The sequence below is a fragment of the Mustelus asterias genome, unplaced genomic scaffold, assembly GCF_964213995.1.
Source record: "Mustelus asterias unplaced genomic scaffold, sMusAst1.hap1.1 HAP1_SCAFFOLD_324, whole genome shotgun sequence".
Lineage (NCBI taxonomy): Eukaryota > Metazoa > Chordata > Chondrichthyes > Carcharhiniformes > Triakidae > Mustelus > Mustelus asterias.
The window spans coordinates 52,455-124,543 of NW_027590286.1; positions in this window are offsets into that span (position 1 = coordinate 52,455).

The window sequence follows — 72,089 nt, forward strand, 5'->3', positions numbered from 1 at the left end:
TATTATAGTATTAATATAGAGTCTTCACAGCATTATTATAGTATTAATATAGAGTCTTCACAGCATTATTATAGTATTAATGCAGAGACTTCACAGCATTATTACAGTATTAATACAGAGACTTCATAGCATTATTATAGTATTAATATAGAGAATTCACAGCATTATTATAGTATTAATATAGAGACTACACAGCATTATTATAGTATTAAAACAGAGATGACAGAGCATTATTATAGTAATAACACAGAGACCTCACAGCATTATTATAGTATTAATAGAGAGACTTCACAGCATTATTATAGTATTAATATAGAGTCTTCACAGCATTATTATAGTATTAATATAGAGTCTTCACAGCATTATTATAGTATTAATATAGAGACTTCACAGCATTATTATAGTATTAATATAGAGTCTTCACAGCATTATTATAGTATTAATGGAGAGACTTCACAGCATTATGATAGTATTAATACAGAGACTTCACAGCATTATGATAGTATTAATATAGAGAGTTCACAGCATTATTATAGCATTAATACAGAGACTTCAAGCATGATTATAATATTAACATAGAGACTTCACAGCATTATTATAGTATTAATATAGAGACTTCACAGCATTATTATAGCATTAATACAGAGACCTCACAGCATTATTAAAGTAATAATACAGAGACTTCACAGCATTATTATAGTATTAATATAGAGACTTCAAGCATTATTATAGTATTAACACAGAGACTTCACAGCATTATTATAGTGTTAATTTAGAGACTTCACAGCATTATTATAGTATTAATTTAGAGACTTCACAGCATTATTATAGTATTAATATAGAGACTTCACAGCATTATGATAGTATTAATGTAGAGACTTCACAGCATTATTATAGTATTAATATAGAGACTACACAGCATTATTATAGTATTAATATAGAGACTTCAAGCATTATTATAGTATTGATATAGAGACTTCACAGCATTATTATAGTATTAATATAGAGACTTCACAGCATTATTATAGTATTAGTATAGAGTCTTCACAGCATTACTATAGTATTAATATAGAGTCTTCACTGCATTATTATAGTATTAATGGAGAGACTTCACAGCATTATTATAGTATTAATATGGAGACTTCACAGCATTATTATAGTATTAATATAGAGTCTTCACAGCATTATTATAGTATTAATATAGAGTCTTCACAGCATTATTATAGTATTAATACAGAGACTTCACAGCATTATTACAGTATTAATACAGAGACTTCACAGCATTATTATAGTATTAATATAGAGAATTCACAGCATTATTATAGTATTAATATAGAGACTACACAGCATTATTATAGTATTAAAACAGAGATGACAGAGCATTATTATAGTATTAATATAGAGACTACACAGCATTATTATAGTATTAATATAGAGTCTTCACAGCATTATTATAGTATTAATATAGAGTCTTCACAGCATTATTATAGTATTAATACAGAGACTTCACAGCATTATTACAGTATTAATACAGTGACCTCACAGCATTATTATAGTATTAATAGAGAGACTTCACAGCATTATTATAGTATTAATTTAGAGACTTCACAGCATTATTATAGTATTAATATAGAGACTTCACAGCATTATGATAGTATTAATGTAGAGACTTCACAGCATTATTATAGTATTAATATAGAGACTACACAGCATTATTATAGCATTAATATAGAGAATTCAAGCATTATTATAGTATTAATATAGAGACTTCACAGCATTATTATAGTATTAATATAGAGACTTCACAGCATTATTATAGTATTAATATAGAGTCTTCACAGCATTATTATAGTATTAATATAGAGTCTTCACAGCATTATTATAGTATTAATGGAGAGACTTCACAGCATTATTATAGTATTAATACAGAGACTTCACAGCATTATTATAGTATTAATATAGAGACTTCACAGCATTATTATAGTATTAATATAGAGTCTTCACAGCATTATTATAGTATTAATATAGAGTCTTCACAGCATTATTATAGTATTAATGCAGAGACTTCACAGCATTATTACAGTATTAATACAGAGACTTCATAGCATTATTATAGTATTAATATAGAGAATTCACAGCATTATTATAGTATTAATATAGAGACTACACAGCATTATTATAGTATTAAAACAGAGATGACAGAGCATTATTATAGTAATAACACAGAGACCTCACAGCATTATTATAGTATTAATAGAGAGACTTCACAGCATTATTATAGTATTAATATAGAGTCTTCACAGCATTATTATAGTATTAATATAGAGTCTTCACAGCATTATTATAGTATTAATGGAGAGACTTCACAGCATTATTATAGTATTAATACAGAGACTTCACAGCATTATTATAGTATTAATATAGAGAGTTCACAGCATTATTATAGTATTGATACAGAGACTTCACAGCATTATTATATTATTAATAGAGAGACTTCACAGCATTATTATAGTATTAATATAGCGTCTTCACAGCATTATTATAGTATTAATGGAGAGACTTCACAGCATTATTATCGTATTAATACAGAGACTTCACAGCATTATTATAGTATTAATATAGAGACTTCACAGCATTGTTATAGTATAAATAGAGAGACTTCACAGCATTATTATAGTATTAATACAGAGACTTCACAGCATTATTATATTATTAATAGAGAGACTTCACAGCATTATTATAGTATTAATACAGAGACTTCACAGCATTATTATAGTATTAATATAGAGTCTTCACAGCATTATTATAGTATTAATATAGAGTCTTCACAGCATTATTATAGTATTAATGGAGGGACTTCACAGCATTATTATAGTATTAATACAGAGACTTCGCAGCATTATTATAGTGTTAACACAGAGACCTCACAGCATTACTATAGTATAAATAGAGAGACTTCACAGCATTATTATAGTATTAATACAGATACTTCACAGCATTATTATAGTATTAATAGAGAGACTTCACAGCATTATTACAGTATTAATACAGAGACTTCACAGCATTATTATAGTATTAACATAGAGACTTCACAGCATTATTATAGTATTAATAGAGAGACTTCACAGCATTATTATAGTATTAATATAGAGACTTCACAGCATTATTATAGTATTAATATAGAGTCTTCACAGCATTATTATAGTATTAATGGAGAGACTTCACAGCATTGTTATCGTATTAATAGAGAGACTTCACAGCATTATGATAGTATTAATATAGAGAGTTCACAGCATTATTATAGCATTAATACAGAGACTTCAAGCATGATTATAATATTAACATAGAGACTTCACAGCATTATTATAGTATTAATATAGAGACTTCACAGCATTATTATAGCATTAATACAGAGACCTCACAGCATTATTAAAGTAATAATACAGAGACTTCACAGCATTATTATAGTATTAATATAGAGACTTCAAGCATTATTATAGTATTAACACAGAGACTTCACAGCATTATTATAGTGTTAATTTAGAGACTTCACAGCATTATTATAGTATTAATTTAGAGACTTCACAGCATTATTATAGTATTAATATAGAGACTTCACAGCATTATGATAGTATTAATGTAGAGACTTCACAGCATTATTATAGTATTAATATAGAGACTACACAGCATTATTATAGTATTAAAACAGAGATGACAGAGCATTATTATAGTATTAATATAGAGACTACACAGCATTATTATAGTATTAATATAGAGTCTTCACAGCATTATTATAGTATTAATATAGAGTCTTCACAGCATTATTATAGTATTAATACAGAGACTTCACAGCATTATTATAGTATTAACATAGAGACTTCACAGCATTATTATAGTATTAATATAGAGACTTCACAGCATTATTATAGCATTAATACAGAGACCTCACAGCATTATTAAAGTATTAATACAGAGACTTCACAGCATTATTATAGTATTAATATAGAGACTTCAAGCATTATTATAGTATTAACACAGAGACTTCACAGCATTATTATAGTGTTAATTTAGAGACTTCACAGCATTATTATAGTATTAATTTAGAGACTTCACAGCATTATTATAGTATTAATATAGAGACTTCACAGCATTATGATAGTATTAATGTAGAGACTTCACAGCATTATTATAGTATTAATATAGAGACTACACAGCATTATTATAGTATTAAAACAGAGATGACAGAGCATTATTATAGTATTAATATAGAGACTACACAGCATTATTATAGTATTAATATAGAGTCTTCACAGCATTATTATAGTATTAATATAGAGTCTTCACAGCATTATTATAGTATTAATACAGTGAGCTCACAGCATTATTATAGTATTAATAGAGAGACTTCACAGCATTATTATAGTATTAATATAGAGTCTTCACAGCATTATTATAGTATTAATATAGAGTCTTCACAGCTTTATTATAGTATAAATGGAGAGACTTCACAGCATTATTATAGTATTAATAAAGAGACTTCGCAGCATTATTATAGTGTTAACACAGAGACTTCACAGCATTATTATAGTATTAATATAGAGTCTTAACAGCATTATTATAGTATTAATGGAGAGACTTCACAGCATTATTATAGTATTAATACAGAGACTTCACAGCATTATTATATTATTAATATAGAGACTTCACAGCATTATTATAGTATTAATGGAGAGACTTCACAGCATTATTATCGTATTAATGCAGAGACTTCACAGCATTATTATAGTATTAATATAGAGACTTCACAGCATTATTATAGTATTAATACAGAGACTTCACAGCATTGTTATCGTATTAATAGAGAGACTTCACAGCATTATTATAGTATTAATATAGAGACTTCACAGCATTATTATAGTATTAATACAGAGACTTCACAGCATTATTATATTATTAATATAGAGACTTCACAGCATTATTATAGTATTAATGGAGAGACTTCACAGCAGTATTATCGTATTAATGCAGAGACTTCACAGCATTATTATAGTATTAATATTGAGACTTCACAGCATTATTATAGTATTAATACAGAGACTTCACAGCATTGTTATCGTATTAATAGAGAGACTTCACAGCATTATTATAGTATTAATACAGAGACTTCACAGATTTATTATAGTATTAATAGAGAGACTTCACAGCATTATTATAGTATTAATACAGAGACTTCACAGCATTATTATAGTATTAACATAGAGACTTCACAGCATTATTATAGTATTAATAGAGAGACTTCACAGCATTATTATAGTATTAATACAGAGACTTCACAGCATTATTATAGTATTAACATAGAGACTTCACAGCATTATTATAGTATTAATAGAGAGACTTCACAGCATTATTATAGTATTCATATAGAGTCTTCACAGCATTATTGTAGTATTAATATAGAGTCTTCACAGCATTATTATAGTATTAATGGAGAGATTGCACAGCATTATTATAGTATTAATACAGAGACTTCGCAGCATTATTATAGTGTTAACACAGAGACCTCACAGCATTATTATAGTATTAACATAGAGACTTCACAGCATTATTATAGTATTAATAGAGAGACTTCACAGCATTATTATAGTATTAATATAGAGACTTCACAGCATTATTATAGTATTAATATAGAGTCTTCACAGCATTATTATAGTATTAATGGAGAGACTTCACAGCATTATTATAGTATTAATACAGAGACTTCACAGCATTATGATAGTATTAATATAGAGAGTTCACAGCATTATTATAGTATTAATACAGAGACTTCACAGCATTATTATAGTATTAATGGAGAGACTTCACAGCATTATTATAGTATTAATACAGAGACTTCACAGCATTATGATAGTATTAATATAGAGACTTCACAGCATTATTATAGTATTAATGGAGAGACTTCACAGCATTATTATCGTATTAATGCAGAGACTTCACAGCATTATTATAGTATTAATATAGAGACTTCACAGCATTATTATAGTATTAATACAGAGACTTCACAGCATTGTTATCGTATTAATAGAGAGACTTCACAGCATTATTATAGTATTAATATAGAGACTTCACAGCATTATTATAGTATTAATACAGAGACTTCACAGCATTATTATATTATTAATATAGAGACTTCACAGCATTATTATAGTATTAATGGAGAGACTTCACAGCAGTATTATCGTATTAATGCAGAGACTTCACAGCATTATTATAGTATTAATATTGAGACTTCACAGCATTATTATAGTATTAATACAGAGACTTCACAGCATTGTTATCGTATTAATAGAGAGACTTCACAGCATTATTATAGTATTAATACAGAGACTTCACAGATTTATTATAGTATTAATAGAGAGACTTCACAGCATTATTATAGTATTAATACAGAGACTTCACAGCATTATTATAGTATTAACATAGAGACTTCACAGCATTATTATAGTATTAATAGAGAGACTTCACAGCATTATTATAGTATTAATACAGAGACTTCACAGCATTATTATAGTATTAACATAGAGACTTCACAGCATTATTATAGTATTAATAGAGAGACTTCACAGCATTATTATAGTATTAATATAGAGTCTTCACAGCATTATTGTAGTATTAATATAGAGTCTTCACAGCATTATTATAGTATTAATGGAGAGATTGCACAGCATTATTATAGTATTAATACAGAGACTTCGCAGCATTATTATAGTGTTAACACAGAGACCTCACAGCATTATTATAGTATTAACATAGAGACTTCACAGCATTATTATAGTATTAATAGAGAGACTTCACAGCATTATTATAGTATTAATATAGAGACTTCACAGCATTATTATAGTATTAATATAGAGTCTTCACAGCATTATTATAGTATTAATGGAGAGACTTCACAGCATTATTATAGTATTAATACAGAGACTTCACAGCATTATGATAGTATTAATATAGAGAGTTCACAGCATTATTATAGTATTAATACAGAGACTTCACAGCATTATTATAGTATTAATAGAGAGACTTCACAGCATTATTATAGTATTAATACAGAGAATTCACAGCATTATTTTAGTATTAATAAAGAGACTTCGCAGCATTATTATAGTGTTAACACAGAGACTTCACAGCATTATTATAGTATTAATATAGAGACTTCACAGCATTATTATAGTATTAATGGAGAGACTTCACAGCACTGTTATCGTATTAATACAGAGACTTCACAGCATTATTATAGTATTAATATAGAGACTTCACAGCATTATTATAGTATTAATACAGAGACTTCACAGCATTGTTATAGTATTAATAGAGAGACTTCACAGCATTATTATAGTATTAATACAGAGACTTCATAGCATTATTATAGTATTAATAGAGAGACTTCACAGCATTATTATAGTATTAGTACAGAGACTTCACAGCATTATTATAGTATTAACATAGAGACTTCACAGCATTATTATAGTATTAATAGAGAGACTTCACAGCATTATTATAGTATTAATACAGAGACTTCACAGCATTATTATAGTATTAATAGAGAGACTTCACAGCATTATTGCAATATTAATACAGAGACTTCACAGCATTATTGTGTTATTAACATAGAGTCTTGACAGCATTATTATAGTATTAATACAGAGACTTCACAGCATTATTATAGTATTAATGGAGAGACTTCATCGCATTATTATAGTATTAATACAGAGACTTCACAGCATTATTATAGTATTAATACAGAGACTTCACAGCATTATGATAGTATTAATATAGAGAGTTCACAGCATTATTATAGTAGTAATACAGAGACTTCACAGCATTATTATAGTATTAATAGAGAGACTTCACAGCATTATTATAGTATTAATACAGAGACTTCACAGCATTATTATAGTATTAATAAAGAGACTTCGCAGCATTATTATAGTGTTAACACAGAGACTTCACAGCATTATTATAGTATTAATATAGAGTCTTCACAGCATTATTATAGTATTAATGGAGAGACTTCACAGCATTATTATAGAATTAATACAGAGACTTCACAGCATTATTATAGTATTAATACAGAGACTTCACAGCATTATTATATTATTAATTTAGAGACTTCACAGCATTATTATAGTATTAATGGAGAGACTTCACAGCATTATTATCGTATTAATACAGAGACTTCACAGCATTATTATAGTATTAATATAGAGACTTCACAGCATTATTATAGTATTAATACAGAGACTTCACAGCATTGTTATAGTATTAATAGAGAAACTTCACAGCATTATTATAGTATTAATACAGAGACTTCATAGCATTATTATAGTATTAATACAGAGACTTCACAGCATTATTATAGTATTAATACAGAGACTTCACAGCATTATTATAGTATTAATATAGAGACTTCACAGCATTATTATAGTATTAATGGAGAGACTTCACAGCATTATTATCGTATTAATACAGAGACTTCACAGCATTATTATAGTATTAATATAGAGACTTCACAGCATTATTATAGTATTAATACAGAGACTTCACAGCATTGTTATAGTATTAATAGAGAGACTTCACAGCATTATTATAGTATTAATACAGAGACTTCATAGCATTATTATAGTATTAATAGAGAGACTTCACAGCATTATTATAGTATTAGTACAGAGACTTCACAGCATTATTATAGTATTAACATAGAGACTTCACAGCATTATTATAGTATTAATAGAGAGACTTCACAGCATTATTATAGTATTAATACAGAGACTTCACAGCATTATTATTGTATTAATAGAGAGACTTCACAGCATTATAGTAATATTAATACAGAGACTTCACAGCATTATTGTGTTATTAACATAGAGTCTTGACAGCATTATTATAGTATTAATACAGAGACTTCACAGCATTATTATAGTATTAATGGAGAGACTTCATTGCATTATTATAGTATTAATACTGAGACTTCACAGCATTATTATAGTATTAATACAGAGACTTCACAGCATTATTATAGTATTAATATAGAGACTTCACAGCATTATTATAGTATTAATGGAGAGACTTCACAGCATTATTATCGTATTAATACAGAGACTTCACAGCATTATTATAGTATTAATACAGAGACTTCACAGCATTATTATAGTATTAATACAGAGACTTCACAGCATTATTATAGTATTAATACAGAGACTTCGCAGCATTATTATAGTGTTAACACAGAGACCTCACAGCATTATTATAGTATTAATACAGAGACTTCACAGCATTATTATAGTATTAATATAGAGACTTCACAGCATTATTATAGTATTAATGGAGAGACTTCACAGCATTATTATAGTATTAATACAGAGACTTCACAGCATTATTATAGTATTAACATAGAGACTTCACAGCATTATTATAGTATTAATAGAGAGACTTCACAGCATTATTATAGTATTAATATAGAGACTTCACAGCATTATTATAGTATTAATATAGAGTCTTCACAGCATTATTATAGTATTAATGGAGAGACTTTACAGCATTATTATAGTATTAATATAGAGTCTTCACAGCATTATTATAGTATTAATACAGAGACTTCACAGCATTATTATAGTATTAATACAGAGACTTCACAGCATTATTATAGTATTAATAGAGAGACTTCACAGCATTATTATAGTATTAATACAGAGACTTCACAGCATTATTATAGTATTAATAAAGAGACTTCGCAGCATTATTATAGTGTTAACACAGAGACTTCACAGCATTATTATAGTATTAATATAGAGTCTTCACAGCATTATTATAGTATTAATGGAGAGACTTCACAGCATTATTATAGTATTAATACAGAGACTTCACAGCATTATTATAGTATTAATACAGAGACTTCACAGCATTGTTATAGTATTAATAGAGAGACTTCACAGCATTATTATAGTATTAATACAGAGACTTCATCGCATTATTATAGTATTAATAGAGAGACTTCACAGCATTATTATAGTATTAATACAGAGACTTCACAGCATTATTATAGTATTAACATAGAGACTTCACAGCATTATTATACTATTAATAGAGAGAGTTCACAGCATTATTATAGTATTAATACAGAGACTTCACAGCATTATTATAGTATTAATAGAGAGACTTCACAGCATTATTGTAATATTAATACAGAGACTTCACAGCATTATTGTATTATTAACATAGAGTCTTCACAGCATTATTATAGTATTAATACAGAGACTTCACAGCATTATTATAGTATTAATATAGAGTCTTCACAGCATTATCATAGTATTAATGGAGCGACTTCACAGCATTATTATAGTATTAATACAGAGACTTCACAGCATTATTATAGTATTAATACAGAGACTTCACAGCATTATTATATTATTAATATAGAGACTTCACAGCATTATTATAGTATTAATGGAGAGACTTCACAGCATTATTATAGTATTAATACAGAGACTTCACAGCATTATTATAGTATTAATAGAGAGACTTCACAGCATTATTATAGTATTAATATAGAGTCTTCACAGCATTATTATAGTATTAATGGAGAGACGTCATCACATTATTATAGTATTAATACAGAGACTTCACAGCATTATTATAGTATTAATACAGAGACTTCACAGCATTATTATAGTATTAATAGAGAGACTTCGCAGCATTATTATATTATTAATATAGAGACTTCACAGCATTATTATAGTATTAATGGAGAGACTTCACAGCATTATTATCGTATTAATAGAGACTTCACAGCATTATTATAGTATTAATATAGAGACTTCACAGCATTATTATAGTATTAATACAGAGACTTCACAGCATTATTATAGTATTAATATAGAGTCTTCACAGCATTATTATAGTATTAATGGAGAGACTTCATCGCATTATTATAGTATTAATAGAGAGACTTCACAGCATTATTATAGTATTAATATAGAGTCTTCACAGCATTATTATAGTATTAATGGAGAGACTTCATCGCATTATTATAGTATTAATAAAGAGACTTCACAGCATTATTATATTATTAATATAGAGACTTTACCGCATTATTATCGTATTAATACAGAGACTTCACAGCATTATTATAGTATTAATACAGAGACTTCACAGCATTATTATAGTATTGATATAGAGACTTCACAGCATTATTACAGTATTAATACAGAGACTTCACAGCATTATTACAGTATTGATACATCGTGCCCAATTTTACCAAAACTGTTACCAATTTTGCCAAAGTTTTCCTGAAAACGAGTGCGAAATCGCGGTAAAGTTTGGCGTCGGGCCTACACCGCGATCTGCACCCGATTCCGAGCAGATCGCGGCTTTACCGACCCCCGATGCGGGCGCGGGTCCGGCCGTGTTCGAATCGGGCGGCCCGACGATTTAAATGGATTCACATACATTTAAATCAACTTAATGAACTGCACGCCCAACTCTACTACCAAATCCCACTTTACCGTCTCCGGACCCGTTCCGAATCCTCGCTTTTAGCAACCTGCAGAATAAAAGTCCGAAGCGGATTTCTATTCTGCAGGGGAACCTCCGAAGCCCATCCGACCTCAACCATCCTTCGCCGACACCCCCGCTAACCACCCCGGCAGACTCCCCCCCCCGGGATCGGACCCCCCCTGGGAGGCAGGCCCTCCTCGGCAGACCCCCCCCCCCCCCGCCGGTTCGGACCCCCCCTGGGAGGCAGGCCCCCCTCGGCAGACCCCCCCCCCGGATCGGACCCCCCTGGGAGGCAGGCCCCCCTCGGCAGACCCCCCCCCTGGATCGGACCCCCCTGGGAGGCAGGCCCCCCTCGGCAGAGCACACCCCCAACCTACCTCGATCGCTGGTCTCCCTCCACCATCCTTCCATTAGCAAGATAAGCTGTATGTTCCTCAGCAAGATCCACTTTGGTCAACAAAAAGATGGTCCTTCTGCCTTGTGGGTCCATCTGGTCTCACCACGTCAGTTACAATACTGCGTTCAGCATCGACTGAACCATCTCGGATACAAAGGATAATTAATGGTTCTGGTTGATCTTCCTGGTGCTATCAGCACTGTAACATCAGGAATGGCTGCCGACACCAAGGATATAATTTTTAGCATAAGCAAGGCTTACATGCAGAACCCTAACGCCATTATCCTTTGTATCCAAGATGGTTCAGTCGATGCTGAACGCAGTTTTGTAACTGACTTGATGAGCCAGATGGACGCATCACACCCCCTCGCCTCCTCCTCCCCACCTCCCCCCCCCAGAGGGTGATCTGGGTCCCGCCCCCTCTCCTCCTCCCCCCACCACCCACAGAGGGTGATCTGGGTCCCGCCCCCTCTCCTCCTCCCCCCACCACCCACAGAGGGTGATCTGGGTCCCGCCCCCTCTCCTCCTCCCCCCACCACCCACAGAGGGTGATCTGGGTCCCGCCCCCTCTCCTCCTCCCCCCCCCCACCCACAGAGGGCGATCTGGGCCCCGCCCCTGCTCCTCCCACCGCCCCCGACCCCCCCCCAGAGGGTGATCTGTGTCCCGCCCCCTCTCCTCCTCTCCTCCTCCCCACCCAGAGGGTCATCTGGGTCCCGCCCCCCCCCTCCACCTCCGAGCCCACCACCCACCACCCCTTCCCCAGCCCCCCCCACCCCCACCCCCCTCCCCCCGACCAGAGGATGATCATCAGAGAGCCGCTCTCTCCGCTTTCTGCTTTTTTTTCTTTCGATCCCGGGCGCTCTGTCAGATTGTTTTCAAACTGCGCATGCACAGTTCAGAGCTCCGATTGGTCCAGCAGCGCTAAGCCCCGCCTACAGCGCGGATAGGGCCGGAGCCGGAAAAACGGGTACGGGCGCGCTGGACAGAGGATTCCTGGCGCGGATCTATTTGACGCCCAGATTCGGCACTTAGACTCAAAATAGTAAAATCAGGCCCACAGTCTCCCACACACACACTCCCTCTCTCACACAGTCTCTCTCACACACAGTCCCTCTCTCACACAGTCTCTCTCACACACACACTCCCTCTCTCACACAGTCTCTCTCTCACACACACTCCCTCTCTCACACAGTCTCTCTCACACACACTCCCTCTCTCACACAGCCTCTCTCTCACACACACTCCCTCTCTCACACAGCCTCTCTCTCACACACACTCACTCTCCCACACAGCCTCTCTCTCACACACACCCCCTCTCTCACACAGCCTCTCTCTCACACACTCCCTCTCTCACACAGCCTCTCTCTCACACACTCCCTCTCTCACACAGTCTCTCTCTCACACACACTCCCTCTCTCACAGTCTCTCTCTCACACACTCCCTCTCTCACACAGTCTCTCTCTCACACACTCCCTCTCTCACACACACTCCCTCTCTCACAGTCTCTCTCACACACACTCCCTCTCTCACACAATCTCTCACACACATACTCCCTCTCTCACACAATCTCTCTCACACACACTCCCTCTCTCACACAGTCTCTCTCACACACACACTCCCTCTCTCACACTCTCTCTCACACACACACACCCTCTCTCACACAGTCTCTCTCTCACACAGTCTCTCTCACACACACTCCCTCTCTCACACACACACTCCTTCTCTCACACAGTCTCTCTCACACACACTCCATCTCTCACAAAGTCTCTCTCTCACACACTCCCTCTCTCACACAATCTCTCTCACACACACTCCTTCTCTCACACAATCTCTCTCACACACACTCCCTCTCTCACACAGTCTCTCTCACACACACACTCACACATAATCAGAACAAAACGCTTCAAATGCAGTTGCAATATTGAATTGAGATGAAAATAAAATGAGTTGCCATGGAGAATGTCCAGCACTGAGGGGAATGTTAATAGCAGCGAGGTGTTATAACGGAAAGCAGTGGTTACAACTTGCAAGAGGTTCAGTTCAAAGAAAGAGGAACTCAGACAGCAAGAAGCAGAGGGTCAGGTTGAAACTAGTGAAAGATATATTCACTGGAATATCCACTGAGTGTTGATTCTGTCTTTTCCATCAGTTTAAATGGTGGGACAGACCCTATCAGACAGAAACAGACACCGGGATCTCTCCATTTCAGTAAAATTCACTCTGCCTCACAGTCAATCAGCGAATCAGCCTGGAACCTGTTCCCAAGGCAGCAGCTTCTCACTGCTCTCCTTGTTCAAATGGACACAGTCAGTATTTGAGCTCAGACCCTGGTTGCCGGTGAACACTCTGATTTCAGAAGGTGCAAACTCCTGACCTCGACACCGTGGATCTCCAGGATCTCAGGGTAGATGCACTCCAGATTTAACAAGGAGATCAGGGGGATCCCGATCAGCAACTCCCACTGAAATCCCAAAACTGTCCAGCAAACTGACTCCAGGATCACTGCCCTCAACGTGACTCAAAGTGAATCCAACACAGTCAAATCTCCACCCTCACCATCCACCCCAACACACTCAACTCCCAAACTAGCTTTAATCCCTGGAGCTAACTGAGATCAGACACCTCCCGGGTTCATTCCCACTCCCCCCTCTGCCATTCCCACACTCAGATACCACACAGACCAGACGTACGACAGTGTTGCACAGAGGCCGGGTGCAGGACTCACCAACGAGCAGTAACAAGGCGCCCGTCTCCATCTCCTAGTCGCTGCAACATTGAGATGTGAGAGCTGGAAGGGACAGAGACTGTGTCTCCTCCTCCGAGACTCAGAGCTTCAAACCAGGAAGCTTTGAATGAGAGAGGAAAGAGAGTCTGGGAGGAAGTGGGGTGGTCACCACAGTTACAGCAGCAGCACTGAGCTTTGTTCAACACAGAGTTAAACATGGGCGGGAAAGGTTACAAGGTCCAAAATGTTAATCTTTGTCAGTTGGACAATGATCAGACAGTGAGGGAGAAAGGTGTGGCCACCTTAAAACCAGTCGATCTGGGTTCATAGGAGGGGTACACAGTCTGGGTGCACAGGAGCTCATAGAATCACAGGATCATAGAAACCCTACAGTGCAGAAAGAGGCCATTTGACCCATCGAGTCTGCACTGACCACAATCCCACTCAGGCCCTGCCCCCGTATCCCTACATATTACCCCGCTAATCCCTCTAACCTACACATCTCAGGATACTAAGGGGCAATTTTCGCATGGCCAATCAACCTAACCCACACATTTTTGGACTGTGGGAGGAAACCAGAGCACCCGGAGGAAACCCACGCAGACACAGGGAGAATGTGCAAACCCCACACAGACAGTGATCCAAGCAGGGAATCGAACCCAGGTCCCTGGAGCAGTGAAGCAGCAGTGCTAACCACTGTGCTACCATGCCGCCCTACACAGTCTGGGTGTAGAGGAGGTGTACACAACCTTGTTGTACAGGAGTTGTACACATTATTCTTCTACAGGACGTGTACATCGTCTGAGTGCCTCGCAGGTGTGCATAATCTCAGTGTACAGAGGGTGTACACAGTCTGGATGTACAGGAGGTTTCCACAGTTCAGGTGTACAGGTGGTGTACACAGTCTGGGTGCATAGGAGGGATACACAGTCTGTGTGTACAGGAGGTGTACACAGTCTGGATTTACAAGGGATGGACACAGTCTTGGTTCACAGGAGGTGTACAAAGACTGGGTGCACAGGAGGTGTACACAGTGTGCACAAGGAGGTGTACACGGTCTGGGTGTACAAGAGGTGTACACAGCCTGGATGTAAAGGTGGTGTACACAGTCCGAGTTCACAGGAGAGTACACAGTCTAGGTTCACAGGATGTGTACCCAGTCTGTGTGCAACGGTGGTGTATAGTCTAGGTATAGTCTAGGTATACAGGAGATGTACAATGTCTGGGTGGACAGGAGGTGTGCACAGTCTAGGCGTAGAGGAGGTGTACACAACCTTGTTGTACAGGAGGTGTACACAATCTGGGTATACAGGAGTTGTACACAGTCTGGATGTACAGGAGTTGTACACAGTCTAAGTTCCCAGGATGGGTTCACATTCTGGGTGTGCAAGAGGTGTACAAAATCTGGGTGTACAGGAGGTGTACACAGTATGGTTGTATAGGCAGTGTACACAATCTGGGTTTACAGGAGATGGACACAGTCTGGATTTAATAGGGGTTTACCGAGTCTGGGTTCACAGGACGGTACACAGACTGGGTTCACAGGAGGTGTACACAGTCTAGGTGTACAGGAGGTGCACACAGTCTGGCTGTACAGGAGGAACAGCAGTTGAACATAGGTCAGTTGGTCCTCAGAGATCGGCGAACGCCATTCCGAAGGGATGGGCGATGGCCTCCGTTGCCCTCAGCCGATCAAAAGGGAGTCGGGTTCAGATCCCCGAATCTGAAGCGGCACTGGAGAGCCTGCGGGGGCGACGCCGCGATGAGTAGGAGGGCCGCTGCGGTGAGCACGGAAGCCCAGGCGCGGGCCCGGGTGGAGCCGCCGCTGGTGTAGATCTTGGTGTACAGGAGGTGTACAGTGTCTGGCTGTACAGGAGGTGTACAGTGTCTGGGTGAACAGGAGGTGTACACAGTGCTATGTACAAAGAACAAAGAATAGAACAGCACAGGAAACAGGCCCTTCGGCCCTCCAAGCCTGTGCCGCTCCTTGGTCCAACTAGATCATTCGTTTGTATCCCTCCATTCCCAGGCTGCTCATGTGACTATCCAGTTAAGTCTTAAACGATGTCAGCGTGCCTGCCTCCACCACCCTACTTGGCAGCGCATTCCAGGCCCCCACCACCCTCTGTGTAAAAAACGTCCCTCTGATATCTGAGTTTTACCTCTCCCCTCTCACCTTGAGCCCGTGACCCCTCGTGATCGTCACCTCCGACCTGGGAAAAAGCTGCCCACTGTTCACCCTATCTATCCCCTTCATAATCTTGTACACCTCTATTAGGTCTCCCCTCATTCTCCATCTTTCCAGGGAGAACAAGACCAGTCTACCCAATCTCTCCTCATAGCTAAGACCCTCCATACCAGGCAACATCCTGGTAAACCTTCTCTGCACTCTCTCTAAAGCCTCCATGTCCTTCTGGTAGTGCGGCGACCAGAACTGGACGCAGTACTCCAAATGTGGCCTAACCAGCGTTCTATACAGCTGCATCATCAGACTCCAGCTTTTATACTCTATACCCCGTCCTATAAAGGCAAGCATACCATGTGCCTTCTTCACCACCTTCTCCACCTGTGCTGCCACCTTCAAGGATTTGTGGACTTGCACACCTTGGTCCCTCTGTGTTTCTATACTCTTGATGGCTCTGCCATTTATTGTATAACTTCCCCCTACATTGGTTCTTCCAAAATGCATCACTTCACATTTATCTGGATTAAATTCCATCTGCCATTTCTCCGCCCAATTTTCCAGCCTATCTATATCCTGCTGCATTGTCCGACAATGTTCATCATTATCCGCAGGTCCAGCCATCTTCGTGTCATCCGCAAACTTGCTGAATACACCAGTTACACCTTCTTCCAAATCATTTATATATATCACAAATAGCAGAGGTCCCAGTACAGAGCCCTGCGGAACACCACTGGTCACAGACCTCCAGCCGGAAAAAGACCCTTCGACTGCTACCCCCTGTCTCCTGTGGCCAAGACAGTTTTCTACCCATCTAGCCACCCCTCCTTGTATCCCATGAGCCTTAACCTTCTTAACCAACCTGCCATGAGGGACTCTGTCAAATGCCTTACTGAAATCCATATAGACGACATCCACGGCCCTTCCTTCGTCAACCGTTTTTGTCGCTTCCTCAAAAAACTCCCCAAATTTGTAAGGCACGACCTCCCTCTTACAAAACCATGCTGTCTGTCACTAATGAGATTGTTCCGTTCTAAATGCGCGTACATCCTGTCTCTAAGAATCCTCTCCAACAACTTCCCTACCACGGACGTCAAGCTCACGAGCCTATAATTACCCGGGTTATCCCTGCTACCCTTCTTAAATAACGGTACCACATTCGCTATCCTCCAATCCTCAGGGACCTCACCTGTGTCCAAGGTCCAGCAATTACATCTCTCATCTCCCTGAGCAGTCTAGGATAGATGCCATCAGACCCTAGGGATTTGTCAGTTTTAATGTTGCCTAAAAAACCTAACACTTCCTCCCTTGTAATGGAGATTCTCTCTAACGGGTCAACACCTCCCTCTGAGACACTCCCAGTCAACAAGTCCCTCTCCTTTGTGAATACCGATGCAAAGTATTCATTTAGGATCCCCCCTATTCCAAAGAACAAAGAACAATACAGCACAGGAACAGGCCCTTCGGCCCTCCAAGCCCGCGCCGCTCCCCGGTCCAGGATTGAATCCTGAATCCAGGATCCCCGCCCAATTTTCCAGCCTATCTACATCCTAATATCCTATCCACCGAGCTGTCCCTCACAGCTACGATGCTTTGTTCATCACAACCTATTAACTCACCCCCACCCCCCCCATTCCAGACCATGTGATCTCCAGGGAGAGGGTTCTCTCTTGGGTTCTAAGCATAATAACCCTCCTTTGTCCCTGAGAGGTCTGACTTTTTCCCTGACAACTCTTTTGTTCCTAACATACGAATAAAATGCCTTAGGATTCTCCTTAATCCTGTCTGCCAGGAACATTTCATGACCTCTTTTTGCCCTTCTAACTCCCCGTTTGAGTTCTTTCCTACTCTGTATTCCTCCAGAGCTCCATCTGTTTTCAGTTGCCTGGACCTAACGTACGCCTCTCTTTTCTTTTTGCTCAGATCCTCAATTTCCCTGGTTATCCACTGGTCTCAAATCCTACCTTTCCTATCCTTCCTTTTTACAGGCACATGCCTGTCCTGCAGCCTTATCAACTGTTCCTTCGAAGACTCCCACATGGCAGACGTGGACTTACCCCCGAACAGCCTCTCCCAATCAACGGCCACCAATTCCTGCCTAATCCAGCCATTGTTAGCCTTCCCCCAATTTAGCACCCTACCCTGAGGACAACACTCGTCCTTGTCCATTACTATCCTAAAGTTAACAGAGTTGTGGTCACTATTTGCCACATGTTCCCCTGCCGAAACTTTGACGACCTGACTGGGCCCATTTCCCAGAACTAGATTCAGTATAGCCCCCTCTCTAGTTGGGCTATCTACATACTGTTCCAAAGAACCTTCCAGTGTGCATTTTACAAATTCCTCCCTGTCCAGACCCCCAGCCCTAAGCACTTTCCAGTCTAGACCAGGGAAATTGAAGTCTCCCACTACAACAACCCTATTTTTTCTGCACATATCCAGAATCTCCTGACATATCCGTTCCTTCACTTCCCGTGGGCTGTTGGGTGGCCTGTAGTATACCCCCAGCATAGTGATTGCACCTTTCCTGTTTCTGAGTTCCACCCACAGCAACTCATTACATGAACCCTCTAAATTGTCCACCCTCTGCACCGCTGTAATATGCTCCCTAACTAATACCGCTACTCCCCCACCTTTTTTAGCCCATCCTCTTTCTCGGCTAAAACACGTATACCCCGGAATATTCAGCTGCCGGTCCTGTCCTTCTTTTAACCATGTCACCGCAACCACATCCAAATTCCGCGTAAGCATTAAGGCCCTAAGTTCGTCTGTCTTACCCATTACGCTCCTTGCATTGAAGCAGATGCACTCCAGACCTCCAGGCCCACTCAGGTCATCCTGCTCCAGAATGCTTTTCTTCTCAGCTCGCCTTGCCCTGGCCCCCAGCTCGACCCCAGCCTCAGTATTTACAGACCTACTGTTTTGACCCCAACCCCCCTGCCACACTAGTTTAAACCCTGCCGAAACGCTCTTGCAAAACTCTCAGCCAGGATACTTGTGCCCTTCCAGTTAAGGTGTAACGCATCCTTTCCAGAGTACAGAGGAGGTGTACACAAACTTGTTGTACAGGAGGTGTACATAGTCTGGGTATACAGGAGTTGTACACAGTCTGGATGTGGTGGTGTTGTACGCAGTCAGTTCCCAGAATAGGTAAACATACTGGGTGTGGAGGAGGTGTACAAAGTCTGGGTGTACAGGAGGTGCACACAGTCTGGGTGTATTGTAGGTGTACACTGCCTGGGTGTACAGGAGGGATACACAGTCTGCGTGCACAGGAGATGGACATGGTTTGAGTGTACAGGAGGGATACACCATCTGGGTGTACAGGAGGTGTACACAGTCTGGATTTACAAGGGGTATACAAAGTCTGGGTTCAGAGGAGGTGTACAAAGACTGGGTGCACAGGATATGTACTCAATCTGGGTGTACAGGAGGTGTAGACAATCTGGATGTAGTCTGGACAATCCAAAGATGTGCGGGTTAGGTTGATTGGCCAGGTTAAAAATTGCCCCTTAGAGTCCTGAGATGCGTAGGTTAGCGGGATTAGCGGGTAAATATGTAGGGCCTGGGTGGGATTGTGTTCAGTGCAGACTCGATGGGCCGAATGGCCTCCTTCTGCACTGTAGGGTTTCTATGATCTATGATCTATGTACAGGAGGTATACACAGTCTGAACCTGACATCGGGTCATCTGGACTCGAAACGTCAGCTCTTTTCTCTCCTTACAGATGCTCCGAGACCTGCTGAGATTTTCCAGCGTTTTCTCTTTTGGATTCTGAACTCTAATGTCCAGCTGAAACCTGCCCCCACTGGACGTATCGAGATAGCAAGGGACACAAGGCACAGAATTAACCCGAACCCTCCCCGCTTTACTAAATATCCACATTTCCCTCAACTCTCAGTGTTTCACTCTCGGCATCTATTATAAAGCGGAGGCGATGGCCTAATGATATTATCACTTGATTATTAATCCAGAGACTCAGCTAATGTTCTGGGTACCGGGGTTTGAATCCTGCCATGGCAGCTAATGGAATTTGAATTTAATTAAATATAGCTGGAGTTAAGAATCTACTGATTACCATGAAACCGTTGTTGATTGTTGGAAAAACACATCTGGTTTATTAATGTTGTGTAGGGAAGGAAATCTGCTGTCCTCAACTGGTCTGGCCTACTTGTGATTCCAAAGCCACAACAATGTGATTGATACTCAGCTCCCCTCCAAGGTCAACTAGGGATGGGTAATTGATGCTTGCCTGCCAGCGACGACCATGTTCCACAAAGGAATGAAAAACCTAGTAAAGTTGTGTTTGTGAGTCTGGCATTTTCCATGACGGGGTAGATTCGTAACGGTTTGTGTGTGATTCTGACATTCTCCACTAGGGGGTAGAGTGGTAAAGATATGTGTGTGTGATTCTGACACTCTCCACTAGGGGTAGATTGGTAAAGCTGTGTGTGTGATTCTGACACACTCCAGTAGGGGGTCGATTGGTAAAAATGTGCGTGTGTGTGATTCTGACATTGTCCATTAGATGGTAGAGTTGTAAAGGTGTGTGTGTGTGTGTGTGATTCTGACATTCTCCACTAGGGGATCGAATGGTAAAGATGTTTGTGTGTGTGTGTGTGTGAGAGAGCGAGAGATTCTGACATCCTCCACTAGGGGGGATTTTGGTAAAGCGTGTCTGCGATTCTGACATTCTCAATTCGGGGTGAGATTGGTAAAGGTGTGTGTGACCCCTAGTCTGGCTGGCCCTGCATTCTGGCTGGTTCTGCCCCCGGATAGGAACAACCAGGAGCCCAGATGAAGGGATTCTGTAGTATTTTATTTCCAAATATATCCTTTATTGATAAATCTGTGAGAACATTACAAACAATACAGAATGACCATCACACAGGAAGCAAGAATATTCAGGCTTATGACAAAGATCATGTAACACTCTGAGATGTTTCAATACAATCAAGGAAATGTTTCAGACATTTTACAATGGTTTACAAATGTTGTAAAGGTATTTTAAAGGTTGTCTACATAGAAAAAGCAGCACTGCGAGGTGCTTCAGTACAACTGAGATACATGTAATATTTCCTGTATACATTCAGTGAGTTTTACAGCCCGAGGAGGTTCTGCTCCCCTCGGTTCACTGTGGTTAAAAAAGTATTTGACAGTGAAAAGAATGGAGAACTGATAGGATCTGGATGAGTGCAGTGTCAAAAACCAACCGGATAGTGATATGTCCCTACCCCATCTGTGAGACTGACAGAACTGAATGTGGATTTAGATCGGGGACGGAGGTTAATTGTAATTGGGAGTTGGAGATAAGTGAGAGGGTGTGTGTAACAGTGGGTATGTGGGAGATGGAACAGACTGTGCACACAGTAATGAAGCAGAGAGACATTACAGTACAGAAATGTACCCTATCCATCACCCCACCTGCTGTTTCAGCAAGGATTGAACACATTCACCTCATTGACGGACATGTTAGAGAACGAGTTACAATTAATGTCATTGCAGAATTGAGGGATACTGAGAGCAAATATCCAAAATAATATTTGCAGCTGTCCTGAAATTAGATGCTGAATTGAAAAATTAAGACAATAACCAGGAGAAGTGTTTAAAACATATGTAAAGATTAACACAAGAAACGTAGAGAATTGATGAGGAAATGAAAGATAACAAGGGGAACACTTGCTGGGATGATATATGGAAATGGGGAAACAATGTACACATTCATCCATGGATTTGTCTCCTGTCTCATGTTGCAGTGTTAATAATATTCAGGACTTTCAATTATTTGATGTTATTTGTGATTCAGTTTGTGAAATGGAAAAAGATGATAACGTAACTATTGAATATGGAATTGATGTTACGTAGGTGAGAAGTTAGTTAATTGTAAGGATGTAATAATATGTTGATCGTTCGTTTGACTGAAATTTGGATACTTAACTGTGAGAGGAAACGTGGTCATGGTTTGTGATCCAACTCGCTTCAGGCTCCAGAATTAAGAGGAGGGACTGTGGCTGAGTGGCCAACAGCAACACTGAGGACAACAGTGACAATGGGAATCAAGCATGCTGGGAATTTGAGTAAAGTTGTGTTTAACACAGATGCAGGTCAGAGAAGGCAGCAGCAAGTCATGACCTGTCCTGGGTGATGTGACCTGACACATACTGTGTTGACCAGATAAGGATGGTTGTTTGAACTGATGCCAGACATGCTGGAGCCATTGTTACCATACATGGTGAAGCTATGCAAATTACACACAGCTTGGTACAAACATTTGGGAGTTGTTTATGAGAAAATCCAGTGACTATAATTGAACATTGTGATCACATTCTGGTGGTATCATTGGCTGAGTGCCAGAGAACTTTCTGGGAAGTTTTACTTTTGTCCTCAGCAGAAACTCAAGAATCACATTTGGAATTTGTGCTCTGGAGACATCTTGAGAGAAAGACAAAGAAACCACGAGGGAGATTCAGACCGGAGAGCGAGCCTGGCCAATTCACTCAATTGGGAAGTATTTGCTTCCATCAAAAATACTTAAAGTTAGAGTTAAGTATGAGTTAAATTTAAACTGGAGTTAAATTAAAGTGGAATGTGTGAAAGTAACTGTGGCAACCGCTGTGTGTTTAGGTTAAGTATTGCTACCGAAAATGTTGAAAGAAAGAGAAAGATTTGTCCAAGTGGAATCTGAGTCGACTCACTGTCCTTTGGTCTGTCGCACAAGGGGCATATTTCTGAGGAAAGGTTTGAGTTTTCCATCCAGATACAGCTCCCTCAGTCTCTCTCCAATTCTCAGAAACACCCTCACACACACTTTCTCTCTCACACACTCCCTCTCTCTCTCTCCATCTCACACACACATACAAACATAAACACACACACTCACCATCTCTCTATCTCTCTCTTTCACAAACACTCACAAACACACACTCTCTCACACACTCTCACACTCTCCCACACATACACATATATACACACTATCTCTTTATCTCACTCTTTCACACACTCGCACACACACACATTCTCTCTCTCACACGCACACATAAACATTCTCTCTCACAGGTATACACACATTCTCTCTCTCTCTCACACAAACACGTACACAATCTCCCTCTCTCACTCACTCTCACACTCTCTCTCACAGACACTCATATATACACACACTCACTGACAGACGCACACTTACAGATAACTAGCAATACAGGAGGCAGAGTCATTGTGACGATTCTTGGCTAAACTGGGGAAATGTTTTGTCGCAGTTTTATGGAATAATAATCTCGATTCTGTTTGAAAATGCCAGACTTGTGTAAGATCTTCAACACAGTGCATTCACACTGAAGTTTCTTCATGGCCACTTACTACACAATGAACTCCATCAGCGTGGGCACCTGTGAAATGAGAAGGTAAATGTCCATCAATAAGGCTGTTTAGTGAGTGATGGACTCTCTCTCTCTCATATCCTGCAGTCAGAATAGACTACATCGGCATAAATTATTTAAAACGAACCTTCCGGAGCCGCAATGAATCGTTTTTAAAAGCGAAACAATCAGATTGCATGCTTTTCAGCCAGATTCCTGTGTGACTATTCACTTTGGTAAATAGTTATCTGGTCATTTACCATTCGGTGAGACAATGTCAATGTGATAACAGAGTTCTGGGTTCAGGCAATGAGAGGGCGCTCTGAGAGTTAATTCTATCTCTGTATCCCTGAGGACACGGTCACTTTCTGCATCTAGAAGCAGCTTACATTCGTTTATCTATTACAGACAACATCAATAAATATCTACAGCGAATGAAATGTTTTACCCTTTCCAGCATTTGTGTGAACTTCCAATTGTCAATATTGTTAACCCCTTCCCCACCCCCCCTCACTTGCTGAGTCAGTCTGTGTGTATTTTTCTATTCATGCTTCAACACCAGCGACAGAAGTTGCTGCTTGAATTGGATCAAACTCTTTGTATTTGGGGAGAGGGGATTGATTCAGTGAATGTTACAGCAGTGACAGCCCCTGTTGGGGACAAGTGTTTGTCCCAGTTTAAACTGCCCGATTTGAATAAATACAGTTCCAGCTGTGGTACCTGGTGGAAATGTATCTCAGACGACATTGTGACTAAATCTGAGAGGGATTAAACAACGTGTCTATTTAGTGGGAATGGGGCTGATGTGTAAATGTTCAGGTTTCTGTCGCAAGTGGCAATTGCAGCTGGATTCTTCAATATTGATGAAGTGAAATCGATATCTGAGGTGACTGGTGCAGATCAATGAAAGGAATGTGGGGAGAGGCCATTGTGCATATCATGGACACACACAATGTCTGCACGTTTTGGAAATTCCCTGGTATCTGTCACCTCTTTATCACCTCTCTTGCTGTGACCAGGATGGAGGAAATATTGCCTGAATTTTCAGACTCTGGACTACCCTCGTTCAAAGACACAGCTTGCAGTAACCATAGAATCCATAAATCATAGCATCCGCACAATGCATAAAACGGCTATTCAGCCCATCGAGTCTGCACCGACTCTCCAACAGATCACCTTAACCAGGGCCTATCCACATATACACCCCACAAGTCCCACTAACCTAAACAACTTTGCACACCAAGGGGCAATTTAGCATGGCCAATCCACCTAACCTGCATATCTTTGAACTGTGGGAAGAAACTGGAGCACCCGGAGGAAACCCATGCATACACGAGTAAATGCAGACTCCACACCGACAGAGACCCAAGCCAGGAATTGAACCCAGGTCTCTGGCACTGTGAGGCAGCAGTGCTCACGACTGTGCCACCGTGTCACCATGATGAAGACTGGTTACTTATTGGATGGAAACCAACATGCAATTCCTTCATTCATTCCCAGAGGGAACCAGTCAATCTATCCGAAGATTAGAGTTTACCTGCAGAATCTTTCTTTCCCTCAATCCGGATAAACTCCACTCCGAGGATGATGATGATTCCAAACGTCACCAGCACAGCCACAGCCAATCGGATTGGGATTGAATAGGAAGCTGTAAGATTAGGAGGATGAATGGAAGAGAGTGAGTGGGGAAATGTTCAATTTCAAACGAGGAAGTCTAGTCTGACAAACTCTGTAACCCGACCTAACCTGCCCCCTTCACAATTAGGGGGAACATGGTGAGATTTCCATTGACATTTCTGCATGGTATTTGCGGTGAGCGACAGGACTATGGGCCGGTGCAGGAAGGTGGCACTGGGAAGATTGGGTCTTCCAGCTGGCCTGGACACGATGGGCCGAATGGATGTGCTGCAACACTTCTTTCTTTCTATGGTTCACTCTGTGATGACATTATTCTCTCCCTGTATTTCTCTGCATCATCCCCTGTACAATATAGTCCTCACATAATCCTGAGGCCGAGATTAATGAAAGAGCAATGGGGGGATTTATAATCCCACCTGTGGAAGTCTGAACGACCATTTAATTCAGACTAAACCCCAAAACAAAATACAAAACTTGATATTGGTGTTGGTGACGGGGAAAGTTCTGAACTGTGACAAAACAATAAACTATCTGGCTGGCAGATGTCCAGAGGGGTAGGAAACGTGCCACCATTCCTTGGCCTGGCCACCCTGAGCCTCCAGAACCCAGCGATGTGGGTGACTGTGAGTCACCCTCCAACTGGCCGAGCAGCTCAGTCAGTGATGGGGAATAAATGCTTGTTTGTGAGGCTTATGGAATTCAGTTTAAAAAAAGGATTGTGAAGGAGGAGCGGGACGGAATCTGGATTAATCCATGGCCTCAAATCAACCTGTTCACCAGCGTTAACAAACACTCTCAAAGTTCACCATGTCCACTGATTCGCCAAAACCTTGTTTCCATCCCAATTTCCCAACGATGACCTGGGTGTCCTCGTACACCAGTCACTGAAGGTAAGCGTGCAGGTGCAGCAGGCAGTGAAGAAGGTAAATGATAAGCTGGGCTTCATAGCGAGAGGATTCGAGTACAGGAGCAGGGATATGTTGCTGCAGTTATACAGGGCTTTGGTGAGACCACACCTGGAATTTTGTGTGCAGTTTTGGTCTCCTTATCTGAGGAAGGCTGTTCCTGCTCTCGCGGGAATGCAGAGAAGGTTTGCCAGACTGATTCCTGAGTTGGATGATCAGCCGTGATCATAATGAATGGAGCAGCAGGTTTGAAGGGCAGAATGGCCTCCTCCTGCTCCCATTTTCACTGCTTCTTCTGCAAGTATTGCAAAGCAAGTTGCAATGTCAAGCAGAAGATGATGTGCTGGGTGTCCTCGGGCTGGCATGGACAGGATGGGCCGAATGGTCTCCTTCCATGCTGTAATTTATCTCTCCATCTTCCAGTCATGTAACAGCTCAGAACCATTGGGTGTGTCTGAAGGGTTTTGTCCTCACACTGACAGAGAACAATAGATTTTCATCTATTCTCCCCATTCACCCACAGTGATTGGTTCATTCATTTCCTCATTTGTCCAATCGTTTGATCAACTTCTTCATTTCATTATGGGGGCTTGTTTTCTGTTACTGATGATTAAAATTAGCATTTCCTCTGTTTATCTTCTTGGAACGTGTTAAATTCTGACCGGGCTGGATGTAGGGATGTTGATTCCTCTGGCTGATGAGGAGGGTGGGTGTCTAGAATGAGGGGGTCACTCTCTCAGAATTAGGGGGCAGCTCCATTTAGGTCTGAGATGAGGAGAAATGTCTTCACCCAGAGGGTGTTGAACCTGTGAGATTCTCTCCCAGGGGGGTTTCTGAACTGGGGTCCTGGGAACACAACGTCTCCATGGGGATCTCCCCAGCGGGTCCGCGGCAGGACGGGAACATCAGTAAAGTTTAAAATACGCCAGGGAGTTGCTTGACCGCAGAAGCCAGCCTCTGGACAAGAGTGGACAGGTGGAATGCGATGAAGGGGATTCGGAATGGGCGCTGGGGAGCGAATATGGGACTGAACCTCAGAGGCTGAGGGTAAAGTGTGTGTGAGAGTGAGAGAGGGGTGAGGAGTTTGACAGAGGGGTCTGTGTATGTGAAAGGGAGTGTTTGGGAGGGTGTCTGTGTGTGTGAGAGAGAGTGTGTGTGTGTGAGAGAGAGAGCAGTAAATGTTTTTGGCTGTAGCTCAAGAACTCCTCCATTAGATGGTGACCATGTGCCAACTACCAGGCAGGTATTCCACCAATCACAGCTGCTGAGATGCCAGTGCACCTTTGATTCTCAATGCTCATTGGTATGGCTGTGGTTCACATCACAAACCCAGCCATTTAGCTCTTCAGAATACAATGCTGCTGAATATTACACAGGGGTAGAGGGAACACCATGTTGACCTTGTCAGGGTAGTTTGATCTGTTAAGTGCGCTGTTTAGTGTAACAGGAAAGTTCAGAGATAGAAAGTAAAACGGGGAACTTCTTTACCAAAATCGGATGGATATATTGACTGTGAATCTCAATCACCTCTCACAGTGATGTTTACAGGGTCACTATCATGCGAGGATTGCCTGGTTCCATTCACATCCGCTTCATACCGACAGGTATAATTTTCTATTCCAGAGTGATCAATATTCTTGACGGTGAAGGTGACGGAATGTGTGTCTGCAGCAGGAGACTTGACGTTGACTAATTCCATTTCTCCTTGCCTGTTTCAGTAAAATGCAATGGCAGGATTGTCGCGGGGGCTGCTACAGTTAAAGGTGACATCTCCACCCTGAGCAGCAACATCAGAATCCACCCAGAAATGTGGCTTATTCAGAACTGCAATTGGAAAGAGAGAAGTGGTGACGATTGATTGTAAATTCAATGCTGACTGATTTCTAGGGAACAGATTATTACTGGTCTGTTTTCGGTGAAACAGCAGAATTGGGAAATGAGAACAGATGTCAGGAGGCTGGAGAATGTAGTGAGGAGGATATGAATGCTGCAATATTACTACCTGTGTCACGGGCCAGTGTCGGAGGGGGTACTTGCTAGAGTGGTTGGTGAGGGTTTACACTAATATGGCAGGGGGATGGGAACCGTCGCAAGGATTCTGACCGGGGGAATTCAGAACAAGAGGAAACGACAGTATGGAGAATAAAGAGAGTGAGAAACAGAGAAATCCAGGGATAGAGTCAGATAAGGACTGAGTAAAATATAGGAGGAAAAGGAAAAGAAATGTTAAAAGTGCGCACCTTCAGGTTTTGTATCTGAATGCTCAGAGCATTCGAAACAAAATGGATGAATTAGTTGCACAGACAGCTGTAAAGGGCTATGATATAGTTGGCATTACGAAGATGTGGCTCCAAGGTGACCAGGAATGGAAACTAAACATTGAGGGCTATTCAGTGTTCAGGAAGGACAGACAGAAGGAAAAGGAGAGGGAGTTACATTGTTGATAAAAAATGATGTTGATATGATATTGAGCAAAGATATTTGCAGAGATGATGTGGAATCTGTACGGGTCGAGTTAAGAAACAACAAGCGGCAAAACAACATTGGTGAGGGTGGTATACAGACCACTAAACTGTTTCAGTAATGCTGGGAAAATCATCAGACAGGAAATCAGAAATGCATGTGTTAAAGGAACATCTGTTATTATGGGCTACTTCAATCTGCATATAGGTTGGGAGAGTCAAATTAGTCACAGTACAATAGAGGAGGAATTTCTGGAGTGTATAAGGGATGGTTTTCTGGAGCAATGCGTTGAGGAACCAACAAGGGAGCAGGCCATCTTGCACTGGATGTTCTGCAATGAGAAATAATTAGTTGGCAATCTATGTGTGAGAGAACCGTTGGGGACGAGTGACCATAATATGGTAGAATTCTTTGTCAAGATGGATAGTGATGTCGTTGATTCTGAGAATAGGGTCCTGAGTCTCAATAAAGGTAACTATGATGGTAGGAGGCATGAATTGGCCATGATGGACTGGGAAACATTCCTGAAAGGAAAGACAGTGGACAGGCAATGGCAGGTATTTCAGAAACAAATCGGTGAACTGTTTATTCCTGTTTGGTGCAAGAGGATGAGGGAATTGTGGCCAAACCGTGGTTTATATGGGAAATTAGAGAGAGTCTCAGATTCAAGGAAGAATCATTTTTGTCACCTCCTCAAAAAACTGAACAAATTTGTGAGGCACGACCTCCCTCGTACAAAACAGAAACGGGAGAATCTCCTCCATGCCAACCCTCAATATGCCTATGTGGCATATCCTGATGGGCGAGAGGACACGGTCTCTATCAGAGAGCTGGTGCCTGCAGGGGACCTGGAAACCCCCGTCACTCCCGCACCCCTGGTTAGGATTCCTTTGCCCATTCTCTCCCCTCCTGACACGGCGCGGGCAGCATCGGGACCTCCACTTAATCCTCTTACTCCCGTGTTCAGCTTGCCTGAGTCCAGGAGATTGTCGCCACCTCGAGGTCCACAGGTGCGTGAGGAACTTGAGGAGTCACTGGACACCACCTTGGAGAGAGGGACACCACGGTCACCAGAACCGGCACCGGAGCCAGTGCTGCGGAGGTCGCAGAGAGGGTGCGGACCTCCGATACAACTGAACTTGTGAACATATGGACAGTTCGTATTGTCTTTTTACCCCACCGGCCTTTGTTTTTAAAGGAGGGGTGAATGTGGTGAACCATAGATGGTTACCACTATGGGTACTGAACCATAGATGGTTATCACTATGGGTACTTGTACACATGTTACTCTTGTTACTGTTGGGGGTAGGGTTGAGGTGTTCCACCTGTTGGTATTGTTCTGTGGTACACTCCGGTTGGCTCTGCCTACCTGTAGGAGTATAAAGGTCACTGCACTTCCTAGTGACCCTTTAGTCTGGGATTGTATCGTTAAGCAGTATGCTCTATTCTTGTTGCTAATAAAAGCCTTTATTTCCCGGGTACGATCCAGCCTCCCGAGTGAATTAATCGCGCATCAGCACTTTGCTTCAGTCTTCACAAAGGAAGACATGGATAATGTACCAGAAGGTTTGAGAGAAACAGGTTTTAGTGAGGAGCTGAAGGAAATCAGCATCAATAGCGAAATGGTTTTGGGGAAATTGATGGGATTGAAGGTGGATAAATCTCTAGGTTCTGATAATCTTCATCCCAGAGAACCTACACAAGTGTCCCGAGAAATAGTAGATTTATTGATAGTTATTTTCCAAAATTGTTGGGACTCTGGAATAGTTTCTACAGATTGGAGGGTAACCAATGTAAGGCTGCGATTCAAAAAGGGAGGGAGAGAGAAAACAAGGAACTATCGACCAGTGAGGCTAACGTCGGGACTGGGGAAGTTGCTCGAATCTATTGTCAAGGATTTTGTAACTCAGGATTTTGAAGGCAGTGGTATAATCAGACAAAGTCAGCATGGATTTACAAAGGGGAAATCATGCTTGACGAATATATTGGAATTCTTTGAGGATATAACTAGTCGAGTTGACCAAGGAGAATCAGAGGGTGTGGATTATTTAGACTTTCAGGAGGCTTTCGACAAGGTCTCACATAACAGATTACTGTGTAAAGTTAAAGCACATGGGACTGCAGGTAATATCTTGAGATGGAGAGAAAGCTGGTTTGCAGATAGTAAGCAAAGAGTTGTCATAAATGGATCTTTTTTTTCCGATTGGCAGACAGTGATGAGTGGGGTTTTGCAGGGATCTGTGCGAGGACCCCAACTGTTCACATTATATATTAATGATTAAGAAGAGAGAATTGAATGTATTCTCTCCAAATTTGCAGATGATACAAAGTTGGATGGGAGGGTGAGCTGTGAGGAGGATGCAGAGATGCTTCAGCGTGATTTGGACAGACTGAGTATCTGGACATATACATGGCAGATGCAGTAAAATGTGGATAAATGTGAGGTTACACACTTTGGGAGCAATAATAGTGAGATAAATTATGATTTGAATGGGTGTAAATTGAGAAACTGTCTCCGTGAATCAGGCGCTGAAAATGAGTGTGCAGTTACAGCAGGGAGTAAAGAAGGCAAAAGGTATGTTGTTAGTGCATAGGGTTTTAGTTCAGGCCGGCATCATGATTGGTGTAGTCTTGGGGGGGGCCGAACGGTCTGTTCCTGTGCTGCACTGTTCTTTGTTCTTCTTTGTTCACAGCGAGAGGATTTGGGTATCGGGATAGGGATATTATGCTGCAACTGCACACAGCATTGGTGATGCCACACCTGGAGCATTGTGTGCAGTTTTGGTGTCCTTGTCTGAGGATGGATGTCCGTGCTGTATAGTGAGTGCAGCGAAGGTTTACCAGGCTGATTCCTGGGATGGTCGAGCTGTCATATCAGGAGAGACTAAGTCGGTTATGATTATATTCACTGGAGTTTAGAACAGTGAGAGGTGATCTCATGGAAACTTATAAAATTCTAACTCGATTCGGGTAGATTCAGAAGGAATGTTCTCAATGGTGAGGGAGTCGAGAACTCGAGGTCATAGTTTGAGGATAATTGGTAAACCACTTAGAACTGAGGTGAGGAGAAATTTATTCACCCAGAGAGTGGTGAATGTGTGGACATCACGACCACAGAAAGTGGTTGAGGCCAAAACATTGTGTGATTTCAAGAAGAAATTTGACACAGCTCTTGGGGATAAAGGGATCAAGGGATATGGGAAGAAATGGGGATCAGGATTTGATGGTCAGCCATGATCGTAAGGAATGGCGGAGTCGGCTTGAAGGGCAGGAAGGTTTACTCCTGCTTCTAGTTTATATGTTTCTATGTTTCTGTGTAACACACATGAAGAGGACACAGTGAGGAAATGGGGAGAAAATACAACAGATTAAATTCGACGCAGGTGATTATGAAGTGAGTGGGTTTTTTTGGCAGAAGGAGAAAGTATATATCTTTCTATTCATTCACAGAATGTGGGTGTCGCTGGGAAGGACCAGCATTTATTGCCCCTTGAGAATGTCGTGTGTGAGCTGCCACATTGAACCCACTGCAATCCCATGTAATGTAGATACACCCACAGTGCTGTTAGGGAGGGAGTTCCAGGAAAGTTATTGTACATCAGTCAGTCCCGTGTGGTGTAGGTGCACCCACAGTGCTGTTAGGGAGGGAGTTCCAGGATTGTTATTGGACATCAGTCAGTCCCGTGTGGTGTAGATACACCCACAGTGCTGTTAGGGAGGGAGTTCCAGGATTGTTATTGGACATCAGTCAGTCCCGTGTGGTGTAGGTGCACCCACAGTGCTGTTAGGGAGGGAGTTCCAGGATTGTTATTGGACATCAGTCAGTCCCGTGTGGTGTAGGTGCACCCACAGTGCTGTTAGGGAGGGAATTCCAGGGTTTTGAATATACAGTAAATGGTACAATTTGAAATGGGACACAGGAGGAGGTTGATCTTCAATCGTGTTTGTATCACATCTTTGAAAGTCGCAGATAGCTGATTCGCGTTTTGTCAATAGTTACATGGTGTAACTAATAAAGGAGTTATTTGTCACTGGGTATGTTTAATACCGATGTGGAGATGCCGGCGTTGGACTGGGGTGAACACAGTAAGAAGTCTCACAACACCAGGTTAAAGTCCAACAGGTTTATTTGGTAGCAAATACCATAAGCTTTCGGAGCACTGCTCCTTCGTCAGATTTTCCACTCCATCTGAAGAAGGAGCAGCGCTCCGAAAGCTTATGGTATTTGCTACCAAATAAAGCTGTTGGACTTTAACCTGGTGTTGTGAGACTTCTCACTATGTTTAATACCTGCATGGGATGTCCGTGTCTTTGGCTGGGCTGAGCATTCCTTGCTCATCACTCTTTGCCCCTGGAAATGAGTGTCTCACTAGTTCAGTTCATTGGATATTCAAGAGACAGCTGCTCGTCGCATGTAGGCCAGACCAGGTAAGGATGGCAGATTTCCTTCCCTAAAGACATTAGTGAAGCAGGTGGGTTTTTACAACAATGGCCATCGTTTAATTCCAGATTTTGAAGTAGGGAGCTCAATTTCGATCGATCAATAACCTAATTTTTGGCTGTAACTCATGAAGTCATCCATGAAATGGTGACCCTGTGTCAACCACCGGGCAGATGTTCCACCAATCACAGCTGCTGTAACCCTGTGTACATTCATTCTCAATGCTCTGTGGTGTGGCTGTGGTCCACATCACAGGCCCAGCCATCTGTTTAGCTCTTCAGAACGCAATGACGCTCAATATTGCACAGGTGTGGACAATATTGCTCAGGGAACAATTTGTTCACCTTGTCAGGGCAGTTTGAACTGTTAAGTGCGCTAGTTAGTGTAACCAGGAAAGGTCAGAGATTGGAAGTGGAACAGTGAAACTGTTTTACTAAAATCAGATGGATATATTGACAGTGAATCTCACTCACCTCTCACAGTGATGTTCACAGGGTCACTATCACCCGAGCTTAGGTTCCTTCCATTCACATCCGCTTCATACCGACAGGTATATATTCCTATTTTAGAGTGATCAATATTCTTGACGGTGAAGATGACGGAATGTGTGTCTGCAGCAGGAGACTTGACGCTGACTAATTCCATTTCTCCTTGCCTGTATAAGTAAAATGCAATGGCAGGATTGTCGCGGGGGCTGCTACAGTTAAAGGTGACATCTCCATCCTGAGCAGCAACATCAGAATCCACCCAGAAATGTGGCTTATTCAGAACTGCAATTGGAAAGAGAGAAGTGGTGACGATTGATTGTAAATTCAATGCTGAGTTATAGGAAGTAGATTATTACAGGTCATTTGTAATGCCAACACGGCGGCACAGTGGTTAGCGCTGCAGCCTCACAGCGCCAGGAACCAGGGTTCAACTCCAGTCTTGGGTCACTGTCTGTGTGGAGTTTGTATGTTCTCTCCGTGTCTGCGTGGGTTTCCTTTGGGTGCTCCGGTTTCCTCCCTCACTCCAAAGATATGCAGGTGAGGTGGATTGGCCATGCTAAATTGCCCCTGAGTGTCACGGGGATTAGCAGGATAAATCTGTGGGGTTATGGGGACAGGGTCTGGGTGGGATTGTTTCAGTGCAGGCGCAATGGACCAAATTGCCTCCTTCTCCACTGTAGGAATGTGATCCATGAGCCCAAGATGTGTAGGTGAGGTGGATTGGCCATGCTAAGTGTGCGGGCTTACAGCGTCGCAGCGTCATGGGGAAAGATCAACCATGATCTTACTGAATGACGGAGCAGACCGAGGGGTCAAATGTCCTATTCCTGTTCCCAATTCTGTTCTGATGAGATTCCAGTTGGGAAAGGTTGGGGATTTGATTCTGAAGGAACAAAGGAACTATTACACATCGGGGGAACTTTCAGGAATTCAGCACATCCACAAAAAATAAACTTTACAGCCAATGAGGTACCATTGAAATATAATCACTCTTTTAACGCGGAGACCCCAGCAAAACAACTGTGCACAGAAAGATCCCAGCAAAACAAATGAGTCATTGAGCTGATGATGTGTTATTTCACATCCTGATGTTGGATCAGAGCTGCATATTTACCCAGAGGCACTGTGAGAACCAGCCCAGGAATTTAGCAGACTAGCAATTTGTCCGACTGGATTGTGAATTTCCACTTCTGGAGTGTGTCAGTGTGTCTCCAACAGTGCAGCACTCCCTCAGTACTGGCGCTGGGGGATTGTTGACCTGGATTATGGAGCTCAAATCCCAGAGTGTATACATCTACCTCCGAAAGTGCAGCACTCCCTGAGTACTGGCACCGGGGAGTGTGTCGGCCTGGATTATGGAGCTCAAATCCTGGGTTAGAAACATCCTCCTCTGACAGTGCAGCACTCCCTGAGTACTGGCACCGGGGGGAGTGTCGGCCTGGATTATGGAGCTCAAATCCTAGCGTGTATACATCTACCTCCGACAGTGCAGCACTCCCTCAGTACTGGCACTGGGAGGAGTGTCGGCCTGGATCATGGAGCTCAAATCCTCGAGGAGATACATCTACCTCCGACAGTGCAGCACTCCCTCAGTATCTAGAGGGGATGGGTGTGCAGGCAGTGCTATGTTCCTCTTGCACTATGTTTGAGGTGAGGGACGACGACAGTGTCCCTGCTGATTACACCTGTGGGAAGTGCACCCATCTGCAGCTCCTCCAAAACCGTGTTAGGGAACTGGAGCTGGAGTTGGATGAACTTAGGATCATTAGGGACGCAGAGGTGGCCATAGACAGAAGCTTTAGGAATACAGTTACTCTGAGGAATGAAAACAGATGGGTGATGGTGAGAGGGGCTGGGAGGAAGCAGTCCATGCAGGGATCCCCGGTGGTCGTTCCCCTTAGCAACAAGTATTCCGCTTTGGATACGGTTGAGGGGGATGACATACCAGTGGTGAGCCGCAGTGAGAGGATCTCCAGCACTGTGTCCATCTCTGTGGCTCGGGAGGGTAAGGGGCAGAGCGGGAGGGCAATAGTTATTGGGGACTCGTTAGTTAGAGGGATAGATAGGAGGTTCTGTGGCAGCAAAAGAGACCTGAGGATGGTATGTTGCCTACCGGATGCCAAGGTCCATGACGTCTCAGACCGTGTCTTCCGGATTCTTAAGGGGGAGGGGAAACAGTCACAAGTCGTGGTACACATTGGTACCAATGACATAGGTAAGAGAAGGGACAGGGATTTAAAGCAGGAATTTCTGGAGCTGGGCTGGAAGCTGAGAGCCAAGACAAAACATGTGGTCATCTCTGGTACGTTGCCGGTGCCACGTGATAGCGAGTTGAGGAACAGGGAGAGAGTGCAGTTAAACATGTGGTTGCAGGGATGGTGTAGGAGGGAGGGTTTCAGATACGTGGATAATTGGAACACATTCTGGGGAAGGTGGGACCTCTACAAACAGGACGGGGTGCACCTGAACCAGAGGGGCACCAATATCCTAGGAGGGAAATTTGTTACGGCTCTTCAGGGGGGTTTAAACTAATTTGTCAGGGGAGTGGGAAAAGGAGTTGTAGTCCAGAAGTCAGTGAGGGTGGTGAGGTATTGGGGAAGGTATCAGGGTCAAGGGTGGGTACCGGTAGACAGGAAGGTGGGTTGAAGTGTGTCTACTTCAATGCAAGGAGCATCCGGAACAAGGTAGGTGAACTTGGGGCATGGATTGGTACTTGGGACTACGATGTTGTGGCCATTACGGAGACGTGGGTAGGACAAGGACAGGAATGGTTGTTGGATGTTCCGGGGTATAGATGTTTCACTAAGTGTAGGGAAGCTGGTAAAAGAGGTGGAGGAGTGGCATTGTTAATCAAGGATAGTTTAACGGCTGCGGAAAGGCACTTCGAGGGGGATCTGCACACTGAGGTAATATGGGCTGAGGTTAGAAATAGGAAAGCGGTCACGTTGTTAGGAGTTTACTATAGGCCCCCAAATAGTAATAGAGATGTGGAGGAAGAAATTGCTAAGCAGATTATGGATATGTGTGGGGGTCACAGGGTAGTTGTCATGGGGGACTTTAACGTTCCAAATATTGATTGGAACCTTTGTCGGTCAAATAGTTCGGATGGGGCAGTATTTGTGCAGTGTGTGCAGGAGGGTTTCCTGACACAATATGTGGATAGGCCGACAAGAGGTGAGGCCACATTGGATTTGGTACTGGGAAATGAACCGGGCCAAGTGTTAGATTTGGTTGTGGGAGAGCACTTTGGAGATAGTGACCACAATTCGGTGTCTTTTGTTATTGCAATGGAGAGGGAGAGGGCCGTACGGCAGGGCAAGGTTTACAACTGGGGGAGAGGTAATTATGATGCGATTAGGCAAGAATTAGAGGGCATAAGTTGGGAACAGAAGCTGTCAGAGAAAGGAACTAATGAAAAGTGGAAATTTTTCAAGGAACAAATACTGGATGTCCTTGATAGGTATGTCCCTGTCAGGCAGGGAGAAAATGGCCGAGTGAGGGAACCATGGTTCACGAAAGAGGTGGAATGTCTTGTGAAAAGGAAGAGGGAAGCTTATGGAGGGATGAGGAAACAAGGTTCAGATGGCTCGATTGAGGGTTACAAGTTAGCAAGGAATGAGCTGAAAAGGGGGCTGAGGAGAGCTCGGAGGGGACACGAGAAGTCCTTGGCGGGTCGGATCAAGGAAAACCCCAAGGCTTTTTACTCTTATGTGAGGAATAAAAGAATGACCAGGGCGAGGTTAGGGCCGGTCAAGGACAGTAGTGGGAACCTGTGTATGGAGTCAGTAGAGATAGGCGAGGTGATGAATGAATACTTTTCTTCAGTGTTCACCAAGGAGAGGGGCCATGTTTTTGAGGAAGAGAAGGTGTTACAGGCTAATAGGCTGGAGGAAATAGATGTTCGGAGGGAGGATGTCCTGGCAGTTTTGAATAAACTGAAGGTCGATAAGTCCCCTGGGCCTGATGAAATATATCCTAGGATTCTTTGGGAGGCAAGGGATGAGATTGCAGAGCCTTTGGCTTTGATCTTTGGGTCTTCGCTGTCCACGGGGTTGGTGCCAGAGGACTGGAGAATGGCGAATGTTGTTCCTCTGTTTAAGAAAGGGAATAGAAATGACCCTGGTAATTATAGACCGGTTAGTATTACTTCGGTGGTTGGTAAATTGATGGAAAAGGTCCTTAGAGATGGGATTTACGACCATTTAGAAAGATGCGGATTAATCCGGGATAGTCAGCACGGATTCGTGAAGGGCAAGTTGTGCGTCACAAATTTGATTGAATTTTTTGAGGAGGTAACAAAGTGTGTTGATGAAGGTAGGGCAGTTGATGTCATATACATGGATTTTAGTAAGGTGTTTGATAAGGTCCCCCATGGTTGGCTTATGATGAAAGTGAGGAGGTGTGGGATAGAGGGAAAGTTGGCTGATTGGATAGGTAACTGGCTGTCTGATCGAAGACAGAGGGTGGTGGTCGATGGAAAATTTTCGGATTGGAGGCAGGTTGCGAGTGGAGTGCCACAGGGATCAGTGCTTGGTCCTCTGCTCTTTGTGATTTTTATTAATGACTTAGAGGAGGGGGCTGAAGGGTGGATCAGTAAATTTGCTGATGACACCAAGATTGGTGGAGTAGTGGATGAGGTGGAGGGCTGTTGTAGGCTGCAAAGAGACATAGATAGAATGCAAAGCTGGACTGAAAAATGGCAAATGGAGTTCAACCCTGATAAATGTGAGGTGATTCATTTTGGTAGGACAAATTTAAATGTGGATTACAGGGTCAAATGTAGGGTTCTGAAGACTGTGGAGGAACAGAGAGATCTTGGGGTCCATATCCACAGATCTCTAAAGGTTGCCACTCAAGTGGATAGAGCTGTGAAGAAGGCCTATAGTGTGTTAGCTTTTATGAACAGGGGGTTGGAGTTTAAGAGCCGTGGGGTTATGCTGCACCTGTACAGGACCTTGGTGAGACCACATTTGGAATATTGTGTGCAGTTCTGGTGACCTCACTATAAGAAGGATGTGGAAGCGCTGGCAAGAGTGCAGAGGAGGTTTGCCAGGATGCTGCCTGGTTTGGAGGGTAGGTCTTATGAGGAAAGGTTGAGGGAGCTAGGGCTGTTCTCTCTGGAGCGGAGGAGGCTGAGGGGAGACTTAATAGAGGTTTATAAAATGATGAAGGGGATAGATAGAGTGAACGTTCAAAGACTATTTCCTCGGGTGGATGGAGCTGTTATTACCAGGGGGCATAACTATAGGGTTCGTGGTGGGAGATACAGGAAGGGTATCAGAGGTAGGTTCTTTACGCAGAGAGTGGTTGGGGTGTGGAATGGACTGCCTGCAGTGATAGTGGAGTCAGACACTTTAGGAACATTTAAGCGGTTATTGGATAGGCACATGGAGCACACCAGGATGATAGGGAGTGGGATAGCTTGATCTTGGTTTCAGATAAAGCTCGGCACAACATCGTGGGCCGAAGGGCCTGTTCTGTGCGGTACTGTTCTATGTTCTATTGACAGTAAGGCTCATTAAAATTTGTGGATGTTGAACCCGCAAGTCTGTCACAGGGGAGACATGGAGATCGGGCCTATAAAATTAAGTGAGAGTTGTGTCAATGCAGATAGTGTCACACAGTGGATTTATTGTAATATTCAGTGTGCAGAATGAATCTGGAAGTGTGGTTACGGCTGGATTTATTATCAAGTCCTCGCTCATTGTGATGAGGGGTCACCGACACTATAATATCCTCAACGCTCTCACTGGAACACTCGGGGGTCACTCTGGGGTCAGGAAGGGTCTTTTCCATCAGGGCTAGAATGTGAGGCCATGGGACCATGCTCCCCCAGCTCCCTCTCCCTCAGTGACAGAACACTTCAGCTGCTGACTGTCCCCCTCACCCTCTCCTCCTGCCTTCCTCACCGGCCCCACCTCACCCCCTGTGACCACACTCTGTGTAAACGGGTGAATTCCAGCCCAGTGTTCCAGAGACACTCTGAAGAGTTGTAGAGAGAGATGAACACTCAGCCACTGCTGCTCCCCAATGTTAACTCACTTGTTACAGTCACAGCAGCCTCGATTTGGGAAATGAGTCAGAGAAAGATTCTGGAACATTCTGTTTGTTGTCACTTACCCGCGAGTGTGGGAGTTACCACGTTGCTGAATTCCGATTCCAACCACCTTCCTTTGATGCTGTATCCATATCTGCATTTATAATCCCCTCTGATGTTTACACCGGTTACTGTGTAGGTTACACTCTTGTCCCGTGTACTAATTGGGCTGGAGTGCAGTGGATTATTATCTTTATAAAAGTAGAAAGTTCGATAGCGATAATCTCCAGTCACGGTGCAGGTAATGGTAACCTTCTCTCCGACAATGTAGACCCCACTCTGCTGATCCAGAGACACCACTGGCACTGTCAGGGGATCTGTGGTAGAGGAAATGTGAGGAACTATTAGAAATGGATCAGATGGGTCTGATGTACAGCAGCAGGTTAGAAGGCTGCTCCCTCAATTGCCAGTGATCTGTGTGGAAGGAAAGTGATTTGATCTGGATTTGAGATTCCAGTGAGGAAAGTTTGGGGATTTGATTCTGAAGGAACAAAGGAACTATTATACATCGGGGGAACTTTCAGGACTTGAACACATCCCCAACAGTAAACTTTACAGCCAATGAGGTACTGTTGCAATATAATCACTCTTTTAATGCAAAGACCCGAGGAGAACAAATGTACACAGCAAGATCCCATCAACAAAAATGAGTCATTGAGCTGATAATGTGTTATCCCACACCCTGTGTGTTGATTACGGCTGCATATTTACCCAGAGGCACCGAGAACCAGCCCTGGAATTCAACAGAGATTGTCTGACTGGACTGTGGAGTCCCACTTCTACAGTGTGTCAGTGTGTCTCCGACAGTGCAGCATTCCCTCAGTACTGGCACCGGAGTTCATTTATACTTGTGGATGGTGAATCCACAACTTCTGTCACAGGAGAGACAGGGAGATAGGGTCGATCAAATTGAGTGAGGGTTGTGTCAATGCAGATAGTTTCACACAGTGGATTTATTGTAATATTCAGTGTGCAGAATGAATGTGGAAGGGTGGTTATGGCTGGATTTATTAACAGGTCGTCACTCATTGCGATGAGGATCACCGACACTATAATATCCTCAATGCTGTCACTGGAGCACAAGGGGGTCACTCTGGGGTCAGGAAGGGCCTTTCCCATCAGGGCTAGAATGTGAGGCCACGGGACCATACTCCCCCAGCTCCCTCTCCCTCAGTGACGGAACACTTCAGCTGCTGACTGTCCCCCTCACCCCCTCCTCCTGCCTTCCTCACCGGCCCCACCTCACCCCCTGTGACCACACTCTGTGTAAAAGGGTGAATTCCTGCCCAGTGTTCCAGAGACACTCTGAAGAGTTGTAGAGAGAGATGAACACTCAGTCACTGCTGCTCCCCAATGTTAACTCACATGTTACAGTCACGGCAGCCTCGATTTGGGAAATGAGTCAGAAAAAGATTCTGGGACACTCTGTTTGTTGTCACTTACCCGCGAGTGTGGGAGTTACCACGTTGCTGAATTCCGATTCTAACCTCCTTCCTTTGATGCTGTATCCATATCTGCATTTATAATCCCCTCTGATGTTTACACCGGTTACTGTGCAGGTTCCACTCTTGTCCCGTGTACTAATTGGTCTGGAGTGCAGTGGATTATTATCTTTATAAAAGTAGAAGTTTCGATAGCGATAATCTCCAGTCACGGTGCAGGTAATGGTAATCTTCTCTCCGACAATGTAGACCCCACTCTGCTGATCCAGAGACACCACTGGCGCTGTCAGGGGATCTGTGGGAGAGTAAATGTGAGGAACTATTAGAAATGGATCAGATGGGTCTGATGTACAGCAGCAGGTTAGAAGGCTGCTCCCTCAATAGCCAGTGATCTGTGTGGAAGGAAAGTGATTTGATCTGGATTTGAGATTCCAGTGAGGAAAGGTTGGGGATTTGATTCTGAAGGAACAAAGGAACTATTACACATCGGGGGAACTTTCAGGAATTCAACACATCCCCAAAATAAAGTTCACAGCCAGTGAGGTTCTGTTGCAATATAATCACTCTTTCAATGTGATGCACGACAATCGAGCACGAGACACAAGGCTTCGGTAATTGAAGGCTTTTATTGTCTAACAATGGAACTATTTAAACACGAGTACACCATTCCAGACTGGAGGGGTCCCGCCCGAGCAGAGGGTCTTATACCTCTCCCAGGAGGCGGGGCCCGACTGGGATGTGCCACAAAAGCAACCACCACAGGTGTATTAATCCCACAGTGTAAACACCCTAGCCCAACAACAACATTATAACAACCCCACAGTGTGAACACCCTAGCCCAACAACAACATTAGAACAACCCCACAGTGGTAACCAACGATGGTTCACCACATTCACCCCTCCTTTGAGAACAAAGGCCGGCGGGATGCGAAAACAGACTATATATATACAAAAAAAATCTACAAGTCCAGACGGTCTGGAGGACCGCACCGTCGTTGTGACCTCCTCAATACCGGCTGTGACACCGGAGCAGGTGCTTGCAGTGGCGTTCTTTCCAAAACAGCATCCGGCTGTCCCCTCGAGGACTCACGGGCCGGTTGACCCTGATGAAGCGGTAGTGCAGGGGATCCCAGTACCTTCTGCGATGGCGCCGATCTCCGAGTCTCAGGCAAGCTGTACAGTGGAGTATAACTGTTATGTACTGGTCCCGGTGCTGACCGCGCCACGTCCGGGGGAGAAATAAGAGATAGGGGATTCGTGACTGGGGGTATGGGAGCGACAGGAGTTGCTACGTCCCCTGCGGGCGCCAGGTCTCGGATCGAGACTGTGTCCTCTCGCCCATCAGGATATGCCACATAGGCATACTGAGGGTTGGCGTGGAGGAGGTGGACCGGTTCGACCAAGGGGTCGGACTTGCGGGCCCTTACATGTCGCCGCAGAAGGACGGGTCCTGGGTACGTCAACCAGGCTGGTAAAGATATCCCCGAGGACGACTTCCGAGGGAATGAGAACATCCTCTCATGGGGAGTAGCATTGGTTGCCGTACACAGGAGGGAGCGAATGGAGTGAAGCGCATTTGGGAGGACCTCCTGCCAATGGGAGACTGGAAGGCCTTTGGACTTCAGCGCCAATAGGACAGCCTTCCAGACTGTAGCATTCTCTCTCTCCACCTGTCCGTTGCCCCTAGGGTTGTAACTCGTGGTTCTACTAGAGGCAATCCCGTATGAGAGCAGGAATTGCCTCAAGTCGTTACTCATGAACGACGAGCCCCTGTCGCTATGTATATAGCAGGGGTACCCGAACAGGGTAAAAAGATCACGGAATGCCTTGATCACCGTGGCAGTCGACGTGTCCGCACAGGGGACAACAAACGGGAACCGGGAGTACTCATCGATGATGTTAAGAAAGTACACGTTCCGGTCTGTTGAGGGAAGGGGGCCCTTAAAATCCACACTCAGCCTCTCGAAGGGGCGAGTGGCCTTGACCAAATGTGCCCGGTCAGGTCGGTAAAAGTGCGGTTTGCATTCCGCGCAAATCCGACAGCTCCTTGTCACTGACCTGACATCCTCCACCGAGTAAGGCAGATTGCGGGCTTTGATGAAGTGGTAGAGCCGAGTGACCCCAGGATGGCACAGGTCATTATGGAGGGCGTTCAAGCGATCCTCCTGCATAGTAGCACATGTTCCGCGCGAGAGGGCATCCGAGGGCTCATTGAGTTTCCCTGGACGATACATGATATCGTAATTATAGGTGGAGAGCTCAATTCTCCACCGCAAGATCTTGTCATTCTTGATCTTGCCCCTCTGCGTATTATTGAACATAAACGCCACGGACCGCTGGTCCGTGATCAGGGTGAACCGCTTCCCCACCAGGTAATGGCGCCAGTGTCTGACGGCCTCCACAATAGCCTGGGCCTCCTTTTCCACCGCTGAATGCCGAATTTCGGGACCTTGAAGGGTGCGGGAAAAAAACGCGACGGGCCTGCCTGCCTGGTTTAGTGTGGCGGCCAGGGCGAAATCAGATGCATCACTTTCCACCTGAAAAGGGATGGATTCATCCACCGCGTGCATCGTGGCTTTCGCAATGTCGCTTTTCAATGCCTTGAAGGCCAATTGGGCCTCTGGCATGAGTGGAAAAGTCGTGGACTTAATAAGCGGACGGGCTTTGTCCGCGTAGTTGGGGACCCACTGCGCATAATAGGAGAAGAAGCCTAGGCATCTCCTCAGTGCTTTTGCACTAGCGGGCAAAGGAAGTTCAGCAAGGGGGCGCTTACGGTCAGGATCGGGGCCAATGACCCCGTTTTCCACTACGTATCCCAGGATGGCTAACCGGCGCGTACGGAATACACACTTCTCCCTGTTGTAGGTCAGATTCAGGCGAGATGCAGTGCGCAAAAAGTTCTGGAGATTTGTGTCATGGTCCTGCTGATCATGGCCGCAGATGGTGACATTATCCAGGTACGGGAAGGTAGCCCGCAGCCTGTTCTGGTCCACCATTCGGTCCATAGCACGCTGGAAGACCGAGACCCCATTGGTGACACCAAATGGAACCCTAAGAAACTGATACAGACGACCATCCGCCTCAAAAGCCGTGTAATGTCGGTCCTCTGGGCGGATGGGGAGTTGGTGGTAGGCGGACTTAAGGTCTATGGTGGAGAACACCCGGTACTGCGCAATCTGATTGACCATATCAGATATGCGCGGGAGAGGATACGCATCCAGCTGTGTATATCGATTAATGGTCTGACTGTAGTCAATGACCATCCGGGTTTGTTCCCGCTCTTAACCACCACGACCTGTGCTCTCCACGGACTAACGCTGGGCTGTATGATCCCTTCTTTGAGGAGCCGCTGAACCTCAGATCTGATGAAGATCCGATCTTCAGCGCTGTAACGCCTACTTTTAGTAGCGATGGGCTTGCAGCCTGGTACCAGATTCTTAAATAAAGAGGGTGTGGTGATCTTTAGTGTGGAAAGATTGCATGCGGGGCGCTTTGGACAATTTGGAGGCTGCGGCTGATCCCCGACTGTCAGCGAAGGGAGTGGCCCACCGTACTGTAGGATCACACTCTTCATGTGGACCATAAAGTTTAGTCCGAGGAGAATTGGCGCGCAAAGATGCGGCAACACAAGGAGCCTGTATCGCTCGTAAATTGTGCCCTGCACTTCCAGAGTTACCACACAACGTCCTTGGATCGGTACAGACCGGGACCGTGATGCCATAGAAATTTTCTGTTTGGCAGGTAGAACCCGGAGTCCACACCTCTTTGCAGTGTCAGGGTGAATAAAGCTCTCAGTGCTCCCGCTGTCAAACAGACAATAAACAGTACGACCATTTACCTTAATGTTCATCATTGAACAGTCAAGCCTGTGGTGCTTAGCCTGGTCCAGGGTGATCGACGCCACCGTTGGCCCTTGGACGTCACTGCAGGCAGCCGAGGTTGATGCTGAGGACCCCTGCTGGTCGCTCCTGGTCGTCGTTGACCAAGATGGCCGCCCCCATGAATTGCACATGGTTGAGGGTGCCAAGCGTAGCGACTCCTGGTGGTCATCCTCCTCCGACTCCGCCAACCACAATGGCGTCATCCTGAGCTCGCACGTGGACGGACCTCGTGGGTACTGCGACGTCGATGGAGATGATCTCCGTTCTGGAGGGTCACAGGCTGCACTGCCGTTCTTGGGCTTCGATCTGCAGACTTTCGCGTAGTGCCCCTTTTTACCGCATTGATTACAGACCACCGCTTTAGCAGGACACTTTTGCCGTGGATGCTTGGCTCCTCCGCAGAAATAGCACCGCGGGCCGCCTGGCGCTGCCGCCATCGTCGGGTCGATATGGGAGCGCGAGCCCGTGGGGCGAGGAGGGATTTGTGACTGCTCCTGCCACGTTGTCTCCACGTGGTCCTCCGGATACAGGGCCAAGCTCTTCGACGCCGCCTCCAGCATTTCAGCCATCTCCATAGCTTGGGTCAGGTTGAGATTCCCCTTCTCCAACAGCTTGAGCCGGATGTACGAAGACCCTACCCCTGCCACAAACGCATCTCGGGCGAGGTCGTACATGTACTGCTCAGCCGACACAGCTTTGCAGTCGCAGCCCCTGGCAAGCTGCAAGAGCTCATTGGCGTAATCCTCCATGGTTTCGCCCGACTGCCGACGTCGTGTAGCGAGGAGGTAACGAGCGTGGATCTCGTTGGGAGGTCTCGTGTAGCGCTTTTTCAAAAGCTCGAGGGCCCTCGGGTAAGTGGTGGCCGCACGAATCGCGAGGTAGACAGTGTCGCTTACCCTCGCATGGAGGACCTAGAGTCTGTCGTTATCCGTGGTGACTGCTGCAGAGGCTGCCAGGTAGTCCTCGAAACACTTCAGCCAGTGGTCGAAGGTGTTAGAGGCGCCGACCGCACGTGGATCCAGCGTCAGACGCTCTGGCTTTAGCATTTGTTCCATACTCTCCTTTCTGTTGAGAGTTTCTTGTTAGACAATAAAATTGATGCACGACAATCGAGCACGAGACACAAGGCTTCGGTAATTGAAGGCTTTTATTGTCTAACAATGGAACTATTTAAACACGAGTACACCATTCCAGACTGGAGGGGTCCCGCCCGAGCAGAGGGTCTTATACCTCTCCCAGGAGGCGGGGCCCGACTGGGATGTGCCACAACAGCAACCACCACAGGTGTATTAATCCCACAGTGTAAACACCCTAGCCCAACAACAACATTAGAACAACCCCACAGTGTGAACACCCTAACCCAACAGCAACATTAGAATAACCCCACAGTGGTAACCAACGATGGTTCACCACACAATGCATAGGCCCCAGCAGGTAAAAGTATACAGCAAGATCCCATCAACAAAAATGAATCACATTATCTCACACGCCATAGAAGATTTACCCAGAGACACCGAGAACCAGCCCCAGAATTCAACAGAGCTAATCCGACTAGATTGTGGAGTTCCAGTTCCAGAGTGTGTCCACAACAGTGCAGCACTCCCTCAGTACTGGCACCGGGGGGAGTGTCGGCCTGGATGATGGAGCTCAAATCCTCGAGGATATACATCTATCTCCGACAGTGCAGCACTCCCTCAGTACTGACAGTGAGGCTCATGAAAACTTGTGGATGTTGAACCCGCAAGTCTGTCACAGGGGAGACATGGAGATCGGGCCTATCAAATTAACTGAGAGTTGTGTCAATGCAGATAGTTTCACACAGTGGATTTATTGTAATATTCAGTGTGCAGAATGAATGTGGAAGGGTGGTTATGGCTGGATTTATTAACAGGTCCTCGCTCATTGTGATGAGGGGTCATCGACACTGTGATGTTCTCAATGCTCTCACTGGAACACTCGGGGGTCACTCTGGGGTCAGGAAGGGCCTTTCCCATCAGGGCTAGAATATGAGGCCACGGGACCATGCTCCCCCAGCTCCCTCTCCCTCAGTGACAGAACACTTCAGCTGCTGACTGTCCTCCTCACCCCCTCCTCCTGCCTTCCTCACCGGCCCCACCTCACCCCCTGTGACCACACTCTGTGTAAACGGGTGAATTCCAGCCCAGTGTTCCAGAGACACTCTGAAGAGTTGTAGAGAGAGATGAACACTCAGTCACTGCTGCTCCCCAATGTTAACTCACATGTTACAGTCACGGCAGCCTAGATTTGGGAAATGAGTCAAAGAAAGATTCTGGAACATTCTGTTTGTTGTCACTTCCCCGCGAGTGTGGGAGTTACCACGTTGCTGAATTCCGATTGTAACCACCTTCCTTTGATGCTGTATCCATATCTGCATTTATAATCCCCTCTGATGTTTACACTGGTTACTGTGTAGGTTCCACTCTTGTCCCGTGTACTAATTAGGCTGGAGTGTGCGGTGAACCATTGTTGGTTCCCACCAGGTAGTGCTGAGCCATGGTTTGGCCAGCACTATGAGTCTGTAGATATGTTACTGTTGGGGTTAGGGTTGGGCTGTTCTACCTGTTAATATAGTCCTATGGTACACTCCAGTTGGCTCCGCCTTCCGGGAGAGGTATAAAGGTCACTGCTCTGCCTGGTGACCCTTTAGTCTGGGATTGTATATTGTATATAGTAGCTCCGTTATTGTTGGTAATAAAAGCCTTTATTGCCCGGGTACATCCAGCCTCCCGTGTGATTTATCGCGCATCAATTTTGTTACCAACAAAATTTTTTTTTTGACAAAAAACAAAAGAAAACCATGGAGCAAATGCTGAAACCCGAGCGGCTTACGTTGGATCCACGTGCGGCGGGAGCGTCGAACACTTTCGACCATTGGTTGAAGTGTTTCCAAGATTACCTCGACGCCTCCACAGCGGTTCAAAACGACGCCGACAGACTGCGGGTCCTCCACGCGAGGGTAAGCGACGCTGTGTACTTAGCGATCCGTGAGGCCCAAGACTACAAAGGGGCCATCGAGCTTCTCAAAAAGCGGTACAACAAACCGCCGAATGAGATCCATGCTCGACACCTTCTAGCCACTCGACGGCGGCAGCCCGGCGAAATGACGGAACAGTACCTGTGTGAACTTCAGCAGCTAGCCAGAGCCTGCAACTGCAAGCCAGTGTCGGCAGCCCAGTATATGAGCGACCTAGTTTGAGATGCGTTCGTGGAGGGAATCGGCTCGTCGTACATTCGCCTTCGGCTGTTAGAGCAAGGTAACCTCGACCTCACTAAAACCGTAGAATTAGCTGACGCTCTAGAAACCGCCTCCAAAAGTCTGGAGATGTACCCCGACGACCGCGTGGGGACATTGTGGCAGGTGCAGCCGCAGACTCCACTTTATTCAGCGGTTTCGAAAAACTGCGCGATTGCGTTTCCAGCCTCGGACCTGACGACGGCGGCAGCTCCAGGAGGCCCGCGGTGTTACTTCTGTGGGGGGGTGAAACACCCTCGGCAGCGATGTCCAGCTAAAGCGGTATTGTGCTCCGCCTGTGGCAAGAAGGGACATTATTCCAAAGTCTGCAGGACCAAACCACCCTCCAAACATAGCAGTGCAGCGTGTGATTCCCCGGAGCCGGCCTCCTTGTCTTCTGTGTCTTCGAGGTCTTCCACCACGTGCGATTCCAGAGCGTCGCCATTCCTAACGACGGAGTCGCAAGACACGTGCGACCTGCAGGGGCCACCATTTTTGGCGCCATCGACCACGTGCGACCTATGGGGGCAGCCATTTTGGTCGGCACCGACCGCAGACGACCAGCAGGGGTCGTCATCAACCAGCTCAGCTGCCAGCAGTTGCACCCACGATCCAACGGTGGCGTCAATCATCCTGGACCAGGCCAAGCCTCACAGACTCGACAAGTCCATGATGGACATACAGGTAAACGGACGCCAGATTTATTGTTTGTTTGACAGCGGGAGCACGGAGAGCTTCATTCACCCAGACACCGTGAAGCGGTGCGGTCTCCGGATTCGGACTGTCAAGCAGACAATTTTGATAGCGTCAAGGTCCCGGTCTGTCACCGTGCTAGGGAGCTGCGTGGTCAATCTGACGGTGCAGGGCACGGTTTACGAGAGCTTCAGGTTCCTTGTGTTACCGCACCTTTGCACGCCGATACTCCTAGGACTAGATTTTATGGCCCACCTGAAGAGTGTAACCCTGCAGTACGATGGGCCACTCCCTCCGCTTTCAGTGGGAGCACTGCAGCCTCTAAATTGCCTAAAGCGCTCCACATGTAGCCACTCGTCGCTCAGGATTACCCCACCCTCCCTATTCCAGAATCTCGTGCCAGGCCGCAAGCCCATCGCAACAAAGAGCAGGCGTTACAGCGCTGAGGATCGAATCTTCATTCGATCTGAAGTTCAGCGGCTCCTCAAAGAGGGGATCATCCAACCTAGCGCTAGTCCATGGAGAGTGCAGTGGTGGTTAAGAATGGGAACAAACCCCGGATGGTCATAGACTATAGTCAGACCATTAACAGATACACGCAGCTGGATGCGTATCCCCTCCCGCGCATATCTGACATGGTCAATCAGATTGCGCAGTACCGGGTGTTGTCCACCATTGACTTGAAGTCTGCTTACCACCAGCTCCCCATTCGCCCAGAGGACTGAAAATACACGGCCTTTGAGGCGGATGGTCGCCTGTACCATTTTTTAAGGGTTCCCTTTGGTGTCACGAATGGGGTCTCGGTCTTCCAGCGTGCTATGGACCGAATGGTGGACCCGTCCGGGCTGCGGGCTACCTTCCCGTACCTGGATAATGTCACCATCAGCGGCCACGACCAGCAGGACCACGATGCCAACCTTCTTAGATTCTTACGCACTGCATCTCGCCTGAATCTGACCTACAACAGGGAGAAGTGTGTATTTCGCACGCGCCGCCTAGCTATCCTCGGATACGTGGTGGAAAACGGGGTACTTGGCCCTGATCCAGACCATATGCGTCCTCTCCTCGAACTTCCCCTGCCCACTAGCGTCAAAGCACTGAGAAGATGTTTAGGCTTCTTCTCATACTATGCACATTGGGTTCCCAATTACGCGGACAAAGCCCGTCCGCTCATCAAGTCTACCTCTTTTCCCCTAGCAATAGAGGCTCGCTTCGCCTTTGCAGGAATAAAAGCCGACATTGCGAAAGCCACGATGCACGCTATCGATGAGTCCATCCCCTTCCAGGTGGAGAGTGATGCATCTGATTTCGCCCTGGCCGCCACACTTAACCAGGCGGGCAGGCCCGTCGCCTTTTTCTCTCGTACCCTCCAAGGCCCTGAAATTCGACATTCGGCGGTGGAAAAGGAGGCCCAGGCCATTGTGGAGGCCGTTCGGCATTGGCGCCATTACTTGGCGGGAAAACGGTTCACTCTACTCACGGACCAGCGGTCCGTGGCGTTCATGTTCAACAACACGTTACGGGGTAAGATCAAGAATGATAAAATCTTGAGGTGGAGAATCGAACTCTCCACCTACAATTATGATATCATGTACCGTCCAGGGAAGCTCAACGAGCCCTCGGATGCCCTGTCGCGTGGAACATGCGCTAGTATGCAAGAAAATCGATTGCAGGTTCTCCACAATGACCTCTGCCATCCGGGGGTCACTCGGCTCTTCCACTTCATAAAAGCCCGGAATCTACCCTACTCGGTGGAGGATGTCAGGTCCATAACCAGAAGCTGCCGGGTATGCGCGGAATGCAAACCGCACTTCTACCGACCTGACAGCGCACACCTCATTAAGGCCACTCGTCCCTTCGAAAGACTGAGTGTGGACTTTAAGGGCCCCCTTCCCTCGACAGATCGGAACGTGTACTTCCTCAATGTGGTTGATGAGTACCCACGATTCCCTTTTGTCATTACCTGTTCTGATATGACCGCTGCCACGGTTATCAAGGCATTTTGTGATCTTTTCCCCCTGTTCGGTTACCCCTGTTATATCCACAGAGATAGGGGCTCGTCGTTCATGAGCGATGACTTGAGGCAATACCTGCTCTCATACGGGATTGCCTCTAGTAGAACCACGAGCTACAACCCAAGGGATAACGGACAGGTTGAATGTGAGAATGCTACAGTCTGGAAGGCTGTCTTACTGGCGTTGAGGTCTAAAGGTCTTCCAGTCTCCCGTTGGTAAGAGGTACTCCCTGATGTGCTCCACTCCATACGCTCACTCCTGTGTACGGCAACCAACGCTACTCCTCATGAGAGAATGTTTTCATTCCCTAGGAAGTCTTCCTCTGGGACCTCATTACCATCTTGGTTGACGTACTCAGGACCTGTCCTCCTGCGGTGGCATGTTAGGACCCGCAAGTCCGACCCTTTGGTTGAACAGGTCCATCTCCTCCACGCCAACCCTCAGTATGCCTACGTGGCATATCCTGACGGGCGAGAGGACACGGTCTCGATTCGAGATCTGGCGCCAGCAGGGGGCTTGGAAATCCCTGTCGCTCCCACACCTCCTGTTAGGGACCCCCCAACCATTATTTCCCCTCCTGACACGGCGCGGGCAGTATCGGGACCACCACTTAACCCTCTTACTCCCGTGTACAGCTTGCCTGAGTCCAGGAGATGGTCGCCACTTCAAGGCGTGCCCGAGTTCAGCGGATTGTCACCACCTCGTGGTCTACCGGCCCGTGAGGCACTGGAGGAGTCGCTGGACACCGCCTTGGAGAGAACATCACCGCGATTGCCTGAACCGGTGTCATCGCCGGTGTTGAGGAGGTCACAACGATGGTGCGGTCCCCCAGACCGTTTAAACTTATAGACAGATGAACAATTGTTCTGTGTTTTGTACCCCGCCGGCCTTTGTTTTCAAAGGAGGGGTGAATGTGGTGAACCATTGTTGGTTCCCACCAGGTAGTGCTGAGCCATGGTCTGGCCAGTACTATGAGTCTGTAGATATGTTACTGTTGGGGTTAGGGTTGGGCTGTTCTACCTGTTAATATAGTCCTATGGTACACCCCAGTTGGCTCCGCCTCCTGGGAGAGGTATAAAGGTCACTGCTCTGCCTGGTGACCCTTTAGTCTGGGATCGTATACTGTATATGGTAGCTCTGTTATTGTTGGCAATAAAAGCCTTTATTTCCCAAGTACATCCAGCCTCTCGTGTGTTATATCGCGCATCAACCGGCCCCAACCTCACCCTGGTCATTCTTTTATTCCTCACATAAGAGTAAAAAGCCTTGGTGTTTTCCTTGATCCGACCCGCCAAGGACTTCTCATGCCCCCTCTTAGCTCTCCTAAGCCCCTTTTTCAGCTCATTTCTTGCTAACTTGTATCCCTCCATCGAGCCAACTGAACCTTGTTTTCTCAACCTTACATATGCTTCCTTCTTCCTCCTGACAAGACATTCTACCTCTTTTGTGAACCATGGTTCCCTCACTCGGCCATTTCCTCTCTGCCTGGCAGGGACATACCTATCAAGGACATGCAGTATTTGTTCCTTGAAAAAGTTCCACTTTTCATTCGTGCCTTTCCATGACAATTTTTGTTCCCATCCTATGCTTCCTAATTCCCGCCTGATTGCATCATAATTACCTCTCCCCCAATTGTAAACTATGCCCTGCCGTACGGCCCTATCCCTCTCCATTGCAATAACAAAAGACACCGAATTGTGGTCACTATCTCCAAAGTGCTCTCCCACAACCAAATCCAACACTTGGCCCGGTTCATTTCCCAGTACCAAATCCAATGTGGCCCCACCTCTTGTTGGCTTATCCACATATTATGTCAGGAACCCCTCCTGCACACACTGCACAAAAACTGCCCCATCTGAACGATTCGACCTATAAAGGCTCCAATCAATATTTGGAAAGTTAAAGTCCCCCATGACAACTACCCTGTGACCCCCACACATATCCATAATCTGCTTAGCAATTTCTTGCTCCACATCTCGATTACTATTTGGGGGCCTATAGTAAATGCCTAACAACGTGACCGCTCCTTTCCTATTCCTAACCTCAGCCCATATTACCTCTGTAGGCAGATCCCCTTCGAAATGCCTTTCTGCAGCCATTACACTCTCCTTGATTAACAGTGCCACTCCTCCACCTCTTTTACCAGCTACCCTGCACTTACTGAAACATCTGTGCCCCGGAACTTCCAACAACCATTCCTGTCCTTGTTCTACCCATGTCTCCGTAATGGCTACAACATCGTAGTCCCAAGTGCCAATCCACGCTCCAAGTTCACCTGCCTTATTTCGGATGCTCCTTGCATTGAAGTAGACACACTTCAACCCACCTTCTTGTCTGCTGGTACCCACCTTTGACCATGATACCCTTCCCAGTACCTCACTACACTCACTGACCTCCGGACTACAACTCCTTTTCCCATCCCCCTGACAAATTAGTTTAAACCCCCCCCCCCGAAGAGCTGTAGCAAATTTCTCTCCCAGGATATTGGTGCCCCTCTGGGCGGGTGGTTTGCTAGTGCTCTTCGGGAGGGCTTAAACGAGTGTAGCGAGGGGAGTGCTGGGGGGTGGCAATGTGAGGTTGGAACTGGAACAGCAGGCCAGTAAGTGTAAGGACTGGGAATAAAAGTGAGACTGAGATAAACATAGCGCAGAGTAAGACCAGGCAGAGGGAAGTCGCGGGGCCTGGTGCAACTGGAGGTCTCGCTGCATTTGCTTCAATGCAAGAAGGTAAGAGAGGTGAACTGAGAGCCTGGATTACTGCATGGAATTATGATGGAATTGCAATTACGGAGACATGGTTAAAGGAGGGACAGGACTGGCAGCTTAACATTCCCGGATATCGTTATTTTAGACGGGACAGAGGGGGAAAGAAAAGGCTTCGGGGAGTTGCATTGGTGATTAGGGAACACATCACAGCTGTGTTGAGGGAGGACACATTGTAGGGATCTTGTCGTGAGGCTGGAGTTAGGAATAAGAAGGGTGAGATCACAATGTTGAGAGTGTACTATAGATCTCCCAACAATCTGCAGGAGACAGAGGAGCATTTGTGTCGTCAAATCCTGAAAAGGTGTGAAAAAAGCAGGGTAGTTATGGTGGGTGACTTTAACTTCCCCCACATTGACTGGGAATCGCTTACAACCAGGGGCTCGGATGGAGAGCAATTTGTTAGATGTGTCCAGGAGGGATTTTTGATACAATATGTAGATAATTCAACCAGGGAGCGGGCCATACTAGACTTGGGATTGGGGAATGAGCCAGGCCAGGGGATCGATGTTTCAGTGGGGGAGCATTTTGGGCTCAGCAACCATAATTCAATTGGTTTTCGGGGAGCCATGGATAAGGGCAAGAGTGGGCCTCGGGTGAGGGTGCTTAATTGGGAGAGGGACAATAACATTCAAATTAGACAGGAACTGGGGAATGTGGATTGGGAATGGCTATTTAAGGACAAACATGCCTGACATGTGGGAGGCTTTTAAAGGCCAGTTGATTGAAATGCAGGGCAGGAATATTCCCACAAAAATGATGGATAAAAATGGCAGGATTCAGGAACCATGGATGACAAGGGAAATTTTAAGCTTCGACAAAAGGAAAAAGGAAGCATACGATACATCCAGGCATCTAAAAACTGACGAAGCCCTCGAGGAGCACAGTGAAAGTAGGAAGGAACTTAAACGTGGAATTAGGAGGGCTAAAAGGGGCCATGAAATGTCTTTAGCAAACAGGGTCAAGAAGAATCCCAAGGATTTTTATGCATATATTAGGAGCAAGAGGGGAGCAAGAGAAAGAGTAGGCCCACTCGAGGATAATGGAGGGAAGTTTTGCGTGGAACCACAGGAAGTGAGTGAGATCTTTAATGAGTACTTTGTATCAGTATTCACCAAGGAGAAGGACATGAGGGAGGCTGAGGTCAGGGATAGGTGTGTGAACGCTCTTGAGAACATCAATATATCAAAGAAGGATATCATGGGGATAAAGGGATCAAGGGATATGGGGGGAAGGCGGTATCACGATGTTGAATTTGATGATCAGCCCTTATCATAATGAACGGTGCAGCAGGCTCGAAGGGCCGAATGGCCTACTCCTGCTCTACATTCCTGTATCCCAAAGAACTGGAGACAAACTAATTCTGTGCTGAGTCTTTGAAATGTCAATCTAATTATTCAATCCTGGACTATGTCGGTCCCACAGCCCCGAAAGTTCAGGGGCACAAAGTGATTTTGTGACCGAGTGAATCTTTGACTGAAAGAGAGATGAAAATAGTTGGGGTTCAGTGTGAGGCATCGATATGGGACTTGTGTACAGATAATGTCCAGTACAAGTGATGGAGTTCCATTCTGGAGTGGATGGAGCTGTGAACGGTGACAATTTAGATGGTTAAAGGTGGAGATTGAGAGATCAGTTCTGAGGAGAGCAGGAAGCTGATGTCCTGTTTCTAACAAAAGGCTTTAGTCTCCGCCCACTTGGACAAGTCACAGCTCAGAGATGTGATCATCTCTCACACAATGAGTGGGGAATAGAGTCGGTACGAGTTCCCAGATCTGGAAGTTGACAGCATTACAGACAACTCGCTCGCTCGCTCCCTCCCTCACTCACTGTCACTCAAACTCTCTCACACACACAATCACACACACAAAATCAAACGAACACAATGATCACAAAACATCTGAAATGCAGTTGCAACATTGAAATGGAATAAAAACAGAATGATCGAAGCAATGGAGAATGTCCAGCACCGAGGGGAATATTAATAGTAGCGAGGTGTAATAACGGAAAGCAGTGGTTACAACTTGCAAGAGGTTCAGTTCAAAGAAAGAGGAACTCAGACAGCAAGAAGCAGAGGGTCAGATTGAAACTAGTGAAAGATATATTCACTGGAATATCCACTGAGTGTCGACTCTGTCTTTTCCATCAGTTTAAATGGTGGGACAGACCCTATCAGACAGAAACAGCCCCCGGGATCTCTCCCCTTCCCTCCCATCTTTCACCCGGCAGCGGAATGACATTCACCAAATATCTGCTGCCCCCCACCCCCTCTGGCTGCCGTTCTTGTCCTAATTCAAGCCAAGTCCCATTCACCTCCCCCCCCCCCCCCCCCCACCCCGCCTTCTCACAGAAGAACATAATCCCCCGGCACCATCCCCATTGGACTGAACAAAAGCTGCATTTGAAAAAATGTTCAAACATGTTCTCCAAACTCTCCATGGTTCCCGACTCCTCTCTATCTGTGTGTGATCCTCTCGATTATGAACCTTCTGATATCTCTATACCCGGATAATTGCTGCCTCGGGAACTCTCCCCCACTTTCCATCGCTCCACAATGGGCTCCTTCAGCTGCTTGGGGGCCTGAGCTCTGGAATCCCCTCCCTGAACCTCTCCCCCTGTCTCTCTCTCCCCCTCAATGACGCTCCTAAACACCTCCCTCCCTCCACACAGATTTGGGTCGTCTACACTCACATCTCCACTCAGTGTTCAGTGGATAATGGCTCCCTTTGATACGACCGGTGAGGGGTTACTGCGTTACAGGCGCTATATCAATAAAATAATGTTTTTGTGAGGATGGGACTGGTGTTGAGGGGACAGCAGTCACTGTGTTTCAGGAACAGAGAGGCAGTTCATTGTTGTTGGACCGGGGGTCAGAGGTGACAGAGAAACAGGGAGCCAGTGAAAGTTTTAGACAGCTGGAGGATGGGTTCGGTGGGACAGGGCTGATGTGTCTGAGATTGGAGCCCAGCTGCTCCCTCCTCATGAGGGCGGTGGGAGACACTTTCACTTCATCAGCTATTGGATTTCGACACCCTGGGGAGGCGGGGAGTGACGGGGGGTGGGGGGGGGGGGTTGTTGGGGCGGTGACCCCGGCATCAAACATTTCGTGAACCAATCCTGGTCAGACTGTGCCATCATGTGACAATGATCAAAACCTGCCGCCCAGTTACTGAACCCTTCATCTGCGGACTGGGTCCTTCACACCTCCCCCTGCCTCAGTCCCCTGGTCACCTCTGACCCTTAACCACAGGCCAAGAATTCAGGCCCCAAACTCTCACTCCTCCCTCCTCATATCTAACCTTCCATTTTCTGACAGTGGATAATACATGATTTGTGAAAGTCAGAATGACTTTGAACAGATATGTTAACAATCTCCGTTCCCAGTCCCTCACCTGCTGTTGTCACCGTCACAGCGTCACTCAGTGGGGAAGGTGACCGATCACTCTGGCACCAATAATAACACTGATAACGGCCTCCTTGGTTCAAAGCAGGAAACGAGAATCTTGCAGAGTTGTCCCATGTGGAAACTGGAAGAAGATTGGAAAGTTGATCATTCTTGTAAATGCTGAAGGTTATACTGGAACAATGTGTCTCCACAGTGCAGGTGAGGGTGACATTCTCTGTTTCTAGATACACTCCAGTCAGTTGATCCAGTGATATCCGCGGTTTTGGCAAGTCCCCTGTGTTGGAAGGAATGGAAATCTCTGTTAGGAATGGATCTCCAGGGTTTCATGTACAGAGGGAATGAGCTAACTCACTAACCATTGTACTGGTGTTGAAGGGAGATGTTTGCATCGGGAACTGAGGATGAAGAAAAGGGAGTTTTCGGATGAGTTCTTGAAGAAACAGTGAGATATTGGAATTTACACAATGGATTTCAGTAACTCAGCTCATTAGAAAACGATCCACAGCTAATGGTGTAAATGTGAAGTGTCACTCGTTATTTAATGTAGAAAATCAAATCACAACACTGAATAAAATAAACCAGCTGGGATTCCCATTCCAAAGTGAGATGTTTAATCAGTAATTGTCCCCTGGGTTACAAGAGAAAAAAGGATATGGTTTAATTTGCGGTCAGTATTTCTGTTCAGTGCAGCTGATTTGAACATTTGATTTAAAGGGGTGAAGATTTACTTTAATCTGTGTCTTTTCAAACAATGGAGTCGCTTTGGTGAAATCAACATATTGGCTCATTCCAGAGGTGAGTGTCTCTGACAAGCCTGACAATTATTGTCCCGCTCTCATTGCCCTTTGTGAATCTGGTGGTGATCCTCTCTGATGTGAGGCTGTCCATGGAGTGTTGTTAAACGGAAAGCCAATGGAAGCCCCGCCTGAACCCAGAGATTATTGAAGAAGCACCGATATATTTGGCGTTTGTGTTTGTGTGAGACCCAGAGGGAACCCGTGTGTTGATGGTCTTCCTATGCATCTGCTGTGATTATCCATGTTAATGAATTCACTCCCCCCACACCCCTTCCTCCAGTCCTCCCTGTAAACTCATTCCCCAGTCACGACCTTGAGCCGGCTCTGTCTGAGGGGTGGCACAGGCATTTCACAATCTTAGCAACCGCTCAGACCCTGAGTGACCTTCTGACCCCCTCACCTCCACCGCCTCTCAGTCCACCAATGTCCACCTCCCTGACATTGCCTGACTCCAGCCCCATTTCTCGCTCTGCCTCCAGACTTGTGTCTTCCAACTCTCCCATCCATCACCCGGCGTCGGAATGACATGAACCAAATATCTGCTGGTTCCCCGCCTTGTCCTACTTCAAACCAAGTCCCATTCATCCTCCCCGCTCCTGTTCTTGCAGAACAACATCATCCCCCAGCCCCTCTCCCACCCCCGCCACAGAATCCCCTCTCCATTGAATAAAGGCTGGATTTGAAAAATAAATCATACATATTCGCCAAACTCTCCATGGTCCTCACCTACTCTCTTTCTCTGTGCAGTTCTCTAGCTCATCAAGCCTCTCACAGCTCTTGTGATGATAAAGTGTCTTCAAGAAAGGTTTTTGAGTAACGTTGCTGTGCAGGATTTTTCTCAACAGGCAGTTCGAAGAGCCCGGTGAGCGGTTACTGCAAATAATGTGAGGATGGCGCTAGTGTTTGATGGACACCTGTGACTGATGTTCAGGAACAGGGAGGGAGTTCATTGCTGTTGGACACGTGAGGGAGTGGGAGGAGGTGACAGAGAAACAGATAGCCGTTGAAAGCTCTGGACAGCTGGAGGATGGGGTGGGTGGGACAGGACAGATGTTTCTGAGATTGGACCCCAGCTGGAGTGATGCATTAGGTGAATCCTTACAACAGTCTGCATGGACAGCGCTGAGTGTGGAAGAGAAACGAGTGAAATGGAATTGTTTGAGGGAAATTAATTACTTGATGCAGCATTCTGGGAGACTCTGTGTTCTTTCATCTCACCCTGGAGAACAGGCAGCAAAATCTTAGAATTAGAAATCACCCTTTCAAGGGCAATGTTGGCAAGAAATTCCTCACTCGAGGAGCAGTCTAGATCAGCTCAAACATTCCTCAAATCACAGCTGAGGTTCGGTCAGTTGTAAATTGCAGACTCGGGGGTGAAAGGTTTTTGTTATTTTATGTTGTTAGAGGAAAGGTCATCAGGGTGTGTGCAATTAGAGAAGATTTAGATCTCTCACACTCCAACTGGACAGCAGAACAGACACAAGGACGTCCAATGGCAACTTTGGATATCCTCAGAAATATTCGGATTTGCAACTGCAAATTTGGAATGAATTTTCCCATTCAATAGAACATTGGCTGTGGCGAGTGGGAATGCCGGATTGTTCCTGAGTTATCTTCCCCAGAGTGTGTGAATGGATGGAACGCAAACAACAAGAATAAGGCATTTCCCATGGCATTAACAATCTAGGCCCAAGGCACCAGTGTCAGTGTTACAACACGATGGGTTACAACAATCAAACCCATCACCATACCAAAAAAACAAACCGATTGATTTAACACAATAGGAATTAATAATTCAATGTCATGATATTCGAGAGAAATGTGGACACTTACTTTGAGAGAATCTCCCCTGAACAGCAAAAGCCGCTGAAACGAGAGAATATGAATGAGTGAAATGAAAACCGAGACTTTTCCCAGAATCACAAGTGGTTACAATATTCCCCAAAGATATATTTCCTCACAGTGAACTCCCATCTCCAATCGTTTGAGGATCTTTGTAATTAATCCCACTCCCCCTCACTTTCCCAATATCCAATCTTTTCTCCAGGTAGGTAATGATCGGATTTTGTTTCGAGTGTTCCAGTTGAAGCTGCTTCTGTCGACATTACACGATGGGGATTCCAGATCACAACAACTGGCTGTGTGAATAGAAATGTGTCCCTCTGGTGTCCCCCTTTGGGTCGGTCACCAGTCACATTATATGGTGTGTGGTCTGGTCACTGACTCTCATAGAATCATGGGAGCATACAGTGCTGAAGAGACCCTTCAGCCCATCGTGTCTGTTCCGACACCGGAAAAATACCAGATCTCCCACCTTATCCCATTTCCCATAGCCCTGTTTTGACGTGCCAAGTGCTCATTCAGATACTTTTTAAAGAATGTGAGACAACTTGCATCCATCACTCACCCAGGCAGCGCATTCCAGACCGTCACCAGCTCTGGGTAAAAAAAAGTTTTTTCTCACATTGCCCCTAAACTTCCTGCCCCTCAACTTGAATCTAAGCCCCCTCATGACTGACCCTTTAACTAAGGGGAACAGATTCACCTTACCCACTCAGTCCGTATCTCCGATAATCTTGTGCACCTCGATTAGGTCATCCCTCAGTCTTCTCCAGCTCGAAGGAAAACAACCCAAGCCTCCCCAACCTCTCTTGTTAACTTAAATGTTCCATCCCATGCAGTGTCCTGGTGAATCTACTCTGCACCCCCTCCAGTGCAATCATATCCTTCCTATAATATGGCGACCAGAAATGCACACAGTACTCTCGCTGTGACATCACCAAAGTTCTTTATAACTACACCATGATCGATTTGTAACCCATTCCTCGATTGATAAAGGCAAATGTCCCATATGTCTTTTTCACCATGTGACTAACATGCCCTTTCGCTTTCAGAACAAACACGCCAAGGTCACTTTGTTCCACAGAACCTCCGAGTGTCCTTCCTTTCATTGAATACTCCCTTGTCAAATTCCTTGTCCCCCGCAATAGGAATCGAAGTTCTCCATCATGATTTGGAGAACTTTAGTCAAAGCTCCTCTGAAGAGGCTCTGTTTGAAGGAGAACAAGCCCAGTGGTTCCAGTTCTGGAGTGTGGGGCTCGGAGTCAGGGACAAGACTCTGGGGTCAGCACCTTCAGGAGTGAAGCTCAGAAACGTTTCTCCACAGGAAAGTGGTGCTCTCAGATTGGAACTCTCCACTGTAAATTACACTTGTTCCTCTGGATAATTGTTCATTCCAAATCTCAGATTGAGAGGTTATGTTTTTATGAAATGTATATTACATCTGGAGCTGAGACGTACAAACAAAGTTGGTGAAAGATCAGTTAGATTGTGAGAGTTTTCCAGCACAGAAAGAGGCCCTTCAGCCATCTTGCCTGTTCCAGCCATCAAGAACACATCCATTATAATCCCATTTCCCAGCACTTGCTCCGTAGTAGTGTGTGGTGTGGCTGTGCAAGTGCTCATCTTAAGACTTCTTAATTGTTGTGAGAGGTTCCGCCTCTACTGAACTTTCAGGCAGTGAGTTCCAGATTCCCACCACCCTCTCGGCGAAAAATATTTCCCTCAAATCCCTCTAAATCTCCTGCCCCTTGCTTAAATCAATGCACTCCCCCCCTCCCCCCGTTTATTGGCTCCTCTCCGAAGGGAAAATAATCTTCCCGATATCCCTCATATTTCAGTGCCTGTTCTGTCTGTGTCTATGTGTCTGTTTCAGTCTGTGTTCGCTTGTTTCTGCGTGTCTGGGCCTGCCTCTTTCTGTGTGTGTGTGTGTGTGTGTTTCTCTTTTTTTTTCGTGCCTTACTGGCAGTCACTTTGTATGTGTCTCTGTCTGTCTCAGTCAGTCTGTTTCTGTGTGTCTGTCTCTGTGTGCAGATCTCTGTGTGTCTGTCTCTATCTGTGTGTCTGTCTGTTTGCTGGTCTGAGTGCATTTTGCCGTATTTGTAATACTCTGTGCATATGTCTGTGTCTGTCTCTGTCTCTGTGTTTGTACCTGTGTGTGTGTGTTTGAGCCTTGTCTGTCTCTGTGTATATGTCTGTCTGTTTGTATGTCTGTCTGTCTCCCTCTCCCTCTATGTGCCTGTCCTTGTCTTTGTGGCAGTCTCTGGATATTTGCGTGTCTCTGTGTGTCTGTGTTTCTTTGTCGGAGTCTCTGTGTGTCTTTGTTGCGGTCAATGTGTATGTGTCTATCATAGAAATCATAGAAACCCTACAGTGCAGAAGGAGGCCATTCGGCCCATCGAGTCTGCACCGACCACAATCCCACCCAGGCCCTACCCCCACATATTTTACCCGCTAATCCCAGGACTCTAAGGAGCAATTTTTTTAACCTGGCCAATCAACCTAACCCGCACATCTTTGGACTGTGGGAGGAAACCGGAGCACCCGGAGGAAACCCACGCAGACACGAGGAGAATGTGCAAACTCCACACATTGTGTGTGTCACTGTGTGCTTCTGTGTGTCACTGTATCCTTATCTCTATCTGTCCCTGTGTGTGTCTCTCACTCTGTCTGTCTTTTTGCAGACTCTGTATGTGTATGTCTGTGTGTCTTTCACTGTGTGTCTGTGTCTGTCTATTGTGTGTCTGTCTCTATGTCCTTTGCTCTGCCTGTCCCTTCCAGTCTGTGTGTCTCAGTCTGTGTCTGTGTCTCTGTGCCTGCCTCTGTCTGGGAGCACCATTATGGAATGGATTCACACTTTGGGCTGTTAAACTGAACAAAACGAGGGTGAGATGATGAAATATTGACCACAAACAGCAGCTGCTGTGATGTGTTTACTGAAGGACATTAGTCTCCACTCTCGACACAGATCTCAATCTCAATGATGTGACCAACTCCAGGAGACAACAGGAGAGAGTGCCGTCTAAATAATGAGAACTGGATCTTGGTTCGATTCAGGAGAATAGTTTACAAACTCTCAGCAATGTCACAATAAACCGATAGTGGGAGAAAATTAAATATCAATAGATTTCCAAATCAATCTGGGTGTATTTTAGTCACAGTCAGTGTTTGTAACGGAAACCTGTGGTTTCAGCTCAGAAACACATCACTGGAGACAAATATAAAGTTAACCCTTGACAGAGAAAGCAATGGATCAGGGAAGATGTGTTTAAATACACTGAGAGAAAAAACCATCCAATTAAATTCAAATTTCAAATTGTAACTAGTTATTAAATATCCCGCACAAATCTCAGAATATGTGAAGGAGCAGACACCTTGCATCATCATTATGTGTTGAGGATTCGAGCTCCATAAAACAGGATAAAAACAGAGTGAAAATTATTTAACGGTAAATTAAATGTAAGCAACAGCTAAAGTGACCAGTTGTTCCTTCGGATGGAGCGAGAGATAGAGGGAGAGGCAGACAGACAGACAGACGGAGAGAGACAGAGAGGGAGGGACAGGGATACCCTCACTAATCTGTGATACCCTATCATAGAAAGGACATTATTAAACTAGAAAGAGTGCAGAAAAGATTTACTAGGATGCTGCCGGGACTTGATGGATTGAGTTAGAAGGAGAGGCTGGATAGACTGGGACTTTTTTGTCTGGAGCGCAGGAGGCTGACGGGTAAGCTTATAGAGGTCTATAACATAATGAGGGGCACAGACCAGCTCGATAGTCGATATATTTTCCCAAAGGCAGGGGAGTCTTAAACGAGAGGGCATAGGTTTAAGGTGAGAGGGGAGAGATACAAAAGTGTCCAGAGGGGCAATTTTTTCACCAGACGGTGGTGAGTGTCTGGAACAAGCTGCCAGAGGTAGTAGTAGAGGCAGGTACAATTTTGTCTTTCAAAAAGCATTTAGATAGTTACATGGGTAAAATGGGTAAAGAGGGATATGGGCCAAATGCGGGCAATTGGGACTCGCTTAGGGGTTAAAAAAAAAAAGGCAGCACGGACAAGTGGGCCGAAGGGCCTCTTTCCATACTGTAAACCTCTGTGACTCGATGACTGCAAAGGGGCGTTGCAACAGACATAAAGTAGTTTCAACTCGAAGAGGCTTCAGTTGAAAGAGGAACTCAGCCACTGCCAGGAAGGACAGTGACTCAAAACTAAGAGAATAGCCCAAATATATTTCACAGAATATTCCAGAACCGTGCTCAAATGTTGTCCCACATTTGAACTTCCCATTTCTGCTGAAGGCTCTCATTCACGAATCCACCCCATTGATGGTGAGTATCCCACCCCATTAACCCCCTGATCCATAGCGAGGGACTTCGATCATGGGGAGAGACTGGAGGAGCTGGTGTGATTTGTATTAGATACGGGAAGATTCACCCACTATTCCTTAGCTTGGCAGCGAGGACAGAAAATTGTTTTAAGAGGAGAAGTGGGCTGAGTCGGGAGAGATGGGAGGAGTCGGGAGAGATTGGATGAGTCGGGAGAGATGGGATGAGTCGGGAGAGATTGGATGAGTCGGGAGAGATGGGATGAGTCGGGAGAGATGGAATGAGTCGGGAGAGATGCGATGAGTTGGGAGCGATGGGATAAATTGAGAGTGATGTGTTGAGCCGGGATAGATGGGGAGAAATCTGCAGGAAAGTGAGAAACATATTTAATACAGATTAGTGAGGAAGTTTGAGAAAGTGGTAAGTGGTGTCAGAGAAAGGTCACAGCGGAACACTGTGCTTTCAGCTCAGAGGCTTCACAGAGAGAGAAAGGAGATTGTAAACCCCGATTGGATGAACCCAGAGTGGGGCGAAACATATAACAAGAAAATGCACTGCCGGAAACTGCTGAAATGTACTAAACCTTGTAATTATGGAATTCCTTTCACACCACCAGAGATACAATCAAAATATTATAGAGCCATGGTAAGGCAGCATCTGGAGCATTGTCTACAGTTATGGATTTACTCATATGACAGACCTGCCATCCCAGGAATCAGCCTCGTAAACCTTCACTGCATTCCCTCTATAGCAAGGACATCCTTCCTCAAACAGAAACTATGTAAAGTTAAAGTGCTTGGGTTTGCAGGTAGAGTCTCGAGATGCATAGAAAGCTGCTTAGCAGATCGGAAGAAAAGAGTTGGCATCAATGGATCTTTTTCCCATTGGCAAGCAGTGACTAGTGGGGTATCATAAGGATCTGAGCCAGGACCCCAACTGTTCACATTATATATTCATGATTTGAAAGAGGGAACGAAATGTATCATCCCCAAATTTGCAGATGATACAAAGCTGGGTGGGAGGGTGAGCTGTGAGGAGGATGCAGAGATGCTTCAGTGTGATTTGGACAGGCTGAATGTGTGGACATCTGCATGACAGATGCAGCATAATGTGGATAAATGTGAGGTTATCCACTTTGGTAGCAATAATAGGAAGGCAGATTATTATTTGAATGGGTGTGAATTGAGAGAGGTGGATACTCAGTGAGACCTTAGTGGCCCAGTGCATTAGTTGCTGAAAGTAAGCGCGCAGGGACAGCAGGCAGTAAAGAAGGCAAATGGTATGTTGGCCTTCATAGCGAGAGAATCTGAGTAAAGGGATAGAGATGTTTTACTGCAAATGAATAGCTCGTTGGTGCGGCCACACCTGGGGTATTGTTCACAGTTTTGGTGCCCTTATCTGAGGAAGGATGTCCTTGCTGTAGAGGGAGTACAGTGAAGGTATACCAACCTGATTCCTGGGATGGCAGGTCTGTCATATGAGGACTGATTAAGTCGGTTAAGACTATATTCATGGGCGATTAGAAGAGTGAGAGGTGATCTCATAGAAACGTAGAATATTCTAACAGGGTTAGACAGGGTAACTTCAGAAAGAATGTTTAAGCTGGTGATGAAGTCCAGAACTAGGGGTCATAGTTCGAGGATAAGAGGTGAACCTTTTAGGAATGAGGTGAGGAGAAATTTCTTCACCCAGAGGGTGGTGAATGTGTGGAATTGACGACCACAGGAAGTATTTGAGGCCAAAACATTGTGTGATTTCAAGAAGAAATTAGATGTAGCACTTAGAGTCCATTATTAAAGATGAGATCGGGGAGTATTTGGAAGTGCATGATAAAATAGGACTGAGTCAGCATGGCTTCGTCAAGGGGAGGTCATGTCTGCCAAATCTGATAGAGTTCTTTGAGGAGGTAACAAGGAAGTTAGATGAAGGAGAACCAGTGGAATTGATTTACTTAGATTTCAAAAAGGCCTTTGACAAGGTGCCGCACAGGAGATTGTTAAATAAGTTAAGAGCCCATGGTGTTAAGGGTAAGAGCCTGGCATTGATGGAGGATTGGCTGATTTCCAGAAGGCAGAGAGTGGAGATAAAGGGGTCTTTTACAGGATGGCAGATGGTGACTCGTGGTGTGCCTCAGGGGTCGGTGCTGGGACCACAAACTTTTCACAATATATATTAACAATTTGGAAAAAGGATCTGAAGGCACTGTTGCTAAGTTTGCCGATGCTGCAAAGATATTATAGGAACAGGTAGTATTGAGGAAGCAGGGGGCTGCAGAAGGACTGGGACAGGTTAGGAGAGTGGGAAAAGAAGTGGCAGATGGAATACAATGTGGAAAAGTGTGAGATTATGCACATTGGAGTGAGGAATGGAAGCATAGACTATTTTATAAATGGGGAAATGCTCCAGAAATCAGAAACACAAAGGGACTTAGCAGTCCTTGTTCAAAATTCTCTTAAGGTTAATGTGCAGGTTCAGTCGGCAGTTAGGAAGGCAAATGCATGTCAGCATTCATGTCGAGAGGGCTATAGTACAAGAGCAGGGATGTAATTCTGAGGCTGTATAAAGCACTGGTCAGGCCCCATTTGGAGTATTGTGAACAGTTTTGGACCCCGTAACCCAGGAAGCATGTGCTGGCCTTGGAAAGGGTCCAGAGGAGGTTCACAAGAATGATCCCTGGAATGAAGAGCTTGTCGTATGAGGAACGGTTCAGGACACTGGGTCTGTACTCGTTGGAGTTTGGAAGGATGAGGGGGGATCTTATTGAAACTTACAGGATACCGCATAGGCCTGGAGAGTGAATGTGGAGAAGACAGAGAGTGGGGACAAAGTGGATTTTTTCAGGATGGGAGCTGATGACCAGGGTTCGGTGCTGGGACCACAACATTTCACAATATACATTAACGATTTGAAAGAAGGAACTGAAGGTACTGTTGCTAAGTTTGCAGATGCTACGAAGATATGTAGAGGGACAGGTGGTATTGAGGAAGCAGGGGGCTGCAGAAGGACTTGGACAGGTTATGAGAGTGGGAAATGGAGTAGCACCTGGAATACAATGTGTTGGGGGATCTTATTGAAACTTAAAGGATACTGCGAGGCCTGGATAGAGTGGTTGTGGAGAGGATGTTTCCACGAGTAGGAAAAATTAGAACCAGAGGACACAACCTCAGGCGAAAGGGACGATCCTTTAAAACAGAGATGAGGAGGAATTTCTTCAGCCAGAGAGTGGTGAATCTGTGGAACTCTGCCACAGAAGGCTGTGGAGGCCTGGACATTAAGTGCCTTAAGACAGAGATAGAGACGTTCTTGATTAATAAGGGGATGAGCGGTTAAGGGGAAAAGGCAGGTGAATGGGGATGAGAAAAGTATCAGCCATGATTGAATGGCGGAGCAGACTCAATGGGCCGAGTGCCTAATTCTGCTCCAATGTCTGATGGTCATATGGCCTCATGGTCTTATGGTCTTGGGGCTAAAGGGATCAAGGGATATGGGGGGAAGGCGGTATCACGGTGTTGAATTTGATGATCAGCCATTATCGAAATGAATGGTGCAGCAGGTTCGAAGGGCCGAATGGCCTACTCCTGCTCCTACGTTCCTGTATCCCAGAGAACTGGAGACAAACCAATTCTGTGCTGAGTCTTTGAAATGTCAATCCAATTGTTCAATCCTAGATTGTGTTGGCTCCACAGCCCCGACAGTTCAGGGGGAACAGAGTAATTCTGTGGCTGAGGGAATTATTGACTGAAAGACCGATAAAACTAGTTGGGGTGCAGTGTGAGGTACAGATATGGGGCTTGTGGACAGATAATGTCCAGCACAAGTGGTGGAGTTCCATTCTGGAGTGGAGGGAGCTGTGAACAGTGACAATTTAGATGAAAGTAGGAAGTTGGAAGATGGTGCCCTGTTTCTAATGAAAGGCTTCTGTCTCCACTCTTTTACAAGTCACATCTGAGAGATGTGCACAATGAGTGGAGAAGTGGAATCGATCCGAGATCCCTGACTCAATTATAGACAGCACACTCACTCACACTGACACACACACTCACAGTCTCTCTTACACACACTCTCTCAAACTCTCTCTCTCATACATACAACACACACACACACGCTGACACACACTCACAGTCTCTCTCACACACTCTCTCTCTCACACACACTCTCTCTCTCTCTGACACACAGAGTGCTTCAAATTCAGTTGCAACATTGAAATTGAATAAAAACAGAATGATCTAAGCAATGGAGAATGTCCAGCACTGAGGGGGATATTAATAGTAGCGAGGTGTTATAACGGAAAGCAGTGGTTACAACTTGCAACAGCTTCAGTTCAAAGAAAGAGGAACTCAGACAGCAAGAAGCAGAGGGTCAGATTGAAACTAGCGAAAGACATATTCACTGGAATATCCACTGAGTGTCGATTCTGTCTTTTCCATCAGTTTAAATGGTGGGACAGACCCTATCAGACAGAAACAGCCCCCGGGATCTCTCCATTTCAGTAAAATTCACTCTGCCTCACAGTCAATCAGTGACTCAGCCTGGAACCTGTTCCCAAGGCAGCAGCTTCTCACTGCTCTCCTTGTTCAAATGGACACAGTCAGTATTTGAGCTCAGACCCTGGTTAACGGTGAACATTCTGATTTCAGAAGGTGCAAACACCCGATTTTGACACAGTGGATCTCTGGGGAGATTCACTCCAGATTTAACAAGGGGATCAGGGGAGATCCCGATCAGTAGCTCTCACTGAAATCCCAAAACTCTCCAGCAAACTGACCCCAGGATCACTGCCCTCAATGTGACTCAAAGTGAATCCAACACATTGAATTTCAGAATTCAATGTCATGATATTAGAGAGAAATGTGGACACTTACTTTGAGAGAATCTCCCCTGAACAGCAAAAGCTGCTGAAACGAGAGAATATGAATGAGTGAAATGAAAACCGAGACCTTTCCCAGAATTCCAGAATCACAGGTTGTTACAATATTCCCCAAAGAGGGTCTTTCCTCACAGTGAACTCCCATCTCCAATCGCTTGAGGATCTTTGTAATTAAACCCACTCCCCCTCACTTTCCCAATATCCAATCTTTTCTCCAGGTAGGTAATGATCTGATTTTGATTTGAGTGTTCCTGTCACAGCTGCTTCTGTCGACATTTCAGGTGGGGAAATCCAGATCACTACAACTGGCTGTGTGATAGAAATGTGTCCCTCTCGTGTCCCCAGTTGGGTCGGTGATCAGTCACATTATATGGTGTGTGCTCTGGTCACTGACTCTCATAGAATGATAGAAACATACAGTGCTGAAGAGGCCCTTCAGCCCATCGAGTCTGCACCGACACCCCGAGAAATACCAGAACTCCGACCTTATCCCATTCACGAGCACTTGGCCCATATCCCTGAATGTTCTGACGTGCCAAGTGCTCATTCAGATACTTTTTAAAGGATGTGAGACAACTCGCATCCACCCTCCTTCCAGGCAGCGCATTCCAGACCGTCACCACCTCTGGGTGAAAACAGGTTTGTCCTCCCATCCCCCCTAAACTTCCTGCCCCTCACCTTGAACCTCTGACCCCTCGTGACTGACCCCTCAAGTCAGGGGAGCAGCTGCCCCTGATCCACTCTGTCCATATCTCCCATCATCTTGTACACCTCGATCAGGTTGCCCCTCTGTCTTCTCTGCTCCAATGAAAACAACCCAAGCATACCTAAGCTTTCTTGATATCTTGAGTGCTCCATCCCACGCAGTATCCTGGTGAATCTACTCTGCACCTCCTCCAGTTCAATCACATCCTTCCTATAATGTGGTGACCAGAACCGCACACAGTGCTCTCGCTGTGGCCTCACCAAAGTTCTTTACAACTCCACCATGACCTCCCTGCTTTTGTAACCTATTCCTCAATTGATAAAGGCAAGAGACCCATATGCCTTTTTCACCACCCGACTAACATGCCCTTCCGCTTTCAGAGATCTGTGAACAAACACCAGGGTCACTTTGTTCCACAGAACTTCCCAGTGTCCTGCCATTCATTAATACTTCCTTGTCAAATTCCTTGTCTCCCACAACCGGAATCGATTACAGCTCATGTGATGGATCAGAATCCATCATGATTTGGAGAACTTTAGTCAAAGCTCCTCTGAAGTGGCTCTGTTTGAAAGAGAACAAGGCCAGTGGTTCCAGCTCTGGAGTGTGGGGCTCGGAGTCAGAGACAAGACTCTGGGGTCAGCACCTTCAGGAGTGAAGCTCAGAAACATTTCTCCACAGGAAAGTGGTGCTCTCAGATTGGAACTCTCCACTGAAAATTACAATTGTTCCTTTGGAAAATCGTTCATTTTAAATCTCAGATTGAGAGGTTATTTCTGAATGAAATGTATATTAGATCTGGAGCTGAGACGCACAAACAGAGTGAGTGTCCGAACAGAGTCTGAGAGTTTTCCAGCACAGAAAGAGGCCCTTCAGTCCATCGTGTCTATGCCGGCCATCAAGAAACTATCCATTGTAATCCCATTTCCCAGTACTTGCTCCGGAGCCGTGTGTGCAATGGCTATGCAAGTTCTCATCTAAACACTTCTTCATTGTTGTGAGAGTTCCTGCCTCTACCACCATTTCAGGCAGCGAGTTCCAGATTCCCACCATCCTCTGGCTGAAAAATATTTCCCTCAAATTCCCTCTGACTCTCCTGTCCCTTACCTTAAATCTATGCCCCCCCTCCCCTCCCCCCCCGCCCCCCTGCCCCCCCCCCCTCCCCCCCCCCCCCGCCCCCCTGCCCAGCCCGGTTATTGACCCCTCTACTAAGTGGAAATGTTTCTTCCCTATATTCCTCATATTTTTGTGTCTTTCCTGTCTGTATCCATGTGTCTGGCTCTGTCTGTCTCTTTTTGTTTGTCTCTGTCTGTGCCTGTCTCTGTGTGTATGTGTCTGTCTGTGTGTGTGATAGTCTGTGTGTGTGTTTCTCTGTTTCTGTGTGTCTTCGTGGCAGTCTCTTTTTATGTGTCTGCCTCTGAATGTCTGTGTCAGTCTGTGTGTGTGTGTCTGTTTATATCTGTGTGTCTGTTCCTGTTTGCTGGCCTGAGTGTTTATTGCTGTATTTGTCTCGCTCTGTGCATATGTCTGCATCTGTCTGTGTCTCTGTGTTTATATCTCTGATGTGGAGATGCCGGTGTTGGACTGGGGGAAGTTTAACAACACCAGGTTAAAGTCCAACAGGTTTATTTGGTAGCAAATGTGTGGCTTGTGCAGCTTTTGCTACCAAATAAACCTGTTGGACTTTAACCTGGTGTTGTTAAACTTCTTACTGTGTTAAACTATATCTCTGTGCATGAGTGTTTGTGTGTGTGTGTGTGTGTGCCTTGTCTCTCTCGGAGTTTCTGTCTGTCTCTGTCTGTTTCTATGTCAATCTCCGTATATGTGTCTGGCTGTGTGGATGTCTGTCTCTTTCTCTATGTA